Genomic DNA, 60,809 nt, shown 5'->3' with positions numbered 1-60,809 from the left:
CTTTCTGAAATACTCTCCCTAAAATGACAGAGAACCTGGCCAGGCGGACAGAACGGCCCCTGCGCATTTGCAGGGGTCCTGGTGGGCTTGCCGGGCAGAGGGCGTGCGGTTCTCAGCAAGCTGCCGGGTCCGCCCAGGCCCCGCCCCCGGCCCATTCAGGCCCCGCCCCCGGCCCATTCAGGCCCCGCCCCCGGCCCATTCAGGCCCCGCCCCCGGCCCATTCAGGCCCCGCCCCCGGCCCATTCAGGCCCCGCCCCCGGCCCATTCAGGCCCCGCCCCCGGCCCATTCAGGCCCCGCCCCCGACCCGACTCGCCCGGCCCGGCCCGGCCCGGCCCCTCCCCGTCCGCCTCCGTCACGTGATGGGGCGCCGTGTCCAGCCTGTTGCTGATGCTGCCGTGCGGTACTCGTCATGGAGCTGGCACTGCGGCGCTCTCCCGTCCCGCGGTGGTTGCTGCTGTTGCCGCTGCTGCTGGGCCTGAGCGCAGGTAGGTTCAAGCAAGAGGCGCACCAGCTGCCGTGCCTCTTTTTTCTCCAGGCGTGAGAGTTTGTTACTGGGTTTGTGCTTTTGAAAACACGTCTCTTTTCCCCGGTTCTTACCTTGTGTAATTATATTGCTTTTGAATCTCACTCTTTTTTTTTTTCCTTAAAAAACTCAAAGTGCTTTTTTTTATCCTTTTCTGGCTCTGGGTGGTCTGAGTGCTTCCGTTCTCTCCTACGCCTAGATAGAAGCTGTGTGCAGAAATGTATGATTTGGGGAAACTGCTGGTCAATGAGTTTTCCCCGATTCAAAGGCCGCGATTGGCTGCTAAATGAGGATATAAGGTCTTTTTATTTTAAGCTGAAATCTGCTTTCAAAAGTACCCTTAAATCCTACCACGAATGGGACATTTCATTGAGATAAGGCCCTTTCTTCTCTTGATCAAAACAAACAAGATAACATCTTCCCCCACAGCGATCTTTTTTGGCAAAAAACAGATTTGTGTTTAATAGGATGACTTGCAAATTGATTTTCACTCTTCATTCAGCAAAACTTCTCGTAGTCTGAAGCAAGAACTGAGAATTGGAACTGGCCGCAAGCTTGCCTTGTGACCTTAGGCAAGTTGTTGAACGGTTTTGTTTTCCTTTTCTAAAATGGGGATCATCTGGCCCTTTGGTGAGTGTCTGGGAGATTTTGTAAAATAAGTAGCTTTGCCAATTTTACCACTAGTCACTGCCAGGCAAGGGAGAAGTGCCTGGGGTTAGGTCAAAAGGGACCTGCGCCTTATCTGTCATTCTCAAGGGGAGCCCAGCCTTATCTGTTATTGTCAAGGACAATATAATCCTGTGTTACTTGTATATAGAACCTTATAGCTAAGTCTGTAATGTTTTAGTCATCTGTTTTGCTCCTCAGGACACTTTCTGGTTTTCTTAATCTCCATTGTTGTTTTGTTTTGAGTCAGGGTCTCACTATGTTGCCCAGGCTGGTCTGGAACTGCCTGACTCAAGTGATCTTCTTACTTCAGCATCCCAAGTAGCCGGGACTGCAGACACAGGCCACCACCCTGGCTCTTTCTTATTTACAAGACGTTGTCTCATTGTCTTCCTCTCTACGTCTGTCTCTTTGGCTGTTGGGACCAGTGTTCTTTTACTGACCAATGGGGCTTGAAATTTGAGAAGGGAGGGAGTAGAAGGCAGAAAACTCCAGTCACCGAGGGGATCCCTCCCATCATCTTTTAACATCAGCCCCCCTACTTTTTTTTTCCCAGAGTGGTTTTTGAGGGAAAAAAAAAAAAGATACTATAACTTGGAAATTGTTACGTTAGCAAAAAGTGACAAAGAAAATGTATTTAGCCTACTCTTTTCCAAAACATATTTTGTGGATGCTAGAAAAGTTAAGTAAGGAAAATTGGAGTTAGGGGATTATAGGATACGTATATTAAACACACATACACAGATATATATCGTTCAGTTTAAAAAAATCATCTACATGAGTTAGGAAAATTGCCCTTTTTCATATTTGTTGTAGCTCTTTCTTTGCTGTTTGCCTTTTTATTTTTGATGTACAGAAATTTTGTTGTATAGAAATATAACAAGGTTCTGAAATATAACAAGGTTCTGTTCTCACCTCCGTCATTATTTCTTTTGTACAGTCTCTGGGGTTTGCTTAGATTCTTTCCTCATCCAGACATCAGAAATATATTTAACTATATTTTTGTATTATTTTTAATGTTTAAAGTTTAAAATTTAATTACTTGATCCTCATGGAACTTATTTTGTTTATAGTGTTGAGAGGACCTAAATTTCTCTTTTTTTCTCCAAAAAAGGTAATTGTTGCTCCATTACTGTATATTGAATATTCTCAGCCCCACTAATTTGTGATGCCTCTTTACTCATGTTTTTTGTTTGGTTGGTTGGTTGGTTTTGTGTTTTTTTGAGATAGGGTCTCCCTCTGTCACCTAGTGTCTGGAGCGCACTGGTATGATCACAGCTCACTGCAGCCTCAACCTACTGGGCTCAAGCGATTCTCCTACCTCTGTCTCCCGAGTAGCTGGGGCCACAGGCGTATGCCACAATGCCCAGCTAATTTTTGCATTTTTTGTAGAGATGGGGTGTTGCTATGTTGCTTAGACTGGTTTCGAACTCCTATGCACAAACTATCAGCCTGTCTTGGCCTTCCAAAGTGTTGGGATTACAAGAGTGAGCCACCAAGCCTGGCGTCTTATTCATGTATTAAATATGATATAAAAACCAGTATATTGTATTCTGAGATTTTTACTTTTTTACTCAAAATATAAATCTCTCTTGTTTTTACAGAATTATAAAAGTATTTCCTGTAATCCCAGCACTTTGGTAGGCCTAGGCGGGCAGATAACTTGAGGTCAGGAGTGCAAGACCAGCCTGACCAATGTGGAGAAACCCCATCTCTACTAGAAATACAAAATTAGCCAGGCGTGGTGGTGCATGCCTGTAATCCCAGCTACTCGGAAGGCTGAGGCAGGAGAATCGCTTGAACCTGGAAGGCGGAGGTTACGGTGAGCTGAGATTGCACCATTGCATTCCAGCCTGGGCAACAAGAGCGAGACTCCATCTCAAAAAAAAAAAAAGTGTTTCATATTTATTGTTAAAAATCCAAACATTACAGAAAGGTGTAGAGGAAAAAGTGAAAGCCCCTGGCCTCCTATGCCGCTATTAAGTTTGGTTTCTTTTTTCATAGCTGAGGTTTTTTCCTTATTCCTGCAATGTATTGGGGTGGATAAATTTCCAAACTATAAAACAAATCCTCTCTAGCCTAGCATGGCTGTCTCTACCAGGCTTGGAATTTACCTGTACATTAGGCACTCTTCTGGAAAGTGAAATTGAGCTTCTGTTTCAGGAGCTGTCATTGACTGGCCCACAGAGGAAGGCAAGGAAGTATGGGATTATGTGACCGTCCGCAAGGATGCCTACATGTTCTGGTGGCTCTATTATGCCACCAACTCCTGCAAGAACTTCTCAGAACTGCCCCTGGTCATGTGGCTTCAGGTAAAGTAGCTTCCCAGCCTGGCCTGAGGTCGAGGCCAAGTCTCCCCTATGTGGCTCTTTGCTTGCTTTTTGGGCTCATGTCTCAGCAGTGAAGGGCCGATTTGGTCCAGGAGTGTGGCCTGGGGGTTCGGCGTGCTTCTGAGTTAGGCTGAGGCAATGGTATAGCCAAGGAGGCTAAATCAGAGGATGAGGGGGTTCTAGCCTTTTGCCAGAGTCTTTTTATATTTCCAGACGGTTGCAAGAAGGCTCACTGAAAACTCCTGATGATACATTTGATTACACCGTGATAGAAAGTGTTTTGAGGCTGGGCACAGTGGCTCATGCCTGTAATCCCAGCACTTTGGGAGGCCGAGGCGGGTGGATCATTTGAGGCCAGGAGTTCAAGACCAGGCTGGCTGACATAGTGAAATGCTGTCTCTACTAAAAATACTTAATACAAAAATTATCCAGGCGTCGTAGCACATACCTATAATCCCAGCTACTCAGGTGGTTGAGGCATGAGAATTGCCTGGACCCGGGAGGTGGAGGTAGCAGTGAGCTGAGATCATGCCACTGGGCTCCAGCCTGGGCAACAGAGCAAGACCCTATCTCAAAAAAAAAAAAAAAGAAAGAAAAGAAAAGAGAGTGTTATGGAAGATTCCAAAGCAAAGACCTGAGGTAGCCTGACCCTCCCTTCCTCTCCCCACAATCCTTTCCTGAACCCTAACTTCTTACCCCCAGAAAAGCTGATCTTTTGAAGGGACTGCTACCAGCCTTCTGCACCTTCGTGTGACTGTTGCGCCCTTCCCCTTTCCCTGAGTGTGTTTGCATTTTAACCTTGAGCTCTGCTTGTAGGATGGAAGGCAGGGAGCTGGTTGAAAGATTTGTAGGGACAGGCAGAGGCTCTTTTCTGGCATTTCTGAAATATCTGTCCATAGATGGCCCACCCCCACCTGGAAGACCACTCACCAGGGAGGAATTAAGGAACATGGTCTTGCCTCTGGAAAATGTGGGCATGGCCCAGCTGGAACCCTGGGCCCCTCATCAGTAAATAGGGACCCTGGTGCTCACCTCCATAGGATGCTACTGGGACGTCTTCCAACAATGCTGGTATTTATAAGCAGCCTCCCACCACCTGGGTTTTGCCTCCCAGGATGGTCGATGCAGACTTTCTGGTGAGATAGAGTGAAAATGAGCAGTTTTCAGGGAGGGGCCTTTCTCTTTTGGAATTATCACTTGTGCCACCTCTGAGGGCTAGAGCTGTGGCTCAGCCCCAGGTGCGGATATGATAATGATGCAGAAAAAGAACCCTTGTGTGTCAGCCCTGGGAGCCCTGTTCACCTCCGGTGGCTGGAGACAAAGGTGCGGCACAATTGGCAGGGAGAGCCAGGCCATGGACAAGCTCAGGCCTGCCGTCAGGGGCCCCGGGTTTTCAGTGCCTACCTGCCACTTAGAGCCATGGCAAGATACTTCCTTCTCTGGGCCTTGGCTGTCTAATCTGGGAGATTTTGGTGGTTTTCAAACTTTTTGTTCATCAGCAGAACTTTTCTTTTTTTTTAACCTCCAAATGAAAGCTTAAAAAGGGGAGACAAAGCAGACAAAAGCACAAGTGCTGAGGCTGAGGCTTCTCCTTTGTCCCAGGGATACATTTTGGGCTGTTAGGAAAACAGTTTGAAACAAACACTGAATTTCAGAAGTTACAAGCTGTCCTTTTTGTTGACAGCAGAGTGAGATTGTTAAATTAGTTGTTAACATTTTAAAATTAGGACATTTGCTTCCTCTTTCCAAAAATCACGAGATATAGCAGTTTGGGGGCCTGAACTCACTGTCCCCAAAGCTGCGTGGTGGTGGCCCCTTTTCCTAGAGGGTGGGAGCTGCTGGAGGAAGGGGCCCCTCTGCCGCCCTCTGATATGCTCTGCTCCACAGCCTCTGCCGGGCTCCTGGAGGCCATTGGGTTTGTGACCTTTGGTTGGGTTAACCCTTTGAGCTGAGATGCTATTTTTTTTTTTTTTTTTTTTTTTGAGACGGAGTCTTGCTCTGTCAGCCAGGCTGGAGTGCAGTGGCATGATCTCGGCTCACTGCAACCTCCGCCTCCTGGGCTCAAGCAATTCTCCTGCCTCAGCCGCCCGAGTAGCTGGGATTACTGGCATGTGCCACCACGCCCGGCTAAGTTTTTTTTTTTGTATTTTTAGTAGAGACAGGGTTTCACCATGTTGGCCAGGCTGGTCTCAAACTCCCGACCTCAGGTAATCTGCCCACCTCGGCCCCTCAAAGTGCTGGGATTACAGGCGTGAGCCACTGCGCCTGACGAGCTGAGATGCTATTTGAAGTTTATCAACTGAAGAGAATAAATTGCTCTTCAATTACCCAGAGGCCCAAAAGAGAAGAAAAAAGATTATGCTTACAGAAGAAATAACTAATTTAGATGAAAAGGAGATCTATTTTAGCAGCCTACTGAGGACGTGTGTGCTGACTTCTCTGGGGGGAGTCTTTGAGAATCGAAGTCATGTCTTCTGAGTGGGTTAGCAAACTATGTTAGGGACACTTTCAAGTCTTCGAAGCCTTTCACTTGGTCCACTGACACACTGACTGTGTCTCAGAGTTTCTGGATAGCCCTGGGCCACGCTAGCACCCTATCCCAAAGTTCTAGACAAAAAAGAGGTTTTACAACGGGATATATTCATGTAGAACAGAGGCTTCCTCCAGCCAGCATCTCATTGCCTTTTGAGGAGAGGGGGCTGAGGAGAGAGGAGAGGGAGGGCTTACCAGAAGCAGAGGAGAACTGAGATTTCTCCCACAAAGACCCAACCCCTAGGATTTCCAGCTTTTCTCCTTTTGCTTTGATCCTACGTCATCCTAATAAGTCCATGAGGAAAAAGGAACCCAGCTTTCATTGGAGGGTAGATCCCTGGCTTTAATTTATTGCATATTGCATTATAAATATTTTTCAATGTTGCCACATCGTTTTTCATAGTTCATGATTCTAAGTGGCAGTGTAGCATTCCATGCTGTAGTTGTGCTATGGTTGCCTAACCTGTTCCCCTACTGGGGGACATTTGAGTTGCACCCTTACTTCTGTTATTTTTAATAGGACTGCAGTTAACATCTTCATCTGGTTTGTGAACTTTTTACTGCTTAGGAAATCTTAAGATACAAAGGGCATGTGATCAGGGGGATGTATAGCCTTCCAATTTTATCAGAGTTAGGTTGGTCCAGGTTCAAAACATTAGTGTTATAAAGTCTTTCCCTTTTGGGGCCCTCTTGCTGTTGCTAGTTGCCCTTTAGCCCTGACTCTATCTTGTCTTTTTTTTTTTTTCTTTAGATTTCCCTACACAAATTGCCCTGGCTTCTGTTTTGCCCAAGGTATTCCCTTTCATCTTTTTTTTTCTTTTTCTTTTTTGAGATGAGGTCTCACTCTGTCACCCAGGCTGGAGTGCAGTGGCGCAGTCTCGGCTCACTGCAACCTCCACTTTTTGGGCTCAAGTGATTCTTGTGCCTCAGCCCCCTGAGTAGCTGGGACTACAGGCGCACGCCACCACACCCAGCTAATTTTCTGTTCTTAGTAGACACAAGGTTTCACCGTGTTGGCCAGGCAGGACTCGAACTCCTCTCGAACTCCTGACTTCAAGTGATCTGCCTGCCTCGGCTTCCCAAAGTGCTGGGATTACAGGCGTGAGCCACCGTGCCCGGTCCCCATTTCGTCTTTTCATATCTCCCTTTCCTACCCATCCTGCTAGTGCACAGAGAGGCCATATCCTTTTATTCTAGGTCCTCAGCCCTTTCCCTCGCCTCAGCTGACAGGGCCCTCCTCATAGACTCCCCACCTCAATTGGCCCCTGGATTTGTCCAGAAAAAGCACTGACCATCTTTTCCCCTGACCACCTCCCAAAGGGCCTCCTCTTGGCTCAATTAGAAAGCCCACCCAACCTGTCCTATTTGCCTCTTAGTTTCTTTTCTCTCTGAAGCCCTCAGAGCCCATAGAACTGCCCCCAACCCTGAGCTGCGGTTCAGAATCCTGCCTTTCCTCTCCCATGGATGCTCACAGTATCAAACTCTCCCTGCCCTGAGAGTTTAGAATCCGCTGCATTATATCCACAGAATCTGCTTGATCAAACTGCTTCTAAGTCTGGGTCCCTTATCAATCCACAGGGACTCTGAAGAGTCTCCCATCTCCTGGGGAGGGGGTGATGGAGGAAGAGTCAGAAGGCCCAGTGTCTAGTCCTGTTAGAGCTCCTTCAGGTCAGCAAGGCCTACGGCAGGCCAAGGCTCCAGCTCAGAAAATCAGGAGGCAGCTGGGTGTGATGGCTCACACCTGTAATCCCAGCACTTTGGGAGGTTGAGGCGGGAGGATTGCTTGAGCCCAGGAGTTCGAGACCAGCCTGGGCAACATGGGGAAACCTCACCTCTACAAAAAATACAAAAATTAGCCAGGCTGGGCATGGTGGTGTGCGCCTATGGTTCCAGCTACTTGAGGGGGCTGAGATGGGAGGATCACTTGAACCCCAGAGGTAGAAGCTGTGGTGAGCCGAGATTGCACCACTGCACTCCAACCTGGGTGACAAAGTTAGACCCTGTCTGAAAAGAAAAGAAAAAATCAGGAGTTAGGAACATTCCATTGAGGACCTCTTAGCTCAGCTCTGCTCCTTTCAAAGAGAAAAACCTCAGCAGTTACTAGGGGAGCTTTGCTACTGTGGAAGTCCCTGGTTCACTGGAGAAACTGTCTTTTGTGCAAATTGACCCAGCCATCACTAACTCATAAACCGTCTATAGCAAATGTGGTCATTCATTGTAAAGACTAAGATTTGACTAAAATTTTTGTTTGTTTCTTCTCTCTTCCACAGGGCGGTCCAGGCGGTTCCAGCACTGGATTTGGAAACTTTGAGGAAATTGGGCCCCTTGACAGTGATCTCAAACCACGGAAAACCACCTGGGTACAGTGAGGACGGTCCTGAGCTAAACCTTGCCCCGTGGCCTCTCAGAGGCCCTGCTCAACTCTGGGAGGGGCCACAAATGTAGCAATCCCTCGCTGTCCTTTTCCTCTTGCTGTGAATACGGAGACCACGGGTACTTGTCCACAGGCTTCCTCTCTGGCCTAGCTTCTCTCCCATTTCTCAGGACAGCTTATCTTGCACCAGTCTGCCTCGCCTTCTCCAAGACAACCCCTCTCTCCAGCTGCCTTCAAAAACTTACTACAGCAGACACCTGGGACCCTGTGTTATGCACTCTGGCCATCTTTGCAGTCTCAGACACCACGGTTGCACCCTCTGGCCACAGCCCCCAGTCCTTTTCTCTCTCTCTCCTCTCCTCCTACTTGTATCTTGACTAACTCTTTCAATGTCTCTCTTGCTGCCCTTCTCACACCTCCCCCTCATTCTTAGTGTCTCTTCCTTCCCTCACCCCTCTGTGGTCAACTCCCATATGCTTCTCCCTTTACAGCCTTGCCAAACCCAGCCTTGGGTCACTCCCACTGTCCACCTGCTTAGCCCTGACATCCAGGCTGCCCATGGGCAGAACTACGCACCCACCCTAGGGCTGCTGCACAGCATGGGCCCCACTCAGGGCTTGTGGCTGTTCCTCTCTCTGTGTTTCGGCTCTCCCGGCTGCACCTATTGCTATGAATGTTCTCCACTTTCCTCAGTGCTCCTCCTCCAGCCTCCCTCTCGCATTAGGAGCTAAGCTTTCTGGTTTTTTTTTTTTTTTTTTGAAACGGAGTCTCCCTCCGTCACCAAGGCTAGAGTGCAGTGGTGCGATCTCAGCTCACTGCAACCTCTGCCGCCTGGGTTCAAGCGATTCTCCTGCCTCAGCCTCCTGAGTAGCTGGGATTACAGGCATGTGCCACCACGCCCAGCTAATTTTTGTATTTTTAGGAGAGACGGGGTTTCACCATGCTGGTCAGGCTGGTCTTAAACTCCTGACCTCGTGATCTACCTGCCTCAGCCTCCCAAACTGCTGGGATTACAGGTGTGAGCCACTGTGCCCGGCCACTTTCTGGTCTTTGTTTTTTTTTGTTTTTGTTTTTGAGACAGAGTCTTGCTCTTTTGCCCAGGCCAGAGTGCAGTGGCGCTATCTCGGCTCACTGCAAGCTCCGCCTCCCGGGTTCACACCATTCTCCTGCCTCAGCCTCCCGAGTAGCTGGGACTACAGGCGCCCGCCACTGCGCCTGGCTAATTTTTTGTATTTTTAGTAGAGACGGGGTTTCACCGTGTTAGCCAGGATGGTCTCGATCTCCTGACCTCGTGATCCTCCCGCCTCAGCCTCCCAAAGTGCTGGGATTACAGGCGCGAGCTACCGCGCCCGGCCTCTGGTCTTTCTTAAGTGCTTCCTACTCTTGCCTCAGGGTCTTTGTACGTGCTGTCCTCCTGGCCTGGGCCTTTCCTGTGCTTGGTTCCAACAGAAGTCTCACTTCCAGGAGTGGTTGTAGAGTCATCCCCTACCTCCACCCCCCACCCCAACTTGTCCCCAAGCCTCCTAGAACTAAAAGGGCCATATGAGTGAGGACCATGGTCCCAGTCCTGATGCTGCCACTGCCTGTCCAATTTTGTGACCTTAGGCACATTCTGGGCTCTTTCTGGGCTTTAATTTCCTCATCAGCAAGGGACATGGCTGGACTGTGTCATTATTCAGGATCTTTTATATGTAAATTTTATAACTCTCAACCTCTTTGGAAAAGGTATTAGAATAAATTATGTTCTTGCAGTGTACAGAGAAGCCAGGCCAATGTGGAAATTGGATGCATTTCCAAGAAAACTGATGTGTCCAGACTTTGAGTGTCCTCTGGCTTCTTCGAGTTAGTGCATAGACTGTCTCTGCATGCTTCTTTCTGTGCTAGTTTATTACATTTAGTACATTGTATTGTGTGAAAAGCAACAGCCCAGATTATTTGATCCCCGTGTGTGTTAATCTTTCCTTCCTGCCTCTCCCTTTTTTTTTTGTGGTGGGGGGGCGGCGGGGGTGGTTGGCCATTCTTTGTTTTTTTTTTTTTTCTATGTTCCTGTCCCTTATTTTTAAAAATCTCTTTTAGCAACAGGGATATCATCACCACGCTGGTAACCTCACGTGTTGGTTTTGCTGAGCTAGTAGAAAATGATCCAAAGATGATTGGTGACCAAATGTCTGATTGCAACATTTCGTTTTCCTCTGTGGTACATAGCTCCAGGCTGCCAGTCTCCTATTTGTGGATAATCCCGTGGGCACTGGGTTCAGTTATGTGAATGGTAGTGGTGCCTATGCCAAGGACCTGGCTATGGTGGCTTCAGACATGATGGTTCTCCTGAAGACCTTCTTCAGTTGCCACAAAGAATTCCAGGTAAGCAAAGACTCAGGAACAGCTAAGTAAAGGGCTGGCAATAGCAACTCTACATCCATCAGCATAAATCTGAACTGCCTCCAGAGTTTAATGCCTAGCTGATTTCAGAGAAAACTTTTTTATTCCCAAGATTGGGTTGTGGACTTTTGTTTCTGTCATCTCTAAAGTTAATATTTAACTTGAAAGAATGACCTTGGAGTGAGCATTCTAATCAGACGTATTAATCAGATACGGAGTGGTGGGGGAGGAAGACAAAGCAGATTTGTTTTTTCTGGCCATTACATGCAATAGAAATTTGAAATTAATTTGTGTGACTCAAAAAGCAATCAAGGTAGTTAATTCTGTGTAAATTCCTTTTCTTGCTAGACAGTTCCATTCTACATTTTCTCAGAGTCCTATGGAGGAAAAATGGCAGCTGGCATTGGTCTAGAGCTTTATAAGGTAATGGAAAATAACTTTGTTGTTATGGTTTTGGACAGAAAATCAATTATGTTACTTTTATATACTCACGTGATATTAAATATACTTTGAATAGGGCCATGTACATGCAGAGTAAGATTAAATCTGTAGTAATAACCATGAAAAGTTTTTAAAAGAAGAGTGAAGATTGCCCTGCTAGATCTGGAACAAGATATAAAGCATGAGTGAGTAAAAGAATGTGGTACTAACATAGCAATAGACAAATAGATTAATTGCGACAGGATACAGAATCCAGAAACACACACACATATATATGTATGTGTATCATGTATTTGTATTTTATATAAATATATATGATCATATATAAATATAAGATAACATTTCAAATCATTGGGGCATGGATATAATGTCAATAAATGTTACGGAGACATATATCTATCACTTTGGAAAATAGAAAACTTGTATTCTTGCCTTGTATAAAATATTAATTCTGGATGGATTAAAACCTAAACATAAAAATAAAAATTAGGACAGAATGCAGTGGCCCACGCCTATAATCCCAGCACTTTGGGAAGCCCAGGCAGGAGGACCGCTTGTGACCAGGAGTGACAGACCAGCCTGGGCAACATAGCGAGACCCTGTTTCTACAAAAAAAAAAAAATAAGCTGGGCACAGTGGCTCCTGGCTGTAATCCCAGCTACCTGGGAGGATGAGGTGGGAGGATCGCTTGAGCTCAAGAAGTTGAAGCTGCAGTGAGCTGTGATTATGGCACTGCACTCCAGCCTGAGTGACAGAACAAGACTGTGTCTCAGGAAAAAAACAAAAACAAAAACAAAAACCAATGTCCTAGTAGAAAAATGGGCAAAGACAAATATGGACAAACAATTTATAGAAGAAATATAAACAGCCTTTAGACATAAGAAAAATCTTCAGCTTTTATTAGTAAGCCAAGTCCATGAGATTTGTAAATATTTAAAAGACTGGTAACACCTAGTTTTGGTAAGAAGTCAGGGAAATAAGTGCTGTCGTGCACTTTTGATGGGAATACAAATTAATTTAAATTTAAAAGGACAATTTGACAATGTCTGTCAATTTTTTAAATGTATGTGTCATTTGACCCAATAGTTTTGTCCTATGGGAGTACTTATACATACGTATATGTCAGAGAATGTTTATTATGCCATTGTTTATAATGTTTATAAACTGAAAACAGATGGTTGGCTGTCAGTAGAGGATTGCTTAAATAAGGTAGGTATATCTTTCGAAGATGAAATGCTTTGCAGCCAGCATAAAGAATGGATCCAGGCAGGCGCGGTGGCTCACGCCTGTAATCCCAGCACTTTGGGAGGCCGAGGCGGGTGGATCGCTTGAGGTCAGGAGTTGGAGAGCAGCCTCGCCAACGTGGTGAAACCCCATCTCTACTAAAAATACAAAAATTAGCTGGGCATGGTAGTGCACGCCTGTAATCCCAGCTACTAGGGAGGCTGAGGCAAGAGAACTGCTTGAACCCAGGGAGCGGAGGTTGCAGTGAGCTGAGATTGTGCCTCTAGTCTGGGTGACAGAGCAAGACTCTTTCTCAAAAAAAAAAAAGAATGGATCTCAGCAATTTGGGAGGCTGAGGTAGGAGGATTGCTTGAGATCAGGAGTTAGAGACCAGCCTGGACAACATAGTGAGACCCCTGTCTCTACAAGAAAGAAAAAAGAAAGAATACAGAGAGCTATATGTACTGAGTGTGGAAAGTTGTCCTTTGGGTATTTAGTTGTGGAAAGATATGAGATAACCTTGTTTGTAAGTCAAAAACGCTTCCATATGTGGAGATAGATTTGCATGCTGTGATGGCAAACGAAAGGGTTAGAAGGATACATGACACATTTAACTGCAGTCAGCTGGTGAGTGTGAGGGCACAAATGAGGCAAACTCAAAGACTTTCACATTTCCTTCTATCTCCTATGTTTGAATATCAGTGAGCTTAAATAAGGGTTTTTTTTTAAGATTTATTAATTAAAAAATTATAGAAACAGCATATGTACATTATAGAACATTGGAAACTATAACAAGCATAAATTAAAAATGAAAACTTCACCTTCCCACCTGATGGAGATCACTATAGTTAGCATCTGGGTATATAGCTTTCTAAATATTTTTGTGCACATTTATATAGAATTGTTTAGCTGGATGAGATCATATTATACATATTGGTTTTAGCCTGCTTTCTTCAATCAGTAGTTCTCAACTTTCTATTTCTGTAAATTTTCATCTCAAATATTCAGACTTTTTTTTTTTTTTTTTTTTTGAGACAGGATCTTGCTGTGTTGCCCAGGCTAGAGGCTGGAGTACAGTAGCATGATCATGGCTCACTCCAGCCTCTGCCTCCTGGGCTCAAGCGATCCTCCTGCCTCAGCCTCCCGAGTAATTGGGACTACAGACGAGCACCACCGTGCCTGGCTAATTTTTGTATTTTTTTGTAGAGATGGGGTTTTGCCATGCTGCCCAGGCTAGCCTCGACCTCCTGGGATCAAGTGATCCTCTGACCTCAGCATCCTGGGTATCTGGAACTATAAGGCACATACCACCATGTCCCGCTGATTTTTTAACTTTTTGTAGAGATGGGGTCTCACTACATTGCCTAGGCTGGTCTTGTATTCCTAGGCTCAAGTGATCCTCCTGCCTAAGCTTCCCAAAGTGTTGGGATTACTGGGTGAGCCACTGCGCCTGGCCTGAGGACGTTTCTTGTTTCCTCTTTCAGGCCATTCAGCGAGGGACCATCAAGTGCAACTTTGCGGGGGTTGCCTTGGGTGATTCCTGGATCTCCCCTGTTGGTAAGTATGGCATTTTCAGGCATTTTTTCACTCCCCTTTTGCCCATCCTTTCCTGGGACTTTGGGCTGTGTTGTCCAGATCAAAGAGCTAAGCAGCAGAATGTTCTGGGCCCTTAGAGAAAGTGTTTGCTACATCCAAGAAATACAGGGACAGAGTACCTACCATGGACCACTAAGGGCTGAACTGAGTTTTCTTAATTTAATTATCACAACAAAAGGATCAAATTTTACAATTGGAGGCATTCTGAAGACTCAGAGAGGTCATGAAATGTGCTCTCTGCCACATAGGATGAGTGCCCTAGTCAGGATTCAAATCCAGGTCTGTGCGGCTCAGTACAAAGGCAAATCTGTTTTGTCATCCTGTCCCCTCTACTTCCCTGATGCTGACATAAGCATTTGGGGTAAAATTCCCATCTGTTACGCATATTGATGGCAAGACAAGGTTATCGTCTGGTCTTGCAACTCAGAGGTGTGCAGTTTCGTAATTGAACATCCGTGTTGTGAGCGTAAATAAGAGTTGTTTATGTTGCAGACACCCAGGGTGTGGCTCCAGACATCTGAAACAATCATCCTGGTGGCGTTCACTCTAACACGGGGTTTCTCAGCACTATTGACATTGTGGGTCATATAGTTCTTTTTGTGGGAGGCTGTCCTGTGCATTGTAGGATATTATCAGCGGCATCCTTGGCCTCTGCTCAGGAGATGCTAGTAGCACCACTCCAGTGTGACAACCAGAAATGTCTCCCTGGGGAACAAAACCATTCCTGATTGAGAACCATTGTTCTAACCTAACAAAACGTGATTTTTCCCAGGCAAAACCAAACTATCGAGTTAGAAATCAGAAGAGAGGCTGCCTAGGGGCAAGGGAGGGAAATAAGCAGGAAACGGACATGAGGGAAATATATCTTGACTGCAGGGGGTGGTTACACGGGCATATGCATTCATCAAACTCTTCTGAAGGTACACTTGTGATTTGTGATTATGGCTCAGTTTTTTAAAAATAATCATTTATAAAAGGTAATATTTCCCCCTAAAAGATAGGGATTCGCTTGTTACAGAGCCATGTTCCCAATAACCATTATGACTTGGAATGGTTATTTCTTGCCCTCATGTTTGCCATCTGCAGGGTGGGACTGAAGTAGCATAAAACTGAGTCAGCATGAAGAGGAGGGCTGCTATTCGTTGATCTGTTTTTCCTTCCTGGATGGATCTCGTAGGACATCATAAAACTGCAGAAGCCTAGGTCAGAAGCATGAGAGTTTCTTGTCAGATCCTGCTCTTTTGTTCATGTTGACGGCAAGACAAAGTCTCCATCAGGTCTTGCAACCCAGAGGTGTGCTGTTTCATAACTGAGCATCCTCATTGGGAACACAGATAAGAGTTGTTTATGACTCAAAATTATGATGCTGGCCCTCTCACTTCCTCATGGGGTCTCCTCAGTTTCACAGTAGCACTAAGTACTTTACATGTGCTAACTTCATGTAATCCTTACAACAACTCCATGGGATGGATGCTATTGTTATCCTAATTTTGTAAATGATGAAACTGAGACTTAGAGAGGTTAAGCAACTTTCTTAGAGTCACCTAGCTAAATGGTAGAACTGGGATTCAAATCCAGGCTGCAGGTACTGGAATCCAAGCAACCTAACCATCTTGCTACACTATCTCTCCAAGATCAGTACATTTCGCTTCCTGGCTTTGCAAGTGTTATTCGTCGTGTTTGGAATCTACCTTTTTCTCCTTGCTGTGACCCACTTTACCTTACGAATCTGTTTGTCTGGATCATAATCCATCCTTCCAGGTCCACTTTAAGTATTGCCCCTCTATCCCAGAAACATTGGTTTTTGAGGGAGAAGTATTGTTAATTTCCATGAACAATTGTTAATTGCTTGCTAGGTAGTAGATACTGTTCTAGGTGCTAGGCAAAGATACACAGATATGCTCCTGATCTTCAAGAAGGTCTTGATCTGCACTGTCACTAAGTCCATGTGACCATGTCAGTATGGTAACCGCTTGCCACATGTGACTATATAAATTTAATTATAATTTTTAAATACAATTTCATTTTTTCAGTGGCACTCTCCACACCCAAGTGCTCCATAGACACATGTGGCTATTAGCTAGCATTTTGGACTGCACAGATACAGAACACTTCTATTACTGTAGAAAGTTCTATTGAACAATGCAGGCCTACTTCAAAGGTTGGTAAACAAGGGCCCATGAGTCAAGTCTGCCCTGCCGCCTGCTCTGGTAAATAAGTTTTTTTTGTTTGTTTGTTTGTTTTTGTTTGTTTGTTTTGAGACGGAGTTTTGCTCTTGTTGCCCAGACTGGAGTGCAATGGCGCGATCTCGGCTCACTGCAACCTCCGCCTCCCAGGTTTAAGCGATTCTCCTGTCTCAGCCTCCTGAGTAGCTGGGATTACAGGTGCCCGCCACTACGCTTGGCTAATGTTTTTGGTATTTTTAGTGGAGATGGGGTTTCACCATGTTGGCCAGGCTGGTCTCCAACTCCTGACCTCAGGTGATCTGCCCGCCTCGGCCTCCCAAAGTGCTGGGATTATAGGCGTGAGCCACCGCACCCAGCCGGTAAAAGTTAATTTACTGTCTATTGCTGTTTGGAGGCTGTAAGAACAGAGTTGAGTAGTTGCAACCGAGATAGGCTGGCCTACAGGGCCAAAATTATTTACTATCTGTCCCTTTACAGAAAGTTTACCAGTCTCTGGCCCAGATCAAACAGGAAGTGGGATGCATTGGAGAACTGCAGCCAATCCTGTGTTTCAAGAAACTAAGAAACAAGTTTGCAGGTTAAGCCCGGGAGGTGATTAACAGCTAGGCCACGGAAGTCCTGGTGTGCTTGCATTTCTCAGAGTGTACTGTAAAAGAATACCAGTCCAGGCCAGGCGTGGTGGCTCACATCTGTAATCCCAGCACTTTGGGAGACCAAAGCGAGCAGATTGCTTGAGCCTAAAAGTTCGAGACCAGACTGGGCAACATGGACTTAGTTCCTGCAGAACTAAGACTACTTGAAACCTACTTTGAGACACTTTGCCTTAAGGAGCCATTGAATACTTTTAGGCTAAGGAGAGACATACTCAAATGTGCTTTATAAGTTGAGGTCCTTGATTCTTTGTTGGCGTGTCTTTCAATAGCACTTGTCTTACCTAGTGATACAGTATTTAATAGTTGTGAGCTTGTCTAAACCAAGGTCAACTACTATTCTCTTTGAGGACAGGCATTATGTTACTCACATTTATATCTTAAGCTTTTGCTGCCTCCAGACCCTTAGTAAATTCTCAATATGTTCGTGGGATGGGAATAAGCCAGTTGGCAATATAGCCACTTGCATTGTTGCAAACTCATTAGTCATCTTCCTTATTTAGCTCCTTGGCAGAAGCTAATATCTCCAAACTGGAGGAGCAAATAAGATGCAGAGCAGAAATGTGAGGGTGGGGAAATATTTTAAGCTGTCAAAAGGCCTAGAGGTCCACAGATAAGAGCCTCCACCTGCATACCTACAGCCTACCTGTGGGGATGCTGTCATTGGCAATGACTCACTTGCTGGACCAGGATCAGGCCAAATTAATGGGCCATTAGTTCTAAGAGTCAACAGAAAGGCCCCCACACCCTTATCCCACCTTCCAGACACTGAGACATCAGCCCGCCTCCTGCATGGGTACAGGTGAATCGAGGAGCCTTCCAATCCAAAGCCACCAGGTTTCTTGCTTCTGTCTCTTTCTTCTTTAGAGAGAACACAGTAGGCTTGTCTTTGAAAAGACAGAGGTATGACATACTTGATTTGTACATATGTGGTTTCCTTTAGATTCGGTGCTCTCCTGGGGACCTTACCTGTACAGCATGGTAAGTAGATACACATCTGCGCCCTCTGGGCAAACAGCCCAGCAGATCTCTTCTGGCTGTGACCCCAGGAAAAGAGATGCTGGATGAGTTTGCCTATGTGGTTGACACTACTTTTTAGGGACTAGTCATCCATATAGAGTTGGAGACCCAAAGCAAGAGCTCGCCTCAGGGACAAATTGAAAGAAAATCAGCACACATCACTTTTTTCCAGATATAAGAAACACATTTTTCCAATGCCCTAAATTTTTATTACAAAAATTTTCAAATATGCAGAAATGTTGAAAGATCACTGTGAATACCTACTTAGGTTCAGTTAACAATTTGCTGTGTTTCATCCAATAAACATGTGGCTTGTAACAATACACTTTGATATGTGAGCTCCCGTTCTCCTTCCTTCCCCTCTTTCTCCTACCCCTCCCTAACTGCAGCAATACCAGATTGATGTTCCCAAGTAAAGTGGGTCTTTTTGCTTTTGGTTTGCATTCCAGTCTCTTCTTGAAGACAAAGGTCTGGCAGAGGTGTCTAAGGTTGCAGAGCAAGTACTGAATGCCGTAAATAAGGGGCTCTACAGAGAGGCCACAGAGCTGTGGGGGAAAGCAGAAATGATCATTGAACAGGTAAAACAGGGAAACACTCAGAGGCCAGCCTGCTTGGCTTTTTCTGGTGGGTACAGGGCCCGTGGTTGGTGTTGTCAAACTTGGAGTCTATACTGAGGCTCCCCATATATCTGCAAATGATTGCATGCTAGATAATAAATCTCTTGGGTCTGAGCAGTGATGTAGTGGCTCCTTACAGAGTCAGAAAGCCACCCAGGCCTGCAAGACTTGCTTGTCCTTCACTAAATGTATGGATTCTATTAAAAAAAAAAAAAAGACTGTCTTGCAGAGATGAGTGTGTGGAGACAACACATTCCCTTATTGGGACCCTTGCCAAGCAACATTCTGACTCCAGAGAGCCAGAAGGAAAGAATGTGTAGGCTAAGGACTTGGGAGTGTAGGCCCCTCTGCAGCTCTGTTCTCCCTGTAAATTAACACCTAGGCCGTTGGTTTTTTCCCTGCAGGGCCTGATCACTGCTCATATGAGATGCTCACCACTCCAGGGAGAGTGGGCTGACACAGCTGGTTTCTGAGCCCTCAGAGCTGCATTTCTTTCTTTATTTTATTTTTTCTTTTTTTCTTTTTTCCTTTATTTATTTATTTTTGAGACACAGTCTCGCTCTGTCGCCTAGGCTGGAGTGCAATGGCACAGTCTTGGCTCACTGCATCCTCTGCCTCCTGGGCTCAAGTGATTCTCCTGCCTCAGCCTCCCAAGTAGCTGAGATAATTGGCATGCACCACCGCACCCAGCTAATTTTTATATTTTTAGTAGAGATGGGGTTTCACCGTGTTGCCCAGGCTGGTCTTGAACTCCTGACCTTAGGTGATCCACCCACCTCAGCCTCCCAAAGTGCTGGGATTACATGCGTGAGCCACCGCACCCGGCCTCTTTCTTTATTTCTTTTTTTTTTGAGACCAAGTCTGGCTCTGTCACCCACACTGTAGTGCAGTGGCCCGATCTCGGCTCACTGCAACCTCTGCCTCCTGGGTTCGAGTGATTCTCATGCCTCAGCCTCCAGAGTAGTTGGGACTACAGGTGAGCACCACCACGCCTGGCTGATTTTTGTGTTTTCAGTAGAGAGGGGTTTCACCATGTTGACCAGGCTGGTCTCGAGCTCCTGGGCTCAAGTGATCCACCCACCTCAGCCTCCTGAAGTGCTGGGATTACAGGCATGAGCCACTGGGCCCAACCAAAGCTGTATTTCTTCTGATCCAAGCAAATTTACAAAATTAAACCTGTCCTTGGATAAGATGAAGAGTCATGTGTCTTTCTGTTTGGCAGCTTTGATGATAGGAAAATGAAACAAACAGCCAAATAAACTTTTATATTTCAGAACACAGATGGGGTGAACTTCTATAACATCTTAACTAAAAGCACTCCCACGTCTACAATGGAGTCGAGTCTAGAATTCACACAGAGCCACCTAGGTGAGTGAACCTTGAAGTTATTAGTCCCTGCCTCAGCCTCCATGCAAAAAGAAACCTGTTTATTTAAAAAAAAAAAAAAAAAAAACTTTATTAACATATAATTTGCATACCATAAAATTAACTCACTGTAAGTGGTTTTCAGTATATTCCCAGAGTTGTGTAGTCATCACTACAATCCAGTTTTGGAGCATTTCCGTCACCTCAGATCCCACGTGTCCGCTTGCAGACAGTTCTCATTTCCACTCCCAGCCCTAGGCAACCACTCATCTGGCTTCTGTCTCTTTAGATTTGCCTTTTCTGGACATTTTATATAAATACAATCACACAATAGTTAGTCTTTTGCACTGGCTTCTGTCACATAGCATGATGTTTTTGAAGTTTAGAAACCAGCTTCCGTACACCAAATAACAACATCAATTCAAGGCTGAATTTAGTCATCTTTCAGCCAACCAAGAAGCATATAAAGGCTGCAGGATACCCTAGGTTCCACTTCCCAGATGATTCTCTTTGGCCGTTCTGGAGAATCCCAATGGCCCCCAAGTCTATAGAATGTACAATCAATACTATTAGGTTGGTGCAAAAGTAACTGCGGTTTTTGACAGGTTTCAAGAATTATTAACTCACAACCAATGAAGCATTATTTCCCTTCCCACCCAGTTCCCTACCAACCCCGTATTTTGAATCAATTTTGACAAATCTATTTTTTCCCTTTTTTTTTTTTTAAGAGATAGGGTTTCACTCTGTTGCCCAGGCTGGAGTACCATTGAAATTTAGAAATTTTGCCATTACTTTTAATGGCAAAAACCGCAGTTACTCTTACACCAACCTAATAATAAAGCCTCTCCACTTTCAATGTGTTTCTGATTTCCTTCCTCCCGCTGGGGGTGAATCAAAGTGACGCTTTTCCTTTTCCAGCTGAATCTGAAACCCTCCCTCTTGCTGTGCAGCATCCCCAGCAGCTTGGTAAAGATGTCCTCATGGCCGGGTGCGGTGGCTCACACCTGTAATCCCAGCACTTTGGGAGGCTGAGGCGGGCGGATCATGAGGTCAAGAGATCGAGACCATCCTGGCCAACATGGTGAAACCCTGTCTCTACTAAAAATACAAAAATGAGCTGGGCATGGTGGCGGGTGCCTGTAGTTCCAGCTACTCGGGAGGCTGAGACAGGAGAATTGCTTGAACCCAGGAAGTGGAGGTTTCAGTGAGCCGAGATCACGCCACTGCACTCCAGCCTGGCGACAGAGAGAGATTCTGTCTAAAAAAAAAAAAAAAAAAAAAGATGTCCTCTTGGCCTTACTTCCAGTCCTTTGACTCACCATCTACCAGTTTGGTTTTAGTTCGTCTTTGTCAGCGCCACATGAGACACCTACAACAAGATGCCTTAAGCCAGCTCATGAATGGCCCCATCAGAAAGAAGCTCAAAATTATTCCTGAGGATCAATCCTGGGGAGGTACTTATACGACCTAATTAAGTGCCGTTTATATAGTTATGGGGAGAAAAGAGGTGCAAATTCAGAGACCTGAATTTGTAGGGTGGGTTTTGTTGTTGGTGATGATAGGTTATAGGTAAACAATATTACTGTCCACATTTTGTAGGTGAGCAAATAGATATAGAGACAGTGAATGACTTGTCAGGGCTGGATGCAGTGGCTCATGCCTATAATCCCACCACTATGGGAGACTGAGTTGAGAGGATTGCTTGAGGCCACAATTAAGCAACATAGTAAAACCCCATCTCTATAAAAAAAATAGAAAAATTAGCTGGGCATGGTGGCATGTGGCATATAGTCCTAACTACTTGGGAGGCTGAGGTGGGAGGATTGCTTGAACCCAGGAGTTTGAGGCTACAGTGAGCTATAATTGTGCCACTGCACTCCAGCCTGGGCAACAGAGAGAAACCCTGTTTCTTAAAAAGGGGAAAAAAAAGACTTGTCAAAATTGGTTCAAAATAAGGGGTTGGTAGGGAACTGAGTGGGGAGGGAAATAGTGTGTAATTGGTTGTGAGTTAATAATTGTTGAAGCCTGGTATGGGTACATCGGAGCATTGTACACTTCTCTTTTGTGTCCATTTGAAATTTTCCATAATAAAAAATTAAGATAAAAAAGCTACATCCAAGGCCACAGTTGGTTGCAGATGAGATTTCACGCCAAAGGTCCTTGTAGGATGTCAGACACGCCCAGGTGCTTGGGCAGATTTTGACCAGCTCTCTCTTGCTGACCTCCCCAGGCATCCTGATGCTGGATATGGCCGGGCGTTACTGCGTTCTGGTCTCAAGGCCATGGTGAGGAAATAATGAAATCCTTAGAGACCAGGGCCAGGTAGAAATCTTGGTTAAGTTCCTACTTTAGTCCTATAGGGAGGCCTTGAGCAAGCAGAGATCTCAGGTTTCTGAAGGGAAAACACTCCAAGCCTAAGAGGGTTTTGTTTCATGTGTGTTCAAGATACCCCAGGGATATGGGGTCAGTGGTCCTGCGGCTGCTGCTGGGAGCCTACAATTTGCTGCTGCTGGGAGCTTTCTCAGGGGACATGGGCCCTCCTCTCCCAACCTGCAGTCACCAGAGGGCTCATTCTATCCCTGGTTTTTTCATTACTCCTGAGTGCTGAGAGAATTTTAGAAATGAAGAAAAATTAGCTCAAATAAAAAGAGCTGGGTGTGGCCAGGTGTGGTGGCTCACGCCTGTAATCCCAGCATTTTGGGAGGCCGAGGTGGGCGGATCACCTGAGGTCAGGAGTTTGAGACCAGCCTGACCAACATGGAGAAACCCTGTCTCTACTAAAAATACAAAATTAGCCGGGTGGGGTGGCACATGCCTGTAATCCCAGCTACTTGGGAGGCTGAGGTGGGGGAATCGCTTGAACCTGAGAGGCAGAGATTGCGGTGAGCCAAGATTGTGCCATTGCACTCCAGCCTGGGCAATAAGAGTGAAACTCTGTCTGAAAAAAAAAAAAAAAAAGAGCTGGGCGTGGTGGTGTGCACCTGTAGTCTCAGCTACTTGGGAGGCTGAAGTGGGAGGATCGCTTAAACCTGGGAGGTAGAGGCTGCAGTGAGCTGAGATTGTGCCGCTGTACTCCAGCCTGGGTGACAGGGTGAGACTCTGTCTCAAATAAGTAAATAAATAAATAAAAATTAAATTTTTTTAAAAAAAGACTTCTTATCTCCCAAGGTAATGAAGAAGAAAATGGGATGTTGCTTGTCAGATGCCTCCTTAGCAGTGACTAGCAAATAATGGTAGCTGCCACTGTTATTGCTGTTGTTCAGTGTTACGATAATGCTGAGGGGCAGGAGCTAGCAAGAGTATTAGCTCCTCTCTTGCCTGGGGCTTGTTATTCATTTGGCTTTCCTGAGGGCCAGCTCTGAATTGGTTTAGGTTTGATCTGGTTTATTATAAGGTAGGCCTACCTGTTCAGGACTTGAAACTTGGCCCTGGTGTTACTCAAAAAAACAGGAAAACTGACATTGGCCCAAAGCACAATTTATTCCCTGAGTGTACCAGCCTAATGAGTATTTCCTGGGCCTCTCCCTCCCTGTTTCCTTGGACAGTAGCCTATTCCAGGTGTCAATTCCTCATTAAAAATGGCGCCTGCTGTCATCACAAGCTCTCAAGAGAATGGACCACATGTACTATTTATGTGTGCCTTACACCTGACCAGTCTGCACAAATTTCTGGGCTGGTTCATCCCTGTTTGTGAAGCATCTGTGCATTCAGTCGTTGTTCAGTGCTGGAGCCCAAGATGCTCTGGGCTGAAAGGTACCTCCCGTTCTGGCAGATTCCAAGCTACTCCCTCTTTCTCCTTCCCCATGTGCAGGCCAGGCTACCAACGTCTTTGTGAACATGGAGGAGGACTTCATGAAGCCAGTCATTAGCATTGTGGACGAGTTGCTGGAGGCAGGGATCAACGTGACCGTGTATAATGGACAGCTTGATCTCATCGTAGATACCATGGGTAGGAATTGACTCTGAGAGGCACATAGAGGCAGTTTTATGGGTTCAACTGGAAGGGAACTGGCCTTGGACATGTCAGTCTTGGGGCGGGTGATGTTGAAACACCAGGTGGAAGGCCATTTCCCATTACATCCGTCTACCCCGACCTTGATTATTCAAAGAGTGGGGAGCTGCACATGGCTGTGACCCCTCAGAAGCCTGGGCCTATCCAGGTTTGGGGGCCCTTTGGTATGATTAAAGAAAAGAACACCACCTGTCTCTACCACAAAACTTAGAAAGACATTTTCCTGGTTATTGGGCAAATGCGCTATTTAATTAAGGGAGAGCCTCATTTTTGTGCGACATCACAGTCGATGTTAACCACTGCAGAGTGAATTAAAACTAAACCCTAATGACTGTAACCCTGAAGACCCAGGGGAAATGGTCTTTGTGGAATCCTAACTCCTGCCCTATCACCTACCACCTATTTAATTTGTTCACTTCCAAATTAAATAGGGCCTGGTGGAGGCTCAGAGACAGGTTCTCTGAACTGGCAGGCTAATTGAGGCACAGGGTCTGATGGATGTGACACACCTTGTGAAACCAGAAGGATTGAATATTTTTGTGACTGGTAAGCAAGGGACACCAAGGACAATTTGGAAAGCTGCTGTTTTCATCCCAGGTGATCCTTATCACTATCTCATTCCCGACATCTCTCAATCCTCGTCACAGGCCTGTCTGCCTCCAGAGGTCCCCAGTTCCCTTCCTAAAGAGCAGATGGTGGTGAGAGATGCAGAGGCAAAATCAGTCAGGCTTTGCAGCTGTTAGGTTTCTCCCAGCAGCCTAGGTTTCACTGGGAGTCAGAAATGCAGATGCTCAGGCCCTACCCTGATCTTCTGAATCAGAATTTGCATTTTAACAAGATCCTGAGTGAGTTTCATGCATACTGCAGTTTGGGAAGCACCAACTTTTAGGACCTAGACTTTTTTCCTACTCTACCCAGCTGTTAATGCCAGGCCTTTCTCTTTGTTCTTCTCACCAGGTCAGGAGGCCTGGGTGCGGAAACTGAAGTGGCCAGAACTGCCTAAATTCAGTCAGCTGAAGTGGAAGGCCCTGTACAGTGACCCTAAATCTTTGGAAACATCTGCTTTTGTCAAGTCCTACAAGAACCTTGCTTTCTACTGGATTCTGAAAGCTGGTCACATGGTAAGAGAGAGCTTTTGTTCCAGACTTAAAAATCATCCTGAGAGGGAAGCCACAGGCAGTTATTATACCTCTGTCCACTGCCCAGGTGGGTCTTGTAAGAAGTACGAGGGCCCGAAGGCCAGGTGCAGTGGCTCACGCCTGTAATCTCAGCACTTTGGGAGACCAAGGCAGGTGGATTGCTGGAGCCCAGGAGTTTGAGACAGCCTGAGCCACATGGAGAAACCTTGTCTCTACAAAAAATATGAAAATTAGGCCAGGCACAGAGGCTCATGCCTGCAATCCCAGCACTTTGGGAGGCTGAGACGGCTGGATCGCTTGAGCTCAAGAGTTCAAGACCAGTCTTGGCAACGTGGCGAAACCCTGTCTCTACGAAAATTTACCAGGTGTGGTAGCACATGTCTGTAATCCCAGCTACTTGGGAGGCTGAAGCACGAGAATCGCTTGAACCGGGGAGGTGGAGGCTGCAGTGAGCCGAGATAGCGCCACTGCACTCCAGCCTGGGCAACAAAGTGAGACTCTGTCTCAAAAAAGAACAAAAATCAACTGGGCACAGTGGCACATGCCTGTGGTCTCAGCTGCTCAGGAGGCTGAGTGAGGTGGGCGGATTGATTGAGCCTGAAAGTTAGAAGCTATAGTGAGCCAAGATCATGCCACTGCACTCCAGCCTGGTTGACAGAGCGAGACCCTGTCTCAAAAAAAAAAAAAAAAAAAGGAAAATTAAAAAAAGAAATACTTAGAGCTTGGGAGTGTTTTGAGTTTCTTAACAAAATTCCTCTATTAGCACTAGGCACTGCGAGCACAAGGGTGAGTGGTGCCCAGTCCCTGTCCTCAAGGAGCTTGTGGTCTAGAGACAGGCAAGGAGACTGTCAACAGCATCGGGCGAGCAATGCTAAGAGGGGGCTTGGCTCAGGGAAGGGTGCCCTGCCCAGGCATGCAGATCTGGAAGATTGTGCCCCACGTGATGCGTAGGAGTGATTTAAGGAAAGAGGAGGAGGTGGGGAGCATGGAGAGCAGTGAATACAAGGTCCACAGGAGCTTCAGACAGTGAGGCCTTGGAATGGACACTGGAGGGAGGTGGCTGCAGAGGGAGAATTTTCATACCACGCTAAGGAGTTCAGACAGTAGGGCACCAAGCAGGGGTTTTAAGCAAAGGAGTGAAATTAACAGATTTGTCCAAGAAATACCATTCTAGCAGTAGAGGGCATGGGGCAAGCCTGGGGCCAAGAACCAATCAATGAGACTGTCAGGTAAATCCAGAAAGGAGGAAAGTGGATGGATTTGGTAAAGTGTAAAGAAGGGAAAATTGGCAGGACTTGGTAATCATTTGGGGTGGAAAAGAACTGAAGGGTGGCTTGCAGGTTTCTGCTCCATTGTTGTTTGGGATGGAGGGAATTTGCACAAGCTGAGTTTGAATTGCCTATAGAACAGAAGGCAGAAGAAGAGCCTACAAATGAGACTGAGAAAGGAGCAGCCAGATAAGTGAGAAGGGAGACCAGGGATGCGTGGCATCCCCAAAGCAGGGAGGGGCCCACAGCGCCAGGTGAGAACTCAGGGGAAGGGCTGGAACATGAGTGATGATGTGTTTACACCAATGTCCTTGGCACCTGCGTTGGTGAGATATTTTGGTGAGGTGGCAAGCTCAGAAGCCAGAATGGAAAGACTGGAGAAAATGAATGAGTAGTGAGGAGAAGAGACAGTAGCTTCCTTTAAGAAGCCAGAGAAAGCAGCCCACTTTCAAAAGACACTTAATCTAGGCCAGGTGTGGTGGCTCACACCTGTAATCCCAGCATTTTGGGAGGCGAAGGCAGGTGGATCACCTGAGGTCAGGAGTTCGAGACCAGCCTGGCTAACATGGCTATCTTTACTAAAAATACAAAAATTAGCTGGGCATGATGGTGGCCACCTGTAATCCCAGCTACTCAGGAGGCTGAGGCAGGAGAATCGCTTGAACCTGGGAGGCGGAGGTTGCAGAGAGCCAAGATCATGCCATTGTATCCAGCTTGGGTGACAGAGTGAGACTCTGTCTCAAAAAGTAAATAAATAAATAAACAAACAGACTTAATCTAAAGGGAGAACAAACAAGGCAGCAGGGCACAGAGGGGAGGGCATTATTTATGGCTCTCAGGATCTGAGAACCTTCAATACTGACTAAAAAAAAAAATTAGGAAGTCTTAGAGCAAAGCACTGTTACAGGTTGAGTACCCCTTATCTGAGATGTTTGGAACTTCTGATGTTTCAGATTTTTAATTTTTTTGGATTTTAGAATATTTGCATATCCATAATGAGATATCTTGGGGATGGGACCCAAGTCTAGGCAATGGAACTCATTTATGTTTCATATACACCTTATACACATAGACTGAAGGTACTTTTGTACAATATTTTAAATAATTTTGTGCATGAAGCAAAGTTTGTGTGCATTGAGTTATTAGAGAGCAAAGGGTGGCTATTTCAGCCACCCATGGCTCTTCAACCAATCTGTGGTTGTCGGGCATCATATCATTTCTGACTCCAAATGTATATGCTGCCGATAAGCAATCTTTTTCTTGCACATAGTCACACATAAGTACTTCACAGTAAGAAATACAACATACCATTAATACAGTGGAAAAACTGTGTTCAGAGTAACTGAGCAGCATAGTAGCATGACCGGAATACCTGTGTCAGCTGCTAGACAACAGCAACAGCAAGCAACAGCAGCTTTTGCTCTCTACCTACAATGCTGTGTTTTGATTAAAAGGTTACTGTACTGTAACCCCCTTGGGGATGCAGAAATAAACTGTGTGTTGTACGCCTGCATTTTGAATGCAGCCGCCCATGGGGCAGGTGTGAAATGTTCCACTTGTGGCCTCATGGTGGCACTCAAAAAGGCTGGAATTGTGGAGCATTTTGCATTTTCCAATGAGGGATGCTCAGCCTGCCCTAGAGAGAAGTCCCTGCCGAGGCTGGTAGGAGGGCATGGAACAAGCCAACCACGTGCTCGTATACTAGAGTTCAGGCCCATTTCCTCTTGGTTTGTTACATATAGAACAACAGATTAGTTGGGGACAGGCTTAAAATAGCCCTTGGAGACTGTTGTTAAGTCGTCCCCAAACCACTTCCCCTTTCATTGATTAAATGATATTTTAGGATGCCCCACCGTGCCTGTGCCTCCTGGGGACTCTTGGCTGAAGAGTCAAGGATGGGTGTGCCATAGAGAACCATGGAGCCAGGGAACTGCATAACAGGGAGACCATATACTCCAACCCCTTCTGTGTAGGGGAGAAACTGAGGCCTCTGCCCTTCCCCCTTTTGATGCTGTGTGGGAAGGAAATTTTAAAGGACTTATTCTAAAAATCTGAGAGAAAACAAAAGAAAGTTGAATAACTGCAAAAATCAGATGCCATCCAAAGGGCCCTGTTTGTTTTTATTATTTGTGGCTCTTTCCTGTGAGCTTCCTTCTCAGCCATTTCTCTATTCTCAATCCGGGATCCCTTCTAGACAGACTCCTTTAAAATGTTTAGAATCTTCCTTCTTCCTTGAACAGGCTAGGTCTAGTATCATGAGCATGACCCTTACCAAGAAATCAACAGATCAGCCCCAAATGGAGTAGAAGGTTCTTGTCTTAAATGCTGACTTCTCCAGGTCCCTCCCACCCAGCCCAGTCGGGGCCCAGAAGAGCTTTCATCCAGTGCAGGAGTCATTTTCAGGAAGGACCCTCTCTCAGGGATGTGCCCAGGTGTCTGCACAGGTTGCTGTCACAGAGCTGGCTCCCTTTTTGGGAGCAAGGTTTCAGGATGTTGCCTCTGACCCCAGCCCCAGGAATAGGACCAGGAGCACTAACTCAGATGTTGTTTTTTTCTAGGTTCCTTCTGACCAAGGGGACATGGCTCTAAAGATGATGAGACTGGTGACTCAGCAAGAATAGGATGGATGGAGCTGGAGATGAGCTGGTTTGGCCTTGGGGCACAGAGCTGAGCTGAGGCCACTGAAGCTGTAGGAAGCACCATTCTTCCCTGTATCTAACTGGGGCTGTGATCAAGAAGGTTCTGACCAGCTTCTGCAGAGGATAAAATCATTGTCTCTGGAGGCAATTTGGAAATTTCTGCTTCTTAAAAAAACTAAGATTTTTAAAAAAATTGATTTGTTTTAATCAAAATAAAGGATGATAACAGATATTACTTTTTCTTATGACAGAAGCAAATGATGTGATTTATAGAAAAACTGGGAAATACAGGTACCCAAAGAGTAAATCAACATCTGTATACCCCTTTCCCATGGGTAAGCACTGTTACCAATTTAGCATATGTCCTTGCAGATTTTTTTTTTTTTTTGCTATATATACATATATATTTTTTACCAAAATGAATCATTACTCTATGTTGTTTTATTATTTGCTTGACATATCAGTATATCTGAAACACCTTTTCATGTCAATAAATGTTCTTCTGTAACATTTTTAATGGCTGTGGGGCATTCTACTTTATGGTCGTACTCTAGTTTATTTACAAAATTCCCAATTGCTTCCGACAAGTATAATAATTTCTAGTTTATTGCTATTATACATAGTGCTCTGTTGAATCAACCTGTTAGTTTTTTTGCACCTCCTTATTTTCTTAGAATAAATTCATAAAAGTGTAATTATTTAGTCAGAGGATTGCCACATTTCCTTAAAATCAAAATAATTAGCTCAGGACTTTTAACTTTTTATTCATAGCTCAAGAGCTACATAAGGAAGTTCGACGCCGTGGCTCACACCTATAAACCCAACACTTTGGGAGGTCGAGGCAGGAGGATTGCTTGAGCCCAGGAGTTCAAGAACAGCCTGGACAACATAGGGAGACCCCATTTCTACAAAAAAAATAAAAACATTAGCCGAGCATGGTGGCACACACCTGTAGTCCCAGATACTCAGGAGGCTGAGGCAGAAAGGTCACTTGAGCCAGGGAGGTTGATGTTGCAGTGAGCCATGATCAAGCCACTCACTCCAGCCTGGGTGACAGAGAGAGATCCCATCTCAAAATAAAAAAAAAAAATCTGCATAGGGGATCTAAAGCTTCTAGGACTGTCTGAAAGGAATGTCACCTCTTGTAGTTGCAGGGCTGAGATTTTATTTACTTATTTATTTATTTATTTGAGACAGGGTCTCACTCTGACCCAGGCTGGAGTGCAGTGGCAAAATCATGCCTCAAGTGATCCTCCTGCCCCAGCCTCCCAAGTAGTTAGTACCACAGGCATGCACCACCACACCCAGCTAATTTTTAAAATTTTTTTGTAGAGTTGGAGTCTCACTATGTTGCCCAGGCTGGTCTTGAACTTCCAGGCTCTAGCAATCCACCTGCCTTGGGCTCCCAAAATGCTGGGATTACAGGCATGAATCATCAAGCCTGGCCAAAGGCTGAGGTTTAAAAAAACAGCCGGGCACTGTGGCTCACGCCTGTAATCCCAGCACTTTGGGAGGCCAAGGCGGGCGGATCATGAGGTCAGGAGATCGAGACCATCCTGGCTAAGACGGCGAAACCCTTCTCTACACACACACACACACACACACAAAATTAGCCAGGCGTGGTGGCGGGTGCCTGTAGTCCCAGCTACTCGGGAGGCTGAGGCAGGAGAATGGCGTGAACCCGGTAGGCAGTGCTTGCAGCGAGCTGAGATCGCGCCACTGTACTCCAGCCTGGGCAACAGAGCAAGACTGTCTCAAAAATAAATAAATTAATTAATTAAATTAAAAAAAATAAACCCAAAGCTTATTCCTGCAGACTGTGAGGAAACAGTTAACAGCAGGTTATGTCTACATGACCAGCCCCTTCAGACCCTGAGACTAAAAACAGGCTCCTGGGACAGATTACACATGTCTCTGTGGTTCACTGTTAGCAAGAACTCCAGTGTGCCCATGGAAAGGAAGAACCTTAGAAGCCTGTGCTGGATACACCTGGACGTCACCAATGTGTATCCTTTTTAGCTGCTGCTTTTGATGTGTATCTTCTGTTACAAAAATGTTAGCTATTAGTATAACCTGCTGCTGAGCCTTGTGAGTCTTGGTGAACCATCCAACAAAGCAGTGAATCATAAAGCAAGTTGAATTCCCAACCTCACAGAGTCTCTTCTGTTAAAAGTTAGTGCATTGGTTGAGAAGAAATGTAATTCTGAACATTGAGATGAGTCACCTGGGCAGATAAAGCTAGGGGACCTCAAACCTTTTTGGCCATTAGAAGCCGCCCTTCCATTGCTGTCTGGGCAGGTTAATCGTGTCTTGCCCTAAGATCTTGTAGTAAATCCCTAGACTTGCCCAGGGCTCTTATTCCTGCTGTATAACATTCTCCCTCAAACCACACCCCTACCTTCCTAGGGAATCCCTGTGATCAGTTGACAAAGGAAGTCAACTCTCAGGCTTGATTTACAGACAGGGCTGCACAGTATGCATGCATCACCTGAATGTGCACAGCTATAGCACCATAGCTGCACTCCAGGACAGCCCTGAAAGATGGTATGAAGGGAAATCCTCCCAGTGGACAGAACTTGGAACAGTGCACTCAGCTCTTCATTTTCCCTGGAAGGGGAAATGAACAGAAGAATAAGTCTGCATCAATTCATGATTTAGCTGGGTATTCAGGGACTTGGAAGAAACTTGATTAGAAGGCTGGGCACAGTGGTTCATGCCTATAATACCAGCACTTTGAGAGGCTGAGGTGGGAGAATCCCTTGAGTCCAGGAGTTCAAGACCAGCTTGAGCAAGATGATAAGACCCTGTATCTACAGAAAATAAAAACATTAACTCAGCATGTTGGTGCACCTCTGTGGTTTCAGCTGTGTAGGAGGCTGAGGTAGGAGAATCACTTGAGCCCAGGAGGTTGGTTGAGGCTACAGCGAGCCGTATTTGTACTCCAGCCTGAGTGACAGGGTGAGACCTTGTCTCAAAAAGAAAAAAAACTTGATTAGAAAATTGATGACAAGAAGCTCTGAGGAAGAGGTATGAGATTAGATCTCTGAATGCCCGAGTATGAAGATCATTGTTTTCCATCTGAATACTCAACTAGGGCAAGGGAAGATTTTAATAATCAGGTGGGTAGATGACCCGTTCTGTGGCTATTAGCCTCCTTCAGCCACTCCTGTAGACTCATGAACAAAGTGGCCGTGGCGGCAGGGATGGAGGCTATGCATGGGCTTGGCAACATGGACTTCCACTCACTAAGGGTGACCTGGTCACAGCCACTGCTGACTGCCCCATCTGCCAGCAGAAGAAACAACACTGAGCCCCTAATGTGGCATCACTGCTGAAGAGATCAGCCAGCTACCTGGTGTTAGGCTGATTACATTGGACCACTTTTATTATGAGGCAGCACTGTGTTTTCAATGGAATTAACACTTGCTCTGGACATAGATGTGCCTTCCTTTCCCACAATGCTTCTGCCAAAACTAGCATCTGTGGACCTACGGAGTCCCTTATCCATGACTATGGTATTCACAGCAAATGAAAGGCAGCAGCGAATTTATACATGTGGAATTGACTGCTCTCACCATGTTCCCCATCCTCTTGAAGCAACTGTCTTAACAGATGGTTGAATGACTGAAAATTCAGTTACAGTGCCAGCTAGGTGGGGATAGATTGCAGGGCTGGGGCACTGCCCTCCAGTATGTGGTACATGCTCTAAATCAACAGCGTTGTTTCTCCCAGGATTCATGAGTCCAGTTATCAAGGGATAAAAATGAAAGCGACTCCTCTGACTGTTAACCCTAGTGATCCAGTGGTAGAATTTTTGCTTCCCATCCCTGCAACTTTAGGTTTTGCTGGTCTAGAGGTCTTAGTTACAACGAGAGAAATGTTTTCTCTAGGAGACACAGCAGATAATCCGTGGAACTAGAGCTTGAAGCCACCATCTGGCCTCTTTGGGCACTGCATCAACAGGCAAAGTGCTGTCTGCAGTGATTGATCCTGACTATCAAGAGGAAATGGGGTTGCTCCTACACAATGGATGTAAGAAGGGAGAATGCAGGAGATCCTTTGGGGCACCCCCTAGTACTGCCATATCCTCTGATTAAGGTCAATGGAGAGCTACAACAACCCAATTAAGATCGCTAATGGCCCAGACCCTTCACAAAAGATTTAAGTCATTCCATCAGGCAAAAAGCCATGACCAACTGAAGTGCTTGCCGAGGGCAAAATACACACGGAATAAATCATAGATGAGGGCAGTCATAAGTACTATGACCTTGTGACCCACTGTAGAAACGAGGACTGTAATAATTATGAGTATTTCTTTCTTCTTTTGATGTGAATCTATTTTAATAAATATTAACAAAAAAACTTTTTTTCGAGACAGGGTTATGCTCTGTCAACCAGGCTGAAATGCAGCGGCACAATCACAGCTCGCTGCAGCCTTGACCCCCCACCTCCCCGGGCTCAAGTGATCCTCCCACCTCAGCTCCCCCAGTAGCTGGGACTGCAGGCATGCACCAACATGCCCAGCTAATTTCTGTATTTTTTGTAGAGATGAAGTTTTACCATGTTGCCCAGGCTAGTCTGAAACTCCTGGGCTCAAGTGATCTGCCCGCCTCTGCCTCCCAAAATGCTGGGATTACAGGCGTAAGCCACCGCCGCATCTGGTGAACCAAATATTTTTGTTTTTATCTCTCATTCCTTTATCGTCTCTGATGTGCTAATAGTATTTAATCTTTTTTATTTTTCTTTTTTAAGACAGGGTCTTGCTCTGTCACCGAGGCTGCAGTGCAGTGGTGCAATCACGGCTCACTGCAGCCTCAATCTCCTGGGCTCAAATGATCCTCCTAGGTAGCTGTGACTACAGGTGCACACCATTGTGCCTGGCTTTTTTTCTTTTTTTTTTTTTTTTTTTTTTTTGAGACAGGGTGTTGCTATGTTACCCAGGCTGGTCTTCAACTCCTGGCTTCAAGCAATTCTCACGCCTTGGCCTCCCAAAATGCTTGTACCTAACTTTACATATAAATATTTATATCACAAGATGTCACAGAAGGAATGTGAAACAGCTAGTAAAAGAATGAACATCATCCAAAGACAAAAAATGGACTCTGATTCTCTTCTGGGGAAAAAGATGTGTATTTCTGGGTATAGGAAGGACAGTTGTGTCATGGTAAGCAGAGTATGACTTTGTTATTGACTTTATTTGGAGAGTAAGTGTGGTTTAAGGCAATGTTATGGGTGCCAGGTTGACCAGGGGTGGACTGTAGTGTTTTTGTAATGTTTCAACTTGCCTAGGCTAACTTCTTCAGAATTACCTTTCTTGTATGTTTCTGATTAGGGTGGCCCACAAGAGAAATTCTTGGGAAAATGTGGAGGGTGAACTGAAGCAGCAACCGTTTTTCACTCATGCATGTTGTTTTTCTGCTGGCTCAGCTCAGCTGAGCTCAGCTGCTCCCCCTTCCCTCGGATCCTCCTAGAGCATGTCCGCTTCCCGGGCCAGGTGAGTGTGCTTAGCACTAAGAGGGACCCAAGAACTGACATGCATTTCAATCCCATGGACTCCATCTCTTGCTTGTGGGATTCACATTGTTCTTGTCCTTCTCCACTTTACATTCCTTGTTCCTTCCTGACTGCTTGCCCTGTGTACTTCAATCTCCAGCATCAGATTTGGAGACAAAAGGCTTACGAAGACTCCTTAACCAGCTCCACATTGCATAAGCCAAATTCCTGTTACACCTTCCCCCATACGCACAGCTGTGCACATGCAAACACGCACACACTGTTCTGCTGCTCAAATTGAATCCTTTTTTATTTCTGAGATAGAGTCTTTCTTTGTCACTCAGGCTCTCGGGCAGTGGTGCGATCACAGCCACCTTGAACTCCTGGGCTCAAGCCATCCTCCTGCCTCAGCCTCCCAAGTAGCTGGGACTATAGGTGTGTGCTACCAGTCCCAGCTAATTCTTTTATTTATTTATTTATTTATTTATTTATTCACTTACTTACTTACTTACTTATTTTGAGACAGAGTCTCACTCTGTCACCAGGCTGGAGTGCAGTGGCATGATCTCGGTTCACTGCTACCTCCGCCTCCTGGATTCAAGTGATTCTCCTGCCTCAGCCTCCTGAGTAGCTGAGATTACAGATGCGTGCTATGATGCCCAGCTAATTTTTGTATTTTTAGTAGAGACGAGTTTTCGCCATGTTGGCCAGGCTGGTCTCCAACTCCTGGCCTCATGTAACCTGCCCATTTCAGCCTCCCAAAGTGTTGGGATTACAGGCGTGAGCCACTGCACCCGGCCACCAGCTAATTCTTTTTTAAGTTTTATTTTTCTAGAGACAGGGTCTGGCTATGTTGGCCTGGCTGGTCTCAAACTCCTGCCCTCAAGCAATCCTTCCACCTCAGCCTCCCAAAGTACTAGGATTACAGGCAGGGACCACTGTGCTCAGCTGCTGACTGAATCCTGATTGATATAAAACTTTATTATTTTAATGGCTTCAAAATTCTCCACAATTGGAATCTGCATATTTGATGTCTTTCTGTTGCCCATACTTGTGAGCAACAATTGATCAGATACAAAACTCTCAGTCACGTCATTCTTAGTGTTGCCATCTAATGTTGCTGAGAAATTTGAAACCAATTCGCCTCTTTTTCATCTTTGTAAATAATGAGTTTATTTTGTTTATTTTTTATTATTTATTTATTTATTTATTTTGAGACAGGGTCTCACTCTGGTTGCCCAGGCTGGAGTGCAGTGGTGTGATATTGGCTCACTGCCGCCCCGATCTCCCGGGCTCAGGTGATTCTCCCACCTCAGCCTCTCAAGTAGCTGAGACTGCAGGGTCCTGCCGCCAAGCCCAGCAAATTTTTTTTGTATTTTTAGTAGAGACTGCGTCTTACCATGTTACCCAGGCTGAACTCGAACTCCTGGACTGAAGCTATCCGCCCTCCTTGGGCTCCCAAAGTGTGGGGATTACAGATGTGAGCCACCACACCTAGCCAACCAGTTTAATAAATGGATGCTGTAAATCTTTTTGTTAAATTATGTAAACCGGGAACGTCTGATGGTTACATTGATGTTTAGCTTTTAATTAATTTTGCCTGATGTGTCGTGAGCTTTTAGATCCCCAGGCTCTGATCTTCAGTTCAGCAGTGCTTTCCAGTATTTATCTGAATATTGTTTTAAGATCTTTTTCCCACTTTGTTGTCCTTTAGCTTTCATTCTAGATACTTTTTCTCCAGACTCCCATCAACATCATTACTTCATTTTCGGTAATGTCACTCTAGACTTTGAGTTTCTTTTTTTTCTTTTTCTTTTCTTTTTTTTTTTTTTTTTGAGATGGAGTCTCCGTCCGTCACCAAGGCTGGAGTGCAGTGGCACGATCCCAGCTCACTGCAACCTCCGCCTCCCGGGTTCAAGCAATTCTCCTGCCTCAGCCTCCTAAGTAGCTGGGACTACAGGTGCCCACCACCATGCCTGGCTAATTTTTGTATTTTTAGTAGAGATGGGGTTTCACCATGTTGGCCAGGATGGTCTTGATCTTTTGACCTCGTGATCTGCCTGCCTCGGCCTCCCAGAGTGCTGGGATTACAGGCGTGAGTCACTGCACCCGGTGAGACTTTGAGTTTCTAAAGGGTTCTTAACTTCTATAATTATCTTTCTCCCTAATTTATTTTCCCTAGTTATGCCAGCTGCTGCTTCACCTTATCTTTTCATCTCATTTTACATTTCTTATTTCATGGGCTTCCGGTTTGCTTTAATTTCCTTGAGAGGGAAAAAAGTATTTGTAGTTTCCCAGTGCAAAGCTTCCGAGGAATGTTCCTCATTTATCTTTTGTACTTTGTGTTAATTTCCTCCATTTTAGTTGCAGATGTTTTTTTCCCCATGTTTATGTGCTTGCTTTTTTATGTGTATGTATCTTTGAATGAGGGCAGTTATATAATCATCTAATTGATTATCTGGTTATTTTTCAGATTGTCCACTTAATTCTCATTCAGGAAGCCTAGATGTGGCGGAGCTATATGGTCCTCACAGTTCTTCAGTTGCCTAAGGGCGGTGAATGCCCAGCTCTTGGATAATAATTATTGGGAACTTATTTCCTGTGTCCCTTAGGACTTAGGGAGTGTTTCCTTCCGAATGACATGAGTGCTCAGAATTTGTTGCGTTCCCAGCTTCAGGATGAACCCAAAACTTTGGTAAGATGCAAAGTCCATGAGAAATCCAGGGACTCCTTATTTGATGAATATATTAGTTATCTATTACTATGTAAAAAATTACGCAGAAGGCCAGGCATGCTGGCTCATGCCTGTAATTCTAGCACTTTGGGAAGCCAAGGTGGAAGGGTTGCTTGAAGCCAGGAGTTCAAAACAAGCCTGGTTAATATAGAGAGGCCCTGTCCCTTTTAATTTTTAAAAAATTAAAATAAAATAATTACCCAGAAACTTGGTGGCTTAAAGCAACATTTATTATCTGACGGTTTCTGTAAGTGACGAGTCCGGCTGTGGCTTAGCTGGGTCCTCTACTTTAGGATCTCTACAAGACTGCAATCAAGGGTTGGCCAGGGCTGCAGTCATCTCAAGGCCCAACTAGGGTAGAATGTGCTTCCAAGTTCAGCCATGAGGTTATTGGCACGATTCAGTTCCTCATAGGCTGTTGGGCTGAAGGACTCCCTTAATTACTTGTCATGTGGACCCTTCCATGGGCAGCTCACAATATGGCAGCTGGCTTCATCAGATAGACACAGAGAAAGAAAGTGAGAGAGCCAGAGAGAGAGAGAGCATGGGCAAATATGCAAGACAAAGGTCACGGTGTTTTTTTTTTTTTTTTGAGACGGAGTCCCCCAGGCTGGAGTGCAGTGGCGCGATCTCGGTTCACTGCAAGCTCCGCCTCTTGGGTTCACGCCATTCTCCTGCCTCAGCCTCCCGAGTAGCTGGGACTACAGGCACCCACCACCAGGCCCGGCTAATTTTTTGTATTTTTAGTAGAGACGGGGTTTCACCATGTTAGCCAGGATGGTCTTGATCTCCTGACCTCATGATCTGCCCGCCTCGGCTTCCCAAAGTGTTGGGATTACAGGCGTGAGCCACCGCGCCCGGCCTAGGTCACGATCTTTTATAATGAAATCTCAGAAGTGACATCTTATCACTTTTGCCTCTTCTTTAGAAGCAAGTCTTTAAGGAGGACTTAGAAACAAGGAAAGGGGAAGAAACCTCTTCTCTCCCAGCTCCTCAACCCTCAACACTGAATGTTGCATGTGCCCGGCTTTCTGGAAACCTCCTGCCCCTTCCACCTAGCTACTTTCTGATTTCTCTTCAGCTCTCAGAATAAATATGAATCTCTCAAGAAGCCCTCTCTGATCCCCCAGACTAAGGTAGAACCCTCTTTTGCTCACTCTCTAAGCACTCTACCTGTACTTTGTAATCCTCAGTCTTCTTAAGACAGAGTAGAAACAGGGCTTGTTTTCAGCTCACCTGCTCTAGAGCATTCTTTCATGCATCCCCACTGATCCCAAAACCCACACCACTACCTCACTCCTCTTTTACTTAAAGAATTCCAGCATGGTTCTTAGGAGATAATGAAGGTTGTGGAGTGTCCTGCCTAGGGAAGGGATGCTGCACAATTGATCTGCAGCCTTGCTGCTGCAGGCCAGACCACCAAGGGGCCCATTACTCAAGACAGCCATCGCAACTAGATATGCTGCCTTGCATACCCCACCCCTCTCAGGCTTTGCTCAGCCCAGCCTGCATATCCTACCCTGCTGTCAATCCCCATGCTTTGCATAATTAAAAAAAAAAAGCCCTTCTGGCTCTCTATGCCTCCCTTACCTCAGGACATAAGCTCCAAGGAGGCCTTGTCTGGGAAACCTTTTTCAGGCTCAGGTCAATTTCTATTGCTTTGAGAGCCCAAGAACCCATGGTTGGTAACATGTTCTTTGAGGGCTCATCTGGGATCAGGGGACATGGGGAGATTTTTCTCCCGCTAGGGGGGAGACTTGAGGGCTGATGGGACTGCTGGACAATATCTCTTAGTGGCTGACAGCAGCTGCCTGAACTTTTGACTCAGTGTCACCACAGTGGATCAGTCTCCAGCCCCTTGGAACTCCTCGCCCACCCCTCAAGGCCACACTTTTCTCCCTTCCTTTTTTCTGTCTTTCTCTCCTATCCCTTTTCTATTTTTTCTGTCACTTGGGGTGCTTTGCCCCTCCTCTTCTAATCCCTACTGGTTTGGGTCGCCTTATTAGACATACATGAGGGATGGATTGATGTGATTTTCCTGATTTGCTCGTCTGGGTCACTTGAATAAACATCCATACAGGACAAATTAAACATCCCACAGCAGGCAGTGGGATGAGTCACACCTGTCCCCTGGCCTAAGTTGATTTGGGTTCAAGTCCCAAGAAAATCTCTCTCTCTCTCTTTGGGAGTCTGTCTGAATGTGTAGTCCTGCTGGTTTGGGGAGACTGCCTGAGACAGGGTGCCAGAAACGCCCGGCTAGCTTTCAGGAAGGCACCAGGAGGCCTGGGTGTGATGGTCAGTATTGGTTTTCTAAACACTGAGGGAAGTTCGGAACACAAACCGTTAACTTACTACAAAATTAAGAAATTTAAGAGGCTTTGGCCTGTGGTTCTGAGATAGTATTATGGGATCTTTGGGGTGTCACTTTTCTGGCTGGAAACCTCTGGCTGGTGGCCCCTTTGACCGGGTTCTTGTCCTGAGTCCAGGAAGAATGAGGTACAGAGACAAGTGGAAGGTGAACAAGATGAAGAGGAGCTTTATTGAGTGCTACAACAGCTCAGAGGAGACCTGCAGTGGGTAGCTCCTCTGTAGGCAGGTCATCTCGTCGGGTGTTCAGCTCTCAGCACAGAGAAGGCCCTCAAGAGGGAAGCTCCGCTCTGCAACTGGTCATCCTGAAGTCTGTGGCTCTCAGCAGAGAGGGTAGCTCCTCTCTGCAGCTGATCATCCTGTCATCTCCAGCTCTCAGCAGAGAGGGTAGCTCCTCTCTGCAGCTGGTCATCCCATCACCTCTCCATTCTCTGCCCTGGTCTGGCTGAGCCCGGGGCTTTTAGGGATCTCAGAGGGGAGGAAGTGTATGCCGATTGGTCCATGGGCCAGCTCAGAAGAGGCACCACAAGTCCCCACTCCTGGGGGCTCAGGAAGGCCCCCCTGCCCTTTTAGGCTCAGAAGTGTCTGCCCTTCTGCCGGGCTTCTCCCTGCTGTTGGCTCCCGCTCCAATTCTGCCATGATGCCCGTTAGAGACAAACTGCTCCAAAAAGCTTCTTGGTGCTGCCCGCCCCTCCCCACTCTGCAACTCTTCTCCATGCTGCCCCAAGCCTCTTTACATTTCTAAGCCCTTATCTAGGCACTGCAGTGAACCCAGCAGACTTTACCTATCAGGACTTGCTGCTATAAAGCAAACCCCAATTACAAACCATCCAGACCCCACAGGGGGAGGTCGTGGGAAGCATCAACAAACTTTACCTACATCGTCTGGTACCATAAATGTCACAGGTGATATGTGGCAGAGTTAACCAACAAACGACCCCGGGGTCTCTCTCCCCCATATAAACCCCTCATTTTCTAAGCTCAGGGCTGCCTCCTCTGTCTGTAACGGAGCAGCCAGCAGGTTCAATAAACTTACTTGCCTGAACTTGGGTCTCTCTCTCTCGTCCTTTCTCTCGGCTGACCTTACAATGCCTGGCTAATTTTTGCATTTTTTGGTAGAGATGGGGTTTCACCATGTGGGCTAGGCTGGTTTCGAACTCCTGATCTCAAGTGATCCACCTGCCTTGGCCTCCCAAAGTGCTGGGATTACAGGCGTGAGCCACTGCACCCAGCCAAAGCATAACAATTTTTTTTTTTTTTTTGAGACGGAGTCTCGCTCTGTCACCCAGGCTGGAGTGCAGTGGTGTGATCTTGGCTCACTGCAAGCTCCGCCTCCCGGGTTCACGCCATTCTCCTGCCTCAGCCTCCCAAGTACCTGGGACTACAGGCGCCCACCACCACACCCGGCTAATATTTTGTGGTTTTTTTAGTAGAGACGGGGTTTCACCATGTTAGCCAAGATGGTCTCCATACCCTGACCTAGTGATCCACCCACCTCAGCCTCCCAAAGTACAGGGATTACAGGCGTGAGCCACCGTGCCCAGCCCAAAGCATAACAATCTTAAAAGCATGTATTGTTATGAATATTGGGACATCTGGACTTCCCATCATTGTAAGAATGTGTCTTTTACAGGTATCCTCAAGCTGTTTCCTGAACTGTAAACATCTCATGACTGTGGGTTGTGACAAGCATGGAATGCGCCTTATTAGTCTCGAGATGAGCTGAACTCAAAATGGCATCACCCTGGCTCTGCTATGCTCCTATTTCCCTAACATAACCCCCAAAATTATAACTGGAGAGATCCCTCTCAAAATCTAAGGTTTTGCTCATTTTGCATTGCATTACCTGATCATCTTGACTCTTGGGGGCATCAAAAATTACCCTGCATTATAAAAAAAATTTTAGCATTGATGTTTAATATCTAGGTAGGAAATAGTCTCCTTTGACTCCATGGCTCACATCCAGGTGATGCTGATGCAAGGGGTGGGCTCCTAAGGCCTTGGGTAGCTCCATCCCTGTGGCTCTGTGGGGTCCAGCCCCCAAAGCTGCTTTCACGGTAGGCGTTGAGTGCCCCGGGCTTTTCCAGGCACATGGTGCAAGCTCTTGGTGGATCTACCATTCTAGGGTCTGGAGGATGGTGGTTCTCTTCTCACAACTCCACTAGGCAGTGCTCTATTGAGGACTGAGTGTGGGGGCTCCAAGTTATCTTGGGACCTCCAAAGGAGAATTCACCCATTTCATATAGGCATTTGCAGGCAGAGATAAATCCATGGCTGGGCTCCAGGCTTTAAACAATCTAATCTGAGATTCCTATGGAACAAAGTTCTAGCAAAGCCAATTTAAAAAGAGCTTATATGACAAATAATTATTCTTGCTGCACTTTATGCAAATAATCAGGCCAAGTATAATATGACTAAAACTTATTTTGCAAACACATTGGTCCTACCATGACTTGTCTTTGATTAAAAATGAAAGACTGGAGAAAAAATATTATTATAATACACCTGCTATTAGGTTCTAGTCTTGTCTGTTATTTTTGAGTTTTTTTAAATATGATTGTTACAACATGGACTGAATCTTAAACCTTTTCTGGGTTACAAGTCTCCCAACTAATGTTTGGAAATTTTTCTTCCATTTTTCTAACTTAAACTTGTGAAAAGAAAATAAAAACTTGGGACCCCAATTTACTATACCAAAGGGACAAAGTTAAGCTGAAACTGAGTCATGCAAGAAACTGCCTTTCCTTTTGTTTCTAAGCAGACAGCTACAGATAAAAGGTTAAGCATCTCCATAGGTCGCTACTCTATGTTCACCTTATCTTATGCAAAGTTGTGTCTTACTGAGGGCAAGACAAATACATAATTTACTATTTCCCTACCTGCTCCTTTTCTCTTGCAACATGTGATTCAGTAACGTGACCATACCCTCCCTCTTCCCTTCCAGTCCACTTTTCTCCTTTACATATCGAAGCCCTCAAAATCATCTCTGGAGAAAGACACAGACCTCTCTTCTGGGCATATCCTTAAACTTGGCACAATAAACTTCTAAATTGATTGAGACCTGTCTCAGATACTTTTTGGTTTACAAACTCAATAGAATTGCTACTACCTTTTTCCAAAGGCCCTGCAAGCTGAAGCTTATTCCTTGTGATACATGTGATAAGAACATGTCAGATTGTCACTGCCTTCCTCCTCTGTAACTAAGATACTTTGCATCTAACATCTGGATGGATTATGCCCACTATTAACATTTGTTTTTCTCCTGTTTATTCCATTTTTGGGAAGTGCCTTTTATTAAAAGTCTGTTTGCTTTATATTTCAGGCAACAGGAGACTGGTTCTCTGGCCTAGTCACTTAAATTAATGGCATCTGATCTAAGAATTATCCAACTCTTTGGGAGGCCGAGGCGGGCGGATCACGAGGTGAGGAGATCGAGACCATCCTGGCTAACACGGTGAAACCCCGTCTCTACCAAAAATACAAAAAATTAGCCGGGCGTGGTGGTGGGCGCCTGTAGTCCCAGCTACTCGGGAGGCTGAGGCAGGAGAATGGCGTGAAACCGGGAGGCGGAGCTTGGAGTGAGCCAAGATCGCGCTGCTGCACTCCAGCCTGAGAGACAGAGCGAGACTCCGTCTCAAAAAAAGAAAAAAGAAAAAAAAAGAATTCTCAAACTGAGCTTAAGCATGTTATTATCACTGGGTATTATTTAATTTTTTAAAATAATTATTTGTTATATTCAATAGGAGTATGGATGGTTAAAATTTATGTCTTCCAGGTTTCAACAGTGCCTAGTCTCTACAGGTCTTTAGAGCAGTCAGGAAGAGAGCTCCATGCCCTGCAAGGTTAGGCAGGAAGTAGCTTCAGCAGGAAGTAGCTTCAGAAGATGAGATCTTTGGACCTTTCTCCTTAAGAATAAGGAGAGTGAAATCTCTCAGTGGCAAATGAGACAGAGTAGTAACGGGGCTGAGCTTCAGCTCACCCCCACTAGAGCATTATTTCATGCATTCTCACTGATCACAAAACCTATACCACTGTTTCCCTGATGCCATAATGTTTGAGCCATGCCTTTCACTTGAAGAATTCCAGGAACTGGCCTTAGGCAGTTTGGTTCCAAGAACAGAATGTGTCTTACTCAGCTTTACATCTCTAGCACCTGGTCCAGTGCCTGCCACATAGCACTGGGTAAATATTTGTCGAACTGAACTAAATTGGGAGTATCACACAGAGAACCTGGAGCTTGACTAAGAAATTGAGAAATGCATTTCCAGTTAATGGTTTCCATCAAGTTTCCTTTGGGACTTAAGTGATATGAGATATCCCTTTCACCATGCAATCCACCCCAGACATTGATGAGCTTGTCTTAATAAATAATGGTTCACCTGTCTCTTGCATCAGTCTGAGACATTACATGAACTCTTGCCAGATGCAGCATATTTCTCGTATCATCTAAAGAGTTATGTCCATTAGACATTAGCGTTGGCCAACTTGAAAATCTTGCGTTACATTTTTTTTCCATTATCTTTTTTTTTTTTTTTAAACGGAATCTTTCTCTGTCACCCAGGCTGGAGTGCAGTGGTGCAATCTTGGCTCACTGCAACCTCTGCCTCCCGGGTTCAAGGATTCTCCTGCCTCAGCCTCTCAAGTAGTGGGGATTACAGGTTTATGCCAACATGGCTGGCTAATTTGTGTATTTTTAGTAGAGACAGGATTTCACCATGTTGGCCAGGCTAGTCTCGAACTCCTGACCTCAAGTGATCCAACCACCTCACCTCCCAAAGTGCTGTGATTACAGGCATGAGGCACTGTGTCTGGCCTCTTTAGAGTCTTGATAAATAGTTTTACCAAAGCAGGAAAAATAACTTCTCTTAGTCATGTTGTTTTAATAGCACCTAGTCTGTCCTGCTATAACAGAATACCTGAGACTTTATATTCATACTATTTATTTATAATCAGCAGAAATTTATTGGCTCATGGTTCTGGAGGCTGAGAAGTCCAAGACTAAGTGATCAGCATCCGGTGAGGGCTTTCTTGCTGTGTCAGCCTGTGACAGAAGAAGAGACATTGAGAGAGAGAGAGAATGCAATAAAGTGACTGAACTCATCCTGTTATGTGGAGCCCCCTCCTGCATTAATCCATTCATGAGGGCAGATTTCTCATGGCCTAGTCGCCTCTTATTAGGCCCCACCTCCCAACACTGTTGCATTGGGGGATTACATTTCTAACACATCCTTTTTGGGGCTACATTCAAACCATAGCACAATGCAAATCCTGAAGCTATTGACAAAGCAAGCAGGGGAAAGTCAGCAATGCCCTTATTAGAATTTATTCTGGATCACCTTGTGTGATACTGTGATTTATAATGAGAAATGCATACTTGAACTTCAACCCCATTTCTGATACAGAGCTCCTACAACCCTGAGAATTTTCTAAGTGGTAAGAGTGAAAAAAGCATCTTGATTTTCCTAACAAGCTCCTTTCAACCACACTAAAGTTTATGTTAATTAGGTGACTTTTGGAAACCCCCTCTGGGTGGGAGACTAGTTGCCAGGGAAGCCAACCAAGTGATTAGAGGGTTACAACTTTCAGCCCCACACCCCACCCCCATCTCTAGGGAAGGGGAGATGAAGCTGGAGATTAGGTTAATTTCAATGGCCAATGATTTAATCAGTCATGTCTACATAATGAAGCCTCCATAAAAACCCAAAAGGACCAGATCCAGATCGGTGAGGATGTGGAGACGCCGAGAGAGTAGTATGCCTGGAGAGGGCATGGAAGCTCCACACCCCTTCCCATATACCTTGCCCCATACATCTCTTTCATTTGGGTGTTTCTGAGTTGTATCCTTTTATAACAATCTGGTAATCTAGTAAATGAAGTGTGATATAGTTTGGATATGTGTCCCTGCCCAAATCTCACATTGAATTGTAATCTCTGGTATTAGAGATGGGGTCTGGTGGGAGTTGATGGGATCATGGGGACTGATTTCTCATAAATGGTTTAGCACCAACCCCTTGTTGCTGTCCTCACCATACTGAGTGACTTTTCATAAGATTTGGCTGTTTAAAACTGGGTGGCACTGCTACTGGAAAGGGGTCCCCATCTATACCCCAAGAGAGGGCTCTTGAATCTCCTGCAAGAAATAATTTAGGGTGAGGCCAGGTGCAGTGGCTCATGCCTGTAATCCCAGCACTTTGGGAGGCTGTGGTAGGCAGATTGCTTGAGCCTAGGAGTTTGAGACCAGCCTGGCCAACACGGCAAAACCCCATCTCTACTAAAATTAAAAAAAAAAAAAATTTAGCCAGGCATGGTGGCATACGCCTATAATCCCAGCTACTTGTGATGCTGAGGTGGGAGGATTGCTTAAGCCCTAGGAGGTGGAGGTTGCAATGAGATGAAATGGCACTCACTCTGTCTCCAAAAAAAAGAAAAGAAAAAAAATTGGGGGCACAGAGCAGCCCCAAGGGCTACTGGTTGCCCTTTTTAATGGTTCTTTCTTGATTATATGCTAACAAGGGGGTGGATTATTCCTGAGATTTCTGGGAAAGGTGTGGGCAACTCCCAGAACTTAGGGTTTCTCCCCTTTTCAGACCATACAGGGTAACTTCCTGACATTGTCATGGCATTTGTAAACTGTCATGGCTCTGGTCGGAGTGTAGCGGTGAGGACAACCAGAGGTCACTGTCATCACCATCTAAGTTTTGGTAGGTTTGGGCTGGCTTCTTTACTGCAATCTGTTTTATCAGTAAGATCTTTGTGACCTGTATCTCATGCTGATTTCCTATCTCATCCTGTAACTTAGAATGCCTTAACCTCCGGGAATGCAGCCCAGTAGGTCTCAGCCTTATTTTACCCAGCCCCTATTCAAGATGGAGTTGCTCTGGTTCAAATGCCTCTGACATATTTCCCCTCTCCCTTTTATAAGAGAACCCTTAATCCTAAGGGTTGTAGAGGGATAAAGATGTATCTTCTGTAACTTCTTAAGGCTGAATAGAGGCAGTGATATTCCTGACTATTAGGGTCTTTTGCATTCAGGGTAGAGAGGAGCGCAGTCAGAAAGCATAGGCATGGTGAGGGACATTCATAACTCTGAGAAAAGGTGATATCTGGAAAATTAGTAAGTGTTCAATTTAAGAAACCATTAAGCAAGCTTATCCTGCATCTCTACACAAAGAGTACAACCACAATATGTTCCACAACAGCAAAGCAAAATAAGTAAAATTATCCCAAGTAAACTAAATAAGAAGGCTTTCCATGAACTGAGAACTGTTGAAACCAAGCTGATACGGGGACATTAGCTGATTCCAATATGTGACCAGAATTAGAATATTCATCCAGATTTTTACATTACCCATCCCTCTTGTTTCTTCTGAACTGCAGCCAGAGCTCACTGGTTGGTTCACAGAAATAAGTAGGGTTAGTCTAAATTGCAGGAAAAAAACTAAAAAATAACTGATGAGACTAGAATCTAAGAAGTTTTTGAAACATATTTTTTCTCTCTCTAGTCTCCCATTTTTATTAAAAACAAATCATGGCAAGACCAATTTGCTTTATTATACTTGGCCTGATTATTTCTATAAAGAGCAGCAAGAATAATTATTGTTCACATAGGCTTTTAAAATTAGCTTTTTTTTTTTTTTGAGACAGGGTCTCTCTCCGTTGCCCAGGCTGGAGTGCAGTGGCATGATCTTGGCTCACTGCAACCTCTGCCTCTGAGGTTCAAATGATTCTCCTGCCTCAGCCTCTTGAGTAGCTGGGATTATAGGCACCTGCCACTATACCCGGCTAACTTTTGTATTTTTAGTAGAGGCAGAGTTTCACCATGTTGGCCAGGCTGGTCTCGAACTCCTGACCGCAGGTGATCCATCTGCCTTGGCCTCTCAAAGTGTGGAATTACAGATGTGAGCCATGGCGCCTGACCTAAAATTGGCTTTAATGGACTCTGTTCCATCAGGAATCTCAGATAAGAGTTTTTTTAAAGTTAAGCCCAGCCATGCATTTATACCCTCAAATACCCATGAGTTGGGTGAATTCCTCTCCTCTTGAGGTCCCAAGATAACTTGGGGCCCCTGGGACTGTAAGAAAGTGACATTCTTTACTTACCACAGGTCAGAAACCCTGTACAGGGACTGTGTAGACAAGGTATGAGGCCAGTTTTCCCAAGGGGCTTTTATTGGCTTTATAAGTCAAGTTTGATTCCTTAAAGGAAAGTACACCATTCCAGTCAAAGCCTTGGTAAAATAACCAGTATCTCCAATTGTGTCTTGTTACACAAGAAAACGAATTCTTATTGCACTTTTGCAGATAATTATATTGCCATAAATTAAGAATACTCAACAAATCGTTTTGAAATTCTGGATAAATCAGGTAGAGAGAAACAAATGTGCTTCAAATTTTGTTCACAGGTATTCTTTACTCAATTGTTAAAAGCTGTAAACAGTTCCAAAGAAAAGTCTCCTTAACTCTGAAAAACAAAACAAAGGATCAGCAACATTTTAAGCAAAAAGTCAAAAAAGGTTACTTCATTCTTCTATTAGTTCAGTCCATGCAGTTAACTTCTGTTCTACTTGATATTCATGAACATTTCAGCTCTCCATGAACACTGAAAGTTTTTTTCCTCTATTCTAATGTCATAGTCTCCAAAGTTATCAGAAACTTGCGTTCAAGAACACCTGTTAGAGTCCTATAGCTGATTACAAACCACCTTTTAAAGAGGATCAAAACAAAACCATCATTGTTTGTGGATGATGAAACGTCTTAGGACAGCCACAATTAAAGTCACAATTGACTAGGAAATTTTGGTTACTTCTGTGGCATAAACAATTTTACATAACAATTATAACTATTAATAACATGCACTGTTATATTAGAATTGTATACTTTTTGAACACATACCAATAACATATTTATACATATACAGCCCAAAGAAAGCCAAACACAATCTCATAGTTGACAATGTTTCCTGCATGGTTTTATACCAAATGAGCCACACTTTACCATTGCATTAGTGCATTATTGATGTCAAACCCAATTCTTAATAAAACCTTACAGACAAATCTATCCAATTTTAATGTCTGACCAAAAGGTAAGATTCTCATAGATCTTTTTTATAGCCTTTACAATTTTTGTTAAAGAGCAGATCAATTCTCTGAGAGAAAACCTCATTGTGCTTTTATTTTAATATTCAATTTATGGAAAAACTGAATAATATCCCTTTAACTTTAGCTAATATTTTCACACATAGAATTTCTTTTACAAGAATAATTTTTCACAAACCTTCCATAACTTGTCCAAACTTTTAGATTTATCCTAACTTAATACAATCCTTTAACGCTTCAATCTAGGCAGAAAAATCCACATTCCCATGCCTTCTTAAAATCTTTTACCAAAAGTGCATTTTACTTTCCTTATACCCCTTGCATGTAAAATTGTTTCTTCAGTAGCCTCAATTACATGTTACAGTGTTAACTCTTAACTTTTACTTTTGGTGAAAAACCTGGTTAATAAGTGATTTATTTATTTTTATTTATTTTTTTAAGATGGAGTCTTGCTCTGTTGCCCAGGCTGGAGTGCAGGGGCATGATCTTGGCTCACTACAACCTCCACCTCCCAGGTTCAAGTGAATCTCCTGCCTCAGCCTCTCGAGTAGCTGAGATTACAGGCACCCACCACCATGCCCAGCTAATTTTTGTATTTTTTTTTTTTTAGTAGAGACAGGATTTCACTATGTTGGCCAGGCTGGTCTCAAACTCCTGACCTCAAGTGATCTGCCCACCTCAGCCTCCCAAAGTGCTGGGATTATAGGCGTCAGCCACTGTGCCTGGCCAATAAGTGATTTTAATTATGTACCAGGTGTGTGTGGAGCCTAGGACCCAGAGAGAAGTACAAATAAGGTCTGACTTTTTTCAGCATAGCCAGGGGGTATGGATAGCTCCACATGTCCCCAGGTTTTATCTAGAATTTAATGCTCCAAAGTAGGTAAATTGAACAATTTTCAAAAGTCAAAGAAGCAGTTTATGACCTTAAAGCATTAAGCAAACCTAATATTTGACCTGCATAATTTAGACCAAATGCCTAAATTTTGAAAACATTTTTGTTTTACCAGTAGTCTTTAAAACTGTGTTTCCCAAAGCTTACTAAACTCATGTGAACCAAAAGGCATTACAGTTTTTATTTTTCTGACAAAATATTTGATTTAAGCACTTATTATTTTTAAGCCAATTAATCAAAGCTCTTTCATATGGAAACATTATACACATAACACATATAAATACAAAGACAGAAGAAGATCTAGTAGTTGAAAGATTTTTCATTTGCCAGTTTCTTAATTGGATTACTGCCTTCAGGGTGGAGCCTTTGGAGGAACACAGCCAGGAAAGCATGCAGTTTCTACAGCCTAATAAGCAGGCACAGCTGGAAGCAAAACAGATTCCCAAAAATTAAGGGTCCCAGATCCAGATCCTGGATCCCAAAAAGAGAGATTCAGCCCATCTCCCATGGAAGTCATCTCTCAGTGGGGGTGGGGACATTTCCATACCTCCTAGGTAGTCAAGAGCATGCTTCTCTAATCCAGACATGCAAAGAGCCATGTATTCCCCCATAATTGCCATTAGCTAAAGAATATTCCTACCTAGTTGTTATACTAGGTAGAGCTTATACCAAAGCTCTCTAATAATGCAAAGTAATTTCTGATACCCCAAAAAGTTAAAAACGTCAGATAACGCAATGCAAAACAGGAAAAAGCCTTAGATTTTGAGAGGAATCTATCCACTTTTATTTCCTGGGGTTCCATGAAGACAACAGACATTTTTCCCCAAATGGGATCTGTGGTGCCTCCTATTTTTCCTAAGGAGTCCCAGGCTGTTAGAGCTTGAATATCCACTTTTATTAAGCTTTTAACCATAGTTCTCTTTTTTAAAAAAGGTTGTTTTTGGGCCAGGTGTGGTGGCTTATGCCTGTAATCCCAGCACTTTGGAAGGCCAAGGCGAGAAGTTCACCTGAGGTTGGGAGTTCGAGACCAGCCTGGCCAACATGGAGAAACCCCGTCTCTACTAAAAATACAAAAGTAGTCGGGTGTGGTGGTGCATGCCTGTAATCCCAGCTACTCAGAAGGCTGAGACAGGAGAATCACTTGAACCCAGGAGGCGGAGGTTGCGGTGAGCTGAGATCGCACCATTGCACTTCCAGCCTGGGCAACAGGAGCGAAACTCTGTCTCAAAAAATAAAAAAGTAAAATAAAAAATAAAATAAAAGGTTGTTTTAAATCTTTTATTACCAGACTCTAGCCAGGCAAAACAGCCAATATTTCTGGCTTTTGAACTTTACCAAAGGTAACCTCCCAGGTGCTTAGAGAAAGGAAAATTCAAGACTGTTCATGGAGGGGAAGAGAATTAACAAATGGTGAAAGTTATGCAGATATCAAACCAGAAAGGACTCATTCTTTAAGCCAGGAACCCAGACTGCCATTGGTAAAATAGCAAAGCCTTAGCTGCTGAGCTACAGGATTGGGTGGTTTCTTTTCTTTTTTCTTTTTTGAGATGGAGTCTTGCTCTGTCGCCCAGGCTGGAGTGCAGTGGCACAATGAATCTCGGCTCACTGCAAGCTCCACCTCCCGGATTCATGCCGTTTTCCTACCTCAGCCTCCCGAGTAGCTGGGACTACAGGCGCCCGCCACCACACCTGGCTAATTTTTTGTATTTTTAGTAGAGACAAGGTTTCACTGTGTTAGCCAGGATGGTCTCGATCTCCTGACCTCGTGATCCTCCCGCTTCGGCCTCCCAAAGTGCTGGGATTACAGGCATGAGCCACCACGCCAGGCCAGGATTGGGTGGTTTCTATTGCACTTCCCAGAAGGTGTCAGAGCAGCCAATTTCAAACTTGCAAAAGCTTTTAACTGCTCAAGATAATTTATAGGGCTAACTATAACATGAACCTCAAAATTCTTGTTCCCTGGATGGCAAAAACCAACAGGAGCTTGGTTATAAGGTCAAGCTCCCAGAGACATAACTGACCAATTTGCTGGGTCATCTTGAACAGTGGGCTTATGGTGTCCTAGGCCTGTGTTCCATCTTAAGGTACCCCTCTTCCTGACAGAACAATACATAAAAACACACAGAGCCTACCAGATTTGCCACAGCTTAAGACAAGCCTCATGAATCCTTTTTCTCAATTAAAACTGTGGAGGCGATAAACAGTGATTTTTGGGCCAGGCATGGTAGCTCATGTCTGTAATCCCAGCACTTTGGGAGGCTGAGCGGGGCGGATCACCTGAGGCTGGGAGTTTGAGACCAGCCTGACTAACACGGAGAAACCCCGTCTCTGTAAAATACAAAATTAGCCGGGCATGGTGGCGCATGCCTGTAATCCCAGCTGAGGCAGGAGAATTGCTTGAACCCGGGAGGCGGAGATTGTGGTGAGCCGAGATCACACCATTGCACTCCAGCCTGGGCAACAAGAGTGAAACTCTGTCTCAAAAAAAAAAAAAAGAAAAGATAAAACAGTGATTTTTACCATTTATTCAACCAGTTTGCACACACACACACACACACAGAGGCCAGAAGTTTGGTAAGAAATCCTCACCCTTTGGCTGACATGTCAGTGAAGTGGTGATGTTGTCTGTGGTAAATACCCGGGGTTTGTCATCTCGCGCCAAGAAAATTTAGGACATGGACACACACAAGGAGTTTAGGAGCAGAGGTTTAATAGGCAAAAGAAAGAAAAAAAGAAGAAAACAGCTCTTTCTCTAGTGAGAGAGAGGGGACTTCCAAGAGGAAAAGACTGGCTGGTGGTGGATGCACCCAATTTTGTAATCAGGCTTGAGGAGGTGATGTCTGATTTACTTAGGGCTCACAGATTGGTTCGATCAGATATGATGTTTACATAGTGCACTGAGAAGGCTGGCTGCCCCACCCTAATCTTATTATGCGAATAAACTTTCTCCTTGGCAGGTGCCATCTTATCTGCTCCTTAATATACACGTGGTTGGCAGAGAAGGGAAGATGGAGCCGCCCTTTTGAACGTGATTGGCATGACTGCCGGCATCTATGTCTGCAGCTTGATTTTATAGGCTGCTCTTTGTTAGAAAGGAAAATGATTTGGGGCTGCTTTTCATTAAAAGGAAAACCTTACTAAGGACTTCGGTATCCTCACTATCTGCCTAAGTAATTTCTTCTTAACTTCTGTATCGGGTTTCTGGGTTTTCTTTCCTTGAGCGGTCTTAGCGATCTTGCTTGCTGCATCAAAGCACTGGGGGCCAAGCTGCAACACAAAGGAAATTCATGGAACCACAGGCAAAAGCCTCTCAATATTGTAAGCTGTGCCCCCAGCCGGCTACACAGGGGACCCGAATTAACATTTTCCATTCCTGCCAGAGTAAAATACGTGTGACAAAACAAAGACATTAGCCCCTCTGCTTAGCACCCAACATTGAACTGGCAAAGCTCAAACTTGCCCCGGGTTGGGCCCTGTCATCTTTAATTTAACCTCCGACCAAGAGTTTCAGTATGTGGTCTCTGGGCAAGATGATCACCCTGAGTAACAGAAAAGATAAGAAAGGGAAAGGAGAGAAAGTGAGAAAAGCATTGGTGGCAGCGGGGTGGTGAAGGTGAGGCAATCAAGGAGGTCAGAGAAAGACCCAGCCATTGCAGCAACATTGACCCAAAAGTTCAGGTGGCTGCTCGTTAGTCGTGAAGGGATCTTCTCCAGCAGTCCCATCAGCTCGCAAGTTTCCCCTTTTGGGGAGAAAAATAGTTCCCCATGTTCCATGGTCCTGTGCATGCCTAATCCTGTCACCCACAGCTGTCAGCAGAGTGCAAGGCAGATTAATCCAAATAGAAGAGCAGTTAACATCCCATAGTGCCAAACCTGTACTTAGCTGAGAGGAACTTTACCCCTTAAATCTTAGGAAGAACTCTAACCTTCCTAAGTTGGGCCTCGAATCCAGGTTCGGTCAAGCGTCGTTGCCTTTTCTTGAGAGGGGCCTTTAACCCTCTCTGTCTTAGGAGAGGCTCTAACTCCCCTAAGTTGGGCCTGTAGCCCAATCTCATCCTTTACTCGGGTACCCCATCACTTACCCAAAGTCAGCCAACTGGTGCTGCAGTCTATTTCCTGTGGGTCAGGGGTCTCCTCAGTATAGTCCCTTCGTGGTTGCCAGAAAGATGTTACCAGAAAGTGGTCCAGATCCAGACCCCAAGAGAGGGTTCTTGGATTTCACGAAAGAAAGAATTTGGGGGGAGTCTATAGCATAAAGTGAAAGCAAGTTTATTAAGAAAGTTAAGGAATAAAAGAATGCCTGCCCCGTAGGCAGAGCAGCCCCAAGGGCTGCTGGTTGCCCATTTTTAGCTAAACAAGAGAGTAGATTATTCATGAGTTTTCTGAGAAAGGTATGGGTGATTCCCAAAACTGAGGGTTTCTCCCCCTTTTAGATCATATAGGGTAACTTCCTGACACTGCCATGGCATTTGTAAACTGTCATAATGCTGCTGGGACTGTAGCAGTGAGGACAACCACGGGTCACCCTTGTTGCCATCTTGGTTTTGGTGGATTTTGGTCAGCTTCTTTACTGCAACCTGTTTTATCAGCAAGGTCTTTATGACCTGTGTCTTGTGCTGACCTCCTGTTTCATCCTCTGACTAAGAATGCCTTAACCTCCTGGGAATGCAGCCCAGAAGGTCTCAGCCTTATTTCATCCAGTCCCTATTCAAGATGGAGTCGCTCTGGTGCAAATGCCTCTCACAGCACCTCAGTCTCTCTCTTGCTCCTGCTCTGGCCATGTGAGGTGCCTGCTCCCCCTTCACCTTCACCATGATTGTAATTTTCCTGAGGCCTTCCAAGAAGCCAAACAGATGCCAGCACCATGCTTCCTGTACGACATGCAGAACCATGAGCCAATTAAACCTCTTTTCTTTACACATTACCCAGTCTCAGGTATTTCTTTTTTTTTTTTTTTGAGACGGAGTCTCACTCTGTTGCCCAGGGCGGAGTGCAGTGGCGTGATCTCGGCTCACTGCAAGCTCCACCTCCAGGGTTCACGCCATTCTCCTGCCTCTGCCCCTCAAAGTGCTGGGACTACAGGTGCCCACCACCACGCCTGGCTAATTTTTTGTATTTTTAGTAGAGATGGGGTTTCCCCGTGTTAGCCAGGATGGTCTCGATCTCCTGACCTCGTGATCCGCCCACCTCGGCCTCCCAATCAGGTATTTCTTTATAGCAATGTGAGAATTGACTAACAAACATTTCCTGAGTTCTGTGAGCTGTTCTAGCAAATGATTAAACTCAAGAAAGGGGTCATGGGACCCTCTGACTCATAGCCTATCAGAAACACCAGGTGACAACCTGGACTTTTGATTGGCAACTGACTGTGGGGTAGGTACTAACTTCAGATAGATCATGTCAGAACTGAATTGAATTGTAGGATACCCAGCTGGTGTCTCCAGAGAATTGGAGAATTGCTTGGTATAGGAACCCCTGCTACACACACACATCTGGTGTCACAAGTAAAGTACTGAGTTTTTCCTTTCGTTGTGAAGAAGAAAACCCTTTTTTTCTAAATGCCTTGTGTCTGGTGTCATTGAAGCTACATAGTGTCTTAGTCCTTTCCGGCTGCTATAACAAAATTACCTTAGACTAGGGCATTTATAAATGGCAAATTTATTCCTCACAGTTCTGGAGTCTGGAAAGTGCAAAACCAAGATGCCAGCAGGTTTGGTGTCTGGTGAGGGCCCTTTCATGAGGGTTCCACTCCCATTAATCACTCCTAAAGGCCCTATTTCTTTTTTTTTTTTTTTTAATTTTTTTTTGTAGAGGGTCTCACTATTTTGACTAGGCTGGTCTTGAGTTTCTGGCTTCAAGCAATTCTCCCACCTCGGCCGCCCAAAGTGCTGAGATTACAGGCAAGAGGCACTTGTGCCAGTCCTATTTCTATTTCTTTTTCTTTTTTGAGTTGGAGTTTCACTCTCGTTGCCCAGGCTGGAGTGCAATGGCACGATCCCAGCTCACCACAATCTCTGCCTTCGGGGTTCAAGTGATTCTTCTGTCTCAGCCTCCAGAATAGCTGGAATTACAGGCATGCTCCACCACGCCTGGCTAATTTTCTGTGTTTTTAGTCGAGACAGGGTTTCTCCATGTTGGTCAGGCTGGTCTCGAACTCCAGACCTCAGGTGATCCACCCGCCTCGGCCTCCCAAAGTGCTGGGATTACAGGCGTGACCCACCGCCCCTGGCCCCTAGCCCCACTTCTTTAGTACTATCCCATAGGCAATTAGGTTCCAGTATATGGGGAGATAGGACACTTCTGCTGGGCTTGAACACCTACATTTTAAAAATAAAATTTAAAAACAACCATAATACCATCATCACTCCCCTACTACCCACCAAGTTAAAAATATCTTAATATCATCAAATATCCAAAGCCCACGTAGACTACAAAGTTATTTCCACCAATTCAAAGTCCTGGGCTGGAGCATCTGATTAGTGGGCCTACAGGACTACTCTGTATCTACCAAGGAGGAGAGAGAGGAAAGGTATAACCTCACTGAGGCCCCAATAGCTTCTCATCAGAGGCTTCTGCCTGATGCTGGCAAGACAAAAAAAAAAAAAGACTTTTGCCAGGTGCAGTGGCTCACATCTGTAATCTCAACACTTTGGAAGGCTGAGGCAGGTGGATTGCTTAAGTCTAGGAGTTCAAGACCAGCCTGGGCAACATAGGGAGACCCCATTTCTACAAAAAATTTTTTAAATTAGCCAGGCATGGTGGTGTGCACCTATAGTCCCAGCTACTTAAGGAGGCTGACGTGGGAGAATCGCTTGAGCCTGGGAGGTCAAAGTAGTGAGCCATGATCATGCCACTGTACTCCAGCCTGGACAACCAAGTGAGGCTCTTCCCCCGCTCCAAAAAAAAAAAAGAAATGACTTCCCATTACAAGTGGTGTCAGCAACAATGCAGAAGACAGGGAATGGCCAGAAAAACTTTTGGACAGGAGGTCAGATTAAACTGAGCCTATGAGATGGGTAGAGTATAGGTATCTAGAGATGGGTAGAGTGTAGGTACCTAAAGATGGGTAAAGTGTAGGTAACTAGAGAGACTAGAGGATAGGATATTTTTTATTTTATTTTTCCTTTTTTGTGATGGAGTTTCACTCTTGTTGCCCAGGCTGGAGTGCCATGGCACCATCTCGGTTCACTGCAACTTCTGCCTCCCGGGTTCAAGCGATTCTTCTGCCCCAGCCTCCAGAGTAGCTGAGATTACAAGCATGCGCCACCACACCCAGCTAATGTTGTATTTTTAGTAGAGACAGTTTTCACCATGTTGGCCAGGCTGGTCTCAAACTCCTAACCTCAGGTGATCCACCCGTCTCGGCCTCCCAAAGTGCTGGGATTACAGGCATGAGCCACTGCGCCCAGCAATATTTTTTATTTCTAATAAAATAATAAGTGTAATAGTAACAAAATTTAGAAAATAAATATAGGAAAATAGTTATTAAAAGTCTCATTACCCAAAAAAGTCATTTGGCTTAATTCATATCTCTATATTTTTTATTTAACGGGGCATTATAAGAATTTATCTATGTTACTGTGGGTTCTTTGTCAGTATCATTTTTTTTTAAAGAGAGAAAGTCTTGCTCTGTCGTCCAAGCTGGAGAACAGAGTGCAGTGGTATGGTCATAGCTCACAGCAGCCTTGAACCTCTGGGCTCAAGTGATCCTTCGGCCTCCCGCATAGCTGGGACTACAGGTGCCACCACCATATCCCACTAATTTTTCAATTTTTTGTAGAGACAAAGTCTCATTTTGTTTCCCAGACTGGTCTTGAACTCCTGGCCTCAAGTGACCCTCCTGCCTTGGCCTCCTGAAGTGCTGGGATTACAGGCCTGAGCTACTGTGTCTGGCCTTGTAAATATCATTTTTAACAGATACATAATATTCCATTAAGAAAATGTTCTACACTTCATCTGACCAGTCCTCCATATTTTGACATTTATTCAAATTTCACTTTTTCTTTATTTTTTTTTTTCAAACAGGGTCTCATTCTGTCACCCAGCTGGAGTGCAGTGGTGCCATCTTGGCTCACTGCAACCTCGACATCCCTGGCTCATGTGATCTTCTCACCTCAGCTTCCCGAGTAGCTGGGATTACAAGTGTGCACCACCATGCCTGGCTAATTTTTTACATTTTTTTTTGTAGAGACAGGGTTTCACCATGTTGCCCAGGCTGATCTCAAACTCCTGGGCTCTAGCAATTGCCTACCCGGGCCTCTCAAAGTGTCATTTCAGTTTTTCTAATTATAAATAACTGTGATGAACATTGTTTTGCTTAAAACTTTTTCTGGTTTTAGAGTTATTTAATTACTATGGACTCCCAAAAGCAAAATTCTGGTAAAATGTTGTATAGAAATTATAAAGAGTGGGGGTATTTCTGATACTGATGTTATACCACCTTATGTCATTATTTAGTAATCTCAAGAGGCGTTTCAAATTCTCAAGGCAAAATTGATAGAAACTGGTAAATTTTAAGACCATAGGCCCTAGGGTGTATAGCCTAGAGGTAGAATTTTGAACTGCGCACACAGCCATCCAGAAAAAAAAAAAAAATACTGCATTTCCCAGCAGTTAAGTGTGGCCACGTGACTATGTTCTGGCCACCGGGATATAAACAGAAGTGTTCTTCTGGCAGCAGCTGGAAACCGTCCCCTTTGGTGTACCTTTTGTTCCCTTTCACCCTCTTTTATTTTGCCGGCTGGAATGTGTGAATGCAACCATTTGGGATCATGGTAGGAAGATATGCTAGAATGAGCCAAGGTCCCCGAGGATTTTGAGGACTGGAGCCACCATTCCACCTTTGTACTCCTTTTCTCTCTTTACATGGAAATAAATTTCTGTCTTAAGCTACTGTTGGTTTGGGTTTTCTACCCCTTACAGCCATGCCTAATTCTGACTAAATACAAGTGGTTTTAAAACTGGGAAAGGCGTTGTTATACTCTTCTTCATAAGCCCAGAGTAGCTGAGAAATGTTGCCATGGGAAAAAAAACATTACAGGCCGGGCATGGTGGCTCATGCCTGTAATCCTCGCAATTTGGGAGGCCGAGGTGGGCAGATCACCTGAGGTCAGGAGTTCGAGACCAGCCTGACCAACATGGTGAAACCCCATCTCTATTAAGAATACAAAAATTAGCTGGGAGTGCTGGCAGGTGCCTGTAATCCCAGCTACTCAGGAGGAGGGTGAGGCAGGAGAATCACTTGAACCTGGGAGGCAGAGGTTGCAGTGGGCCGAGACCGCGCCATTGCACTCCAGCCTGGGCAACAAGAGCAAAATTCCGCCTCAAAAAACAAAAAAAACAAAAAAACATTTCAAGTGTACTTTGAGATCAGGTCATGAGGAGGTTTGACTTTTTAAGTGTTCCTGATTCTAACAAAAAAGAAAACATTAGTGTCAGCAGCAGGAAATTTCAAGTAAAACTATAGGATTCATGACATCCAACTTCTAATTTAGTTGCTTCAAGTGTAAAGGCAAAAAGGAGTTGTGGGGTAGAGGGGAGAAAACTGGTTTGTCTTCTTTCAAAGGATTACTGCCCCTACTTCAAGAGCTATTAAAAGGTCCTCTTGAGAGAACTGTAACCAAAAATAAAGTGGCACTGGCAACTCTCTGGGAACACATTTAACTCTGCTCGTAGAAGCATAACCTGTTTTAATTTGCTAAAGCCCAAGCCAGGCCCTGTTTTCATCTGAATTAGGAAAAAGCAACTGCTGAGAAAATATTTAAAAATAAATATACCAATGTGAAAAAGCAAAGAAAAAAAAACAAACAAAACCCCAAAACCCTAAATTAAAAGAACATGTGTTCGAATGCACTTGGTTAAAGCCAGATGCAGTGGCTCGCACCTGTAATCCCAGCCCTTTGGAAGGCCAACATGGAGGATCGCTTGAGCTCAGGAGTTCAAGACCAGCCTGGGCAATATAGGGAGACCCTCTCTCTATTTATTTTAATTTTTTTTTTAACAATGTACTTAGTTAAAGTAAATCAAATCTGGGGAAGACACAGATGCTTTGGGGCTCAGATCTATATGTTAGGATTGGGAATTTGCTTTTTTGTTTCTCAAAAGTGGTCACTGACTGGGTACAATGGCTCAGACACGTAACCTCAGCACTTTGGGAGGCCGAGGTGGGAGGATCATTTGAGCCCAGGAGTTCTAGACCAACCTGGGCAATATAGTGAGATCCTATCTCTACAAATAAAAATAAAAATAAAAAAAATGCCGGGCATGGTGTTGCACGCTTGTAGTTCCAGTTACTTAAGAGTGTGGGGTGGGAGAATCACTTGAGCCCAGGAAGTTGGTTGAGGCTGCAGTGAGCTATGATCATGCCACTGCACTGCAACCTGGGTGACAGAGTGAGAGCCTGTCTCAAAACAAAAGAAAAATGTGGTCACTTCAGGGAGCAGTGAAGTAAGTGCAATATTTTGCTGTGATGTTTACAAGCAATCTTGGTATTTGATCTTTTCTGCCATTAGAATTTGTCGGCCAAGCTGGGCACGGTGGCTCATGCCTGGAATCCCAGCACTTTGGGAGGCCAAGGTGGGAGGATCGCTTGAGCCAAGGAGTTATAGACAAGCCTGGGCAACACGGTGAAACCTTGTCTCTACAAAAAAATACAAAAATTAGCCAAGTATGGTGGTGCATGCCTGTAGTCCTAACTACTTGGGAGGCTGAGGTGGGAGGACCACCTGAGCTGTGATGGCACCGCTGCATCCGGCCTGGGTGACAGTGAGACCCTGCCTCAAAAGAAGAAAAAGGAATTTGTCAGCCGAGAGCATTAGGGCCAGACTCAAAAGCAAGAGCTGCATCCAACTGACTCCCTCTGGAATTAAATAGCATCATCAGTGACATACCTTGGTCTGGTGTCCTCTGGCATACAGAACTCACCCTGGACTAGATTGCCCCTGTCAATGTCCCTCTTCCAACCTACATGTGATATGTCCTGGCCAGTTTCTGTAAGATTTCTTCTTTTCCCCAAACTGACCCCAGATTAAAGCTTCAGGAGCTTGCTCTTAACCAAGCTGAAAAGGGGCCATTCAATTTGTGACTCCATATGGCAAGATGTTCATCCAAGCCAGCTTCCTTCTGCCAGCCTGCATACCTTCAGACTCCTCCAAACAATCAGCTGCTGTTCACCTGGGGACAGCAAACAAAGTTGGATGTTGTCTTTGGCAAAGTATAAAAAAGGCAGCAAATATATTTCAAAATAAATCTTACACTGCATCCCAAA

The 60,809-nt window shown here is 45.0% G+C and overlaps 1 protein-coding gene across 2 annotated transcripts; it reads left to right on the top strand.

Annotated features, from left to right (window-relative positions):
- The first annotated feature begins 302 nt into the window (after positions 1–302).
- SCPEP1 (serine carboxypeptidase 1) lies at positions 303–29,479 on the top strand. Of its 2 annotated transcripts, XM_054460184.2 has the most exons (13): positions 303–486; positions 3,354–3,502; positions 8,323–8,412; positions 10,632–10,787; positions 11,154–11,228; positions 13,955–14,027; positions 17,846–17,883; positions 18,372–18,500; positions 19,814–19,907; positions 21,245–21,358; positions 23,716–23,853; positions 24,874–25,037; positions 28,882–29,479. In XM_054460184.2, the coding sequence occupies exons 1-13, from the start codon at positions 411–413 to the stop codon at positions 28,942–28,944; spliced, it is 1,359 nt and encodes a 452-aa protein (XP_054316159.1). In that variant the 5' UTR covers positions 303–410; the 3' UTR covers positions 28,945–29,479. The 2 variants fall into 2 exon arrangements, with proteins under 2 accessions (XP_054316159.1, XP_054316160.1); XM_054460185.2 differs by lacking the exon at positions 21,245–21,358 and having other exon boundaries at positions 322–486.
- Positions 29,480–60,809: the final 31,330 nt, after the last annotated feature.

The sequence above is a fragment of the Pongo pygmaeus genome, chromosome 19 (genome assembly GCF_028885625.2).
Source record: "Pongo pygmaeus isolate AG05252 chromosome 19, NHGRI_mPonPyg2-v2.0_pri, whole genome shotgun sequence".
Classification (NCBI taxonomy): domain Eukaryota; kingdom Metazoa; phylum Chordata; class Mammalia; order Primates; family Hominidae; genus Pongo; species Pongo pygmaeus.
This window is presented reverse-complemented; position numbering and strand designations above follow the sequence as displayed.

Bases quoted from the DNA above. Each gene is read 5' to 3' on its own strand.
- SCPEP1 (XM_054460184.2), top strand. From the start codon at position 411: ATGGAGCTGGCACTGCGGCGCTCTCCCGTCCCGCGGTGGTTGCTGCTG. The intron at 11,229-13,954 runs GTAATGGAAAAT...TTCCTCTTTCAG, and splicing joins TTGGTCTAGAGCTTTATAAG to GCCATTCAGCGAGGGACCAT. The intron at 14,028-17,845 runs GTAAGTATGGCA...GGTTTCCTTTAG, and splicing joins TTCCTGGATCTCCCCTGTTG to ATTCGGTGCTCTCCTGGGGA.